Source organism: Macaca mulatta, chromosome 20 (genome assembly GCF_049350105.2).
Source record: "Macaca mulatta isolate MMU2019108-1 chromosome 20, T2T-MMU8v2.0, whole genome shotgun sequence".
Classification (NCBI taxonomy): Eukaryota; Metazoa; Chordata; class Mammalia; order Primates; family Cercopithecidae; genus Macaca; species Macaca mulatta.
This window is the reverse complement of record NC_133425.1, coordinates 45,503,675-45,575,763: the sequence shown is the minus strand read 5'-3', so window position 1 is coordinate 45,575,763 and position 72,089 is coordinate 45,503,675. Positions and strand designations below refer to the sequence as shown.

General features: G+C 43.6%; 1 protein-coding gene and 1 long non-coding RNA gene across 6 annotated transcripts in view; both read right to left on the bottom strand.

The window, feature by feature from the left end:
• LOC144337936 (uncharacterized) overlaps positions 1–9,799 on the bottom strand; it is a 15,688-nt gene extending 5,889 nt beyond the window's left edge. Inside the window, exon 1 of the long non-coding RNA XR_013411585.1 lies at positions 9,708–9,799. This is a non-coding gene — a long non-coding RNA (uncharacterized LOC144337936). The remainder of the gene's footprint in view (positions 1–9,707) is intronic.
• An 11,851-nt stretch (positions 9,800–21,650) lies between these two features.
• Positions 21,651–68,483, bottom strand: HEATR3 (HEAT repeat containing 3). Of its 5 annotated transcripts, none has more exons than XM_077985619.1 (15): positions 68,206–68,483; positions 67,491–68,107; positions 65,248–65,335; positions 63,817–63,929; positions 61,393–61,502; positions 58,111–58,251; positions 54,667–54,944; positions 49,376–49,466; positions 49,111–49,268; positions 48,750–48,832; positions 47,064–47,200; positions 33,818–33,906; positions 27,931–28,074; positions 25,593–25,769; positions 21,651–23,623 (listed from the first exon to the last, which is right to left on the bottom strand). In XM_077985619.1, the coding sequence occupies exons 3-15, from the start codon at positions 65,293–65,295 to the stop codon at positions 23,558–23,560; spliced, it is 1,635 nt and encodes a 544-aa protein (XP_077841745.1). In that variant the 5' UTR covers positions 65,296–65,335; positions 67,491–68,107; positions 68,206–68,483; the 3' UTR covers positions 21,651–23,557. The 5 variants fall into 5 exon arrangements, with proteins under 5 accessions (XP_077841745.1, XP_077841744.1, XP_077841743.1 ...); XM_077985618.1 differs by having other exon boundaries at positions 21,651–23,087; XM_077985617.1 differs by having other exon boundaries at positions 67,935–68,107.
• Positions 68,484–72,089: the final 3,606 nt, after the last annotated feature.

The following is a 72,089-nucleotide window of genomic DNA, read 5'->3' as shown; positions in this document are numbered from 1 at the left end:
GAGTCACTTTTGTCTCTGCAACATCACAGTATTTAAGTTTCAGAAGAATATCAAAGAGAAGAGTAAACATCACTCATTCCCATCCTTTTCTGGGAAAGAGTGTGCATTTTCGGTGGTACACGGGATAGATGTATCATATTAGGCAGAATTATGACCTTGTTATTGTTATTATTTGGAGACTAAGTATGGTTTCAGGAGATGAGGATGAGTGTCAAGTGGACAAGGGGTAGACTTGTAATGGTTATTTTTATGTGTCGACTTGATTGGGACATAGGGTGCCTAGGTAAAACATTATTTCTGGGTGTGTCTGTGAGAGTGATTCTGAATGAGACTGGCATTTGAATCAGGGCTGAGTAAAGCAGATGACCTCCCCAGTGTGGGGGTCCTCATCCAGTCCTGTCATCCAGTCCACTGAAGGCCTGAATAGAACAACAGAAGCAGGGGAGGGAGAGTTTGCTCTGTCTGCCTGATTGGTTGAGCGGAGACATCAGTCTTCTGTCCTCTCCCGGGACTTACACCATCGGATCTCCAGTTCTCAGAGTTACACCACCAGCCTTCCCAGGTCTCCAGTTTGCGAAGGAGAGTGTGGGATTTCTCAGCCTCCAAAATCGCATGAGTTAATTCCTTAAAATACATCATAGATGATAATACAGTGATAGAGATAGAGGTGGACAGACAGATAGACTGATCAATCATATTGGTCTATTTTTCTGGAGAACCCTGACTAATGCAGTGTGTGTTTTAAGAGTTCTATTGGTGGGGGGTGGCAATGGGGAGATGTTGGTCAAAGGGTATGAAGTTTCAATTATACAGAAGAATAAGTTTTCAAGACCTATAAGATAACTGATTTTATTTTATTTTTAAATTTTATTTTATTGAGACAGTGTCTTGCTCTATCACCCAGGCTGGTGTGCACTGGGATGGTCTCAGCTCCTGCAGCCTCGATCTTCTGGGCTCAAGTGATCCTCCTACCTCAGACTCCCAAGTAGCTGGAACGACAGCTGTATGGCACCACACCTGGGTAATTTTTGTACTTTTCGTAGACACAGGGTCTCACTATGTTGCCCAGGCTGGTCTCAAACTCCTGGCTCAAGTGATCCTCCTGCCTTGGCCTCCCAAACTGTTGGGATTACAAGCGTAAGCCACTGCACCTGACCAACAGAGCTGATCTTAAATGTTCACACCACAAAAAAATAGTTATGTGGAGTGATGGGTATGCTTGATTTAATTATTCCATAATGTATACATATATCAAAACATCACATTGCATCCCACAGAGATATATTATAGTTATTATTTGTCAATTAATTAATTAATTTATTTTTGAGACAGGGTTTCACTCCCCTCATCCAGGCTGGAGTACAATGGTGCGATTTTGGCTCACTGCAACCTCTGCCTCCGAGGCTCAAGCGATCCTCCCACCTCAGTCTCCCGAGTAGCTGGGACTATAGGGGCACACCACCACGCCCTGCTAATTTTTGTATTTTTGGTGCAGACAGGGTTTCACCATGTTAGTCAGGCTGGTCTCGAACTCCTGAGCTCAAGTGATCAGCCCACCTTGGCCTCCCAAAGTGCTGGAGTTACAGGCATGAGTCACTGCACCTGGCTGATTAAATATTTTTTAAAAGAGCTTTATTTTAATTTACATACTGTACAATTTGCCCATCCTAAGTGTACAATTCAATGATTTTTAGTGAATGTACAGAGCTGTGCAATCATCACCGCATTCCAATTTTAAAATACCTCTGTCCCCAGAAAGATCTTTAAGGTTCCTTTGCAGTCACTCCTTTTCCCACTTGAGCCCTAGGCAGCCACTAATCTACTTTCTATCTTGAGAGCTTTGCCTTTTCTGGATAATCTCTGTTTTGAGTGGTGTTTCTATAGAACTTGACCATGGCGGGCACTAAGGCCCCCAAAAAGAATTGGTAGCTCAGCCTGATGAGAGTGGAAAAAACCCACTCCCAGAATGAGTTCATTTTCTCAAATTTTCGGACCGGTCTGTAACAAATTCCTCAGATTCAGGTTTTCACAAGGTCATGTAGGCAGCTCCTCCCACCATCTTTCCTGTTACTAGAGGAAGTAGTGCCCTTGGCCAGAGGCACGCAAAGCAAGTGTTGGTCTCTGGGCAGCCACTCTAGTGGAGAGAAAGCCCAGAAACTCAACCAAGATGCAACACCCTAGCAGTGCTGTGCATTTTACCTCTTTTTTTTTTTTTTTTTTTGAGACAGAGTCTTACTCTGTCGCTCAGTCTGGAGTGCAGTGGCACGATCTCGGCCTGCTGCAACCTCTGCCTCCTGGGTTCAAGCGATTCTCCTGCCTCGGCCTCCCATATAGCTGGGATTACAGATGCCCTTAACTACACCCGGCTAAGTTTTTTTTTTTTTTTTTTTTTTTTTTTGAGATCGAGTCTCGCTCTGTCGCCCAGGCTGGAGTGCAGTGGCCGGATCTCAGCTCACTGCAAGCTCCGCCTCCCGGGTTTAGGCCATTCTCCTGCCTCAGCCTCCCGAGTAGCTGGGACTACAGGCGACCGCCACCTGCCCGGCTAGTTTTTTGTATTTTTTAGTAGAGACGGGGTTTCACCGTGTCAGCCAGGATGGTCTCAATCTCCTGACCTCGTGATCTGCCTGTCTCGGCCTCCCAAAGTGCTGGGATTACAGGCTTGAGCCACCGCGCCCGGCCAATATTTTGTATTTTTAGTAAAGACGGAGTTTCACCATGTTGGCCAGGCTGATCTCGAACTCCTGGCCTCAGGTGATCCACCCACCTCAGCCTCCCACAGTGCTAGAATTACAAGTGTAAGCCACCATGCCTGGCCCCATTTTACCCTTTCTTTTTAACTCATTCCTGCCACGTAGTCTGTGGATAAAGGAGAAGGCTTCAGACAAGGTGGTCTTGCCTTAGAAGGTGCTTACTGACAATTGCTACCTCACCTGTTATTAAACAATCCAACCAGGCAAATTCCGTTTTGAAAGATAAAGGCTCTTTTTTTTTTTTTTTTTTTTTTTTTTAGACGGAGTCTAGCTCTGTTGCCCAGGCTGGAGTGCAGTGGCCGGATCTCAGCTCACTGCAAGCCCTGCCTCCCGGGTTCAGGCCATTCTCCTGCCTCAGCCTCCCGAGTAGCTGGGAGTACAGGCGCCCGCCACCTCGCCCGGCTAATTTTTTTTGTATTTTAGTAGAGACGGGGTTTCACCGTGTTAGCCAGGATGGTCTCGATCTCCTGAACTCGTGATCCGCCCGTCTCGGCCTCCCAAAGTGCTGGGATTACAGGCTTGAGCCACCGCGCCCGGCCTTTTTTTTTTTTTTAAGACAAAGTCTCGCTCAGTTGCCAGGCTGGAGTGCAGTGGCACCATCTCAGCTCACTACAACCTCTGGCTTCCTGGTTCAAGTGATTCGCCTGCCTCAGCCTCTCCAGTAGCTGGGATTACAAGCACATGCCACCACGCCCAGCTAATTTTTGTATTTTTAGTAGAGATGGGGTTTCGCCATGTTAGCCAGGATGGTCTCGATCTCCTGACCTCATGATCTGCCCACCTCGGTCTCTCAAAGTGCTGGGATTACAGGCGTGAGCCACCACGTCTGGCGGACAAAGGCTCTTTTGTCAGAATAGCATGAAAAAAAGAAAAGAAATAAAAACACAAAGGCTCTTACTAAACGTCAACACTTCACTCCAGAATGTTCTCTTAGCAGTGCCTACATAGCTTGAAACACAGTCCAGGCCTTCTTGAAAAAGAGTTACTTGGTCACAAAAGAAGTTTCCAAGGCTCTTTTCTAGAACTCAGTTTTACGATTGTTCTTGTTTTGTTTTGAGAGTCACCTTCTGCTTTGTGCCTAGGAGACAAGTATGACCTTCCTGTTTCTCCTACATTAAAAAACCCCAGACCTTCCCTGTTGGTCTGGAATCATCCACACCAACGCTTGGAACCCCCTCTGCCTGCAATCCCAACATTTTGGGAGGCCAAGGCCGAGGAGTCTCTTGAGCCCAGGAAATTGAGGCTGCAGTGAGCTGTATTCACACCACTGCACTGCAGCGTTGGTGACAGAGCAAGACCCCGTCTCAAAAAAAAAAAAAAAAAAAAAAGAAAAGAAAAAAGAAAAAAAGAAAAGAAACAATGACAATGCCACTTTGTTTACAGCACATGATAAATCAAACTCTAAGCAGGATGGTAGCCATGGAAGTCAGAATCCGCTAAGGAGTCTAAGTAACAACTTGCCTGCCAGAAAAAATACAAAAAGAAACAAGAAACAAATGAAACTCCAGATTTTTTTTTTTTTCTGCTCAAACCCACTTCTCTCACTGTCTTCTGCATCTCAATAAATGATGACCCCCATCCTTCAAGTGACTCAGGCCAAAATCCTTGGCATCACCTTTAACATTTTCTTCACTCCTACCACACATCCAAACCACCATTGATGCTGCAGGCTCTTCCTTCAGGTGGCAGCTGCCCACTTTCCAGGAAATGCACCACTTCGGTCCAAACCACTAGTGTTTCTTGCTGAAATGATTAAGACTGGTTTCTTTCCTTCTAGCCATGCCTCTCTTCCATCTGTTCTTATCCCAGGATCAAAGTGATTCTTTGCAATGGAAAGCCAGTGTTTCTCCTCTGCCCTACGTTTCCTAATGGCTTTGTATCACACTCAGATCCTTAACACGGCTGCGAGGCCCTGTCTGGTCCAACCCCATCTCCTCTCTAGCTTTGCATCCTGCTACTGGATCACTATGCTGCGGCCACATGGGTCTCTGCATTGCTGCAGAACCCTCCAGCATGCTCACTCGGCAGGGCCTGTGCATGTGCCTCTTCTCCCAGTAATCTCTGTGCCTTCCTCATTTCCTTCAGGTCTCTGCTCAAATGTTGCTGTCCCAAAGGCCTTCCCTGACTGCTCTCTTCTATAGTAACACTCCTTTACATCTGCTCCATTTACCCAAATTTATTGTTTGGCTTTAGCACTTATTTTTAGCACCCAACATGCACTTATTTTCCTATTCATTGGTGGTCTGCTTCCCTTACCAGAACATAAGCTCCACGCAACAGGAGCTTTGTTTGCAAGGCAGACAGACTCTAACATAGTCTCCTCTCCCATGATCCCCACTTCCTGCTGCTCAAGTCTTTATGTAATTTCCTCTCCTTCAGTGTGGGTGGGACCTGTGATTTGCATCTAACCAATAGCATGTGACAAAGTGATAGGATATTTTTCCCATGATTGTGTTGCTTTATAAGACTCAATCTTGGCCAGGCACAGTGGCTCCCGCCTGCAATCCCAGCCCTTTGGGATGCTGAGGTGGGAGGGTTGCTTGAGGCCTGGAGTACAAGACCAGCCTGGGCAACACAGTGACACCCTGTTTCTGTAAAAAGTTTATTAAAGATTAGCTGGGCAGGCCAGGTGCAGTGGCTCACGCCTGTAATCCCAGCACTTTGGGAGGCCGAGGTGGGCAGATCACAAGGTCAGGAGCTCGAGACCAGCCTGGCCAATGTGATGAAACCCCGTCTCTACTAAAAATACAAAAATTAGCCGGGCATGGTGGTGGGTGTCTGTAATCCCAGCTACTCAGGAGGCTGAGGCAAGAGAATCACTTGAAACTAGAAGGCAGTGGTTGCAGTGAGCTGAGATCGCACCACTGCACTTCAACCTGGGCAACAAGAGTGAAACTGTTTAAAAAAAAAAAAATTAGCTAGGCATGGTGGTGCATGCCTTTAGTCCCAGGTACTCAGGAGGCTGAGGCAGGAAGATTGTTTGAGCCCAAAAATTCGAGGTTACAGAGAGTGATACAAAAATAATTCCATCTTTTTTTTTTTTTTTTTTTTTAGTCTTGCTGTGTCACCCAGTCTGTAGTGTGCACTCACTGCAACCTCCGCCTCCAGGGCTTAAGCGATTCTCCTGCCTCAGCCTCTTGAGTAGCTGGGATTATAGGTGCCCAGCACCATACCTGGCTAATTTTTCCACTTTTAGTAGAGATGGGGTTTCGGCATGTTGGCTAGGCTGGTCTTGAACTCCTGACCTCAGGTGATTCACCCGCCTCAGCCCCTCAAGGTGCTGGGATTACAGGCATGAGCCACTGCACCTGGCCAATAAGACTTCCATCTTGCTAGCAGATATGCTGTCTCCTGCTGGCCTGACCTGAAGCAAGCTGCTGCTTGTCAACTGCACAGGGACAGCCTCCAGGAACTGAGGACCTCTGGACAACAGCTGGTAAAAATCCAAAGCTCTCCATCCTATTCCTACCAGAAAATGAAGTCCACTAACCACTGGAGTGGGCTCAGAAGCAAGTTCTTCTCCAGTTGAGTCTCCAGATGAGAACATAGCACTGTTGATAGCTTGATTGCAGCCTGGCAAGAACCTGAAGCAGATAACTCAGGGAAACAGTGCATGGACTCTAGACCCACAAAAACTGAGAGAGAGTAACTGTGTGGTTTTTAAACTGCTACATTTGCAACAGTTTGTTACACAGCAATAGAAAACTAATATAGATCGGTTTTTTTATTGCTCTATCCAGAGTACATACGACAGGATTCAAGCGTTCATTAGGTACTTAATAAATATTTGTTGAATGAGTATATTGTTACAGAAAAGCAAAATAGCAAACAAAGTGCACAAATGTTATAATATGTTACCAGTCATAAGAGTGCCCTGTCTATCTGCATACACATAGTCTATCTCTAGAAGGCTATACAAGGAAGTAACAAAAGGCTGGGGAAGGAAAATTAGAGAATAAGAAATCCATGAAGAATTGAGACTTTCACTTTATACTCTTCTGAACTTTATTTATTTATTTATTTATTTATTTATTTATTTATTTGAGACAGGGTCTCACTCTGTCACCCAGGTTGGATCTGCAACGGTATGATCATGGCTCGCAGCAGTCTCCAACTCCTGGACTCAGGCAATCCTCCCACCTCAGCCTCCTGAGTAACTGGGACTATAGGCATGCACCACCACATCCAGCTACTTTTTTTTTTTTTAGGGACGAGGTCTTGTTCTGTTGCCCAGGCTGGTCTCAAACTCCTAGGCAAGGAGGTAAAAATAAGGGAAAAGCCTGGCCCCCTTGTTTTGCATTTTACCTTGGAAAAGGCCCATGTGGCTCGGCTTTGCACACGTCTGGGAAAATAATTCATAAAACAGAGGAAAATTTTTAAAAGAGGAAAATCAGAATGTATCCTTCTGTTGCTTTTGTTGTTGTTGTTTGTTTGTTTTTGGGTTTTTTTTTTTTTTTTTTTTTGAGAGGGAGTCTCACTCTGTCACCCAGGCTGGAGTACAGTGGCACAACCTCGCTGCAACCTCTGTCTCCTGGGTTCAAACTATCCTCCCGTCTGAGCCTCCTAAGTAGCTGGGACTACAGGTGCATGCCACCATGCGCAGCTAATTTTTTTTGTATTTTCAGTAGAGATGAGGTTTCACCATGTTGGCCAGGCTGGTCTTGAGCTCCTGAATGCAAAACACCCACCTGCCTCAGTCTCCCAAAGTGCTGGGACTATAGGCAGGAGACACGGCGCCTGGCCCTTTTCTGCTGCTTTGTGATGTAGTCAAAACATAATGTGCTATTGACTCTAAAATTCTTTGTTTTTGGGGGAGACCAAGGCAGGACGGACTCCGCAGGCACTGGGATTACAGGTGTGAGCCACTGCACGTGGCCTGAATTTCGTTTTTACTCTATAAATGTATCACTTACACATCCACCCCCAAAACCAAAAAGCTCCTATGACTTCCAATTTCAAGTAAAATCCCTTCTTCAGCACTTACTCCTTTACTTGGCGCTCTGCCTTCCCCATCCAGGAAACACCCTCGTCTGTTGCACCTGCCCCGTAATCCCCTTCCAGGATGTTTTGTGGTGAGCGCCTTCAACAAAAGAATAGCTACAGAATGAAATGTGTTTGGAACCACATGCACATCGTGCTTTGACTACCTCACACAGGAGCAGAAAGGCAAATTCTGTTTCCAGAAATGTGCAAAGTCAAGCCGTGAGGACCTTCTCCGAGGTAAAATGCAAAATGAAAGGGCCACGCTTTTCCCTTATTGTAATTGTGTAACCAGCCTAACAGACATTTAATCTGAGAAAAAAATTGAATAATAATATGGAGTTACCCTGGAGTTTGGGGATAGTCTAAGAGTAAGCTTTGAAAAATGTGACCAAAATGATTATAATCAGGGTTGGGGGAGCAGCTTTGAAAAATGTGACCAAAATGATTATAATCAGGGTTGGGGGAGCAATTTCTGTATTTATTTGGCTGACATGAAAAAAAAAACCCCAGCTGAAAATCTGCAGGCTGACAAATGGACAGAACCCATTCATTACAGAGCAAGACAAACTGAGTCAGAAAGGACAGGCTAGAGCTCTGGGAGGCCACACACCTTGTGCCAGAAATCGAAGTTGCCAAGCTTATACTTACAAACCTTGTCATATCATGTTAGCGGAACGGTTTCAAATGGATAACCCCTGATCTGTTTTGAAACTAGCCAATATAGCTGGGTACAATGACTCACACCTGTAACCCCAGCACTTTCGGAGGCCAAGGCGGGTGGATCACTTGAGGTCAGGAGAACGAGACCCGCCTGGACAACATGGTGAAACCCCGTCTCTACTAAAAATACAAAAGTTAGCCAGGTATGGTGGTGGGCACCTATAATCTCAGCTACTTGGGGGGCTGAGGCTGGAGAATTGCTTGAACCTGGGAGGAGGAAGTTGCAGTGAGCCAAGATCGTGTTATTGCATTCCAGCCTGGGCGACAGAGCAAGACTCCATCTCAATAAATAAATAAATAAATAAATAAATAAATAAATAAATAAAAAGGAAAAAGAAAGAAACTAGCCAATATAACCAACTTAAAATATGATGAAAGTCATTTCTCTTAGGGCTATAGAGAATATGTGAGACACAGTGAGTGGACTGTTCTTGTGATCACATCTTATTTATCTTCGGTAATTAGCAAGGGACTATGACCACAGCAATACAAGATTATTAACCTTGTTCAAAGTTCTAAAACTGGACCTGAAAAACACAACCATAATTAATGTTGAATGATTAATCAACATCTATGTGTTGATGGCTAAAAAACCTTGAATTATAAGATATTATCTCTGTCTAGCTTTTTAAATCTTAGTTTTGTGTGTATGTGCGTGTCTGTAAGACATTACAATTTTGCCTAGCACAGTGGTGAGTCCCTGTAGTTCCAGCCACTCAGGAGGCTAAGGCGAGAGGGTTGCTTGAGTCCAGGAGTTCAAGACCACCCTGGGCAACATAGTGAAACTCCATCTCAAAAAACAAAGCAGCTATAAAATATTGCAGTTTCTCACAGGTGACACTACAGCCACGTCTGCTTGATTATTCAATCTGTTCAAGCTGGACAAGTTGTCAACGTGGCTACAAGTTCATGGCTTGGGATCCTATGAAGATCAAAAGTCATGCTCAGGCCAGGCATGGTGGCTCACACCTGGTAATCCCAGAGCTTTGGGAGGTCAAGCTGGAAGGATCACCTGAGGCCAGGAGTTAGAGGCTGCAGTGAGCTATTATTGCACCACTGCATTCCAGTCTGGGTGACATACATAAATAAATAAGGCGGTGCACAGCCTCTGGGCCACAATAACATCCTTTTCAAGAAATATCTGGGTACTTGACTAAATAGTTGTCTTTGCCATTCATTCATTCATCCATTCATTCATTCTACCAATATTTAACACTGGGGTGCAAGGAGGCGTAAGTAAGGACTGTTACTCACAGTCCAGTGGTCCATGGGTTTGTGGGTGCGTCTTCCAGCCAATGTGTCATTGTAGCCAAATCTTTTCTCAATTGGTTGGAGTGCGAGCTCCTGGAGAAGAAACACAGAGGATGGGTAACTCAAGTGGGGAAATTGGTGTTCCTGGAGCAGAGCATCCTGGTGCCATATCCTCAGATTCCCAAGTGAAGAGAAGGAGGAAAGAACGATCAGGAAGAATCTATCTCAACACATTTCTTTCTTCTCTCTCTCTCTCATTCTTCTTTCTTTTTGAGATGGGTCTCTCTCTGTCACCCAGGTTGGAGTGCAGTGGTGCAATTTTGGCTCACTGCAGCCTCTGCCTCCTGGGCTCAAGCAATTCTTCCTCCTCAGGCTCCCAGGCAGCTGAGACTACAGGCACACGCCACCACATCTGGTTAATTTTTTTGGTTATTTTTTTGTTTCACCATGTTGCCCTGGTGGGTCTTGTACTCCTGGGCTCAGGTGGTCCACCTACCTTGGCCTCCCAAATTGGTGGGGTTACAGATGTGAGCCACCACACCCAGCCCCTATCACGACACATTTCAAAGAGCAAAAATCACATATCCCTCCCATCACTACTTTTATTTTTATTTATTTATTTTTATTTTTTTTATTTTTGAGAGACAGGGTTTCGCTCTGTCACCCAGACTAGAGTGCAGTACCATGATCTCAGCTCACTGCAGCCTTGACCTCCCAGGTTCAAGCGATTCTCTCACCTCATTCTCCAAGTAGCTGAGACTACAGGTACATGCCACCATGCCCGACTAATTTTCTTGATTTTGTTATAGAGACGAGGTCTCACTATGTTGCCCAGGCTGGTCTCAAAGTCCTGACCTCAAGCAGTTGTCCCACCTCAGCTTCCCAATGTGCTGGGATTACAGGCACGGGCTACAGCACCTGGCCCCTTCACTATTTCTTTTCTTTTTCTTTCTTTTTTTTTTTGAGACGGAGTCTCACTCTGTCACCCAGGCTAGAGTGCAATGGTGCATCTCGGCTCATTGCAACTTCCGCCTCCTGGGTGCAAGCAATTCTCCTTCCTTGGCCTCCCAAAGTGCTGGGATTACAGGCATGAGCCACTGCACCTGGCCCTCCTTCTAGCTATTTGAAACTGTAGAATATATTATTGTTAACTGTAGTCATCCTATACAGGTGTAGAACACGAAAACTTATTCCTCTTATCTAGCTGAAATTTTGTAACCTTGACAAATGTCTCCCTATCCCTCCATTCTCCCTACCCTCCCTAGCCCTAGTATCCTGTATTTTACTTTTTACTTTTATGAGATCAACTTTTTTTAGCTTCCACATATGAATATGAACATGCAGGCCGGGTGCAGTGGCTCACACCTATAACCCCAGCAATTTGGGAGGCCAAGGCGGGTGGGTCATTTGAGGTCAGAAGTTTGAGACCAGCCTGACCAACATGGTGAAACCCTGTCTGTACTAAAAATACAAAAAAAAAAAAAAAAAAAAATTAGCCGGGTGTGGTGGCACGCACCTGTAGTCCCAGCTACTTGAGAGGCTGAGACATGGGAATCGCTTGAATCTGACAGGCAGAGGTTGCAGTGAGCCGAGATTGCACCACTGCACTCCAGTCTGGGCAGCAAAGTGAGACTCTGTCTCAAAAAAAAAAAAAAAAAAAAAAAAAAAAGAATGTGAACATGCAGTGTTTATTTAACTTTCTGTTCCCTGCTTATTTCACTTAAAATAATGTCCTCCAGTTTGATCCCTGTTGCCACAAATGACAACGTGGCTGAATAGTATTCTGCTGTGTAAATATACCACATTCTTTTTATCCATTCATCTATTTTTTTCAGATGACTGGAAAAAAGTTGATATCATATCTTGGTTGACTCTATATCCTGACTATTGAGAATAGTGCTGCAATAAACAAGGGGGTGAGATGTCTTTTATTTTTTTGCTTTTTTTTTTTGAGATGGAGTTTCACTCGTTTCCCAGGCTGGAGTGCAATGGCGCGATCTCGGCTCACTGCAACCTCTGCTTCCTGGCTTCAAGGGATTCTCCTGCCTCAGCCTCCTGAGTAGCTGAGAATACAGGTGCACACCACCACGCCCGGCTAATTTTTGTATTTTTAGTACAGATGAGATTTCACCATGTTGGCCAGGCCGACCTCAAACTCCTGACCTCAGGTGATCCACTGGCCTCGGCCTCCCAAAGTGGTGGGATTACAGGCATGAGCCACAGCACCCGGCCGAGATGTCTTTTTGGTATATTGATTTCCTTTCCTTTTAATAAATATCCAGTAGTGGGATGGCTGGATCATATGGTAGTTGTAGTTTTCGTTGTTTCAGGAACCTCCCAACTGTTCTCCTTAGTGGCAGTACTGGTTTACATTCCTACTAACACTGCATGAGTTCGCTTTTCTCCAGATCCTCACCAGCATTTATTTATTTATTTATTTAGTCTTTTTGGTAATAGCCATCCTAGCTGGGGTGAGATGATGCCTCATTATGGTTTTGATTTGCATTTCCCTGACGATTAATGATTTTGTTCATTTTTCCCCTATATTTATTGGCCATTTGAATGTCTTCTTTTGAGATCATTTGTCCTTTTTTTTTCTTTTGAGATGGAGTTTTGCTCTTGTCACCCGAGCTAGAGTGCAATGGTGTGATCTCAGCTCACTGCAACCTCTACCTCCCAGGGTCAAGCAATTCCTCTGCCTCAGCCTCCCAAGTAGCTGGGACTACAGGTGCCCACCACCACGCCAGGCTACTTTTTAGTAGAGATGGGGTTTCACCATGTTGGACAGGCTGGTCTCAAACTCCCGACCTCAGGTGATCTGCCTGCCTTAGCCTCCCAAAGTGCTGGGATTACAGGTGTGAGCCTGTAAGCACCTGGCCCTTGTTTGTCCATTTTTTAGATCGGATTTTTTTTTTTTTTTTTTTGCTGTTGAGATGTTTGGGTTTCTTGTATATTCTAGATATTCAGTCTCCTGTATATTCTAGATATTCAGTCTCCTGAATATATATATATATACACACACACATACACACACATATACATATACACACATATATATATATATATTTTAGGCAGAGTCTAGATTTTTCTTTCTTTAGACAGAGTCTAGTTTTTTTTAGTTTTTAAAGATGGAGTCTTGCTCTGTTGTTGTTGCCCAGGCTAGAGTGCAGTGATGTGATCTTGGCTCACTGTAACCTCCGCCTCCTGGATTCAAGCGATTCTCATGCCTCAGCCTCCTAAGTAGCTGCGACTGCAGGTACATGCCATCATACCCTGCTAATTTTTTTTTTTTTTTTTTTTGAGATGAAGTCTCACTCCATTACCCAGGCTGGAGAGCAGTGGGGGGATCTCAGCTGACTGCAACCTCCACCTCCCAGGTTCAAGCAATTCTCCTGCCTCAGCCTCCCCAGAAGTTGGGATTACAGGTGCGTACTCCATACCTGGCTAATTTTTGTATTTTTAGTAGAGATGGGGTTTCACCCTGTTGGCCAGGCTGGTCTCGAACTCCTAACCTCAGGTGATCTGCCCGTGTCAGCCTCCCAAAGTGTTGGGATTACAGGCATGAGCCACCACACCTGGCCAGGAGAATTATCTTCTATCCTAAGGCAAGAAATCTAATATAATTGCCCTATACATTGACAAGCACTACTCAAGTGTGACTAATGAATAGAACTCTTAAATACCCAGAATGTAAATTTATGAACTTGCATATCTTAGACAAACACAGAGAGACATTTCCCCCACTTCAAACAACAACTTAAATATAACCTAAAAGCTGGGCATCGTGGCTTACGCCTGTAATTTCGGCATTTTGGGAGGCTGAAGTGGGCGGATCATTTCAGGCTAGGAGTTGTAGACCAGCGGGTGCCTGTAATCCCAGCTACTTGGGAGGCTGAAGCAGAAGAATCGCTTGAACCAGGGAGGCTAAGGTTGCAGTGAGCTGAGTTCGTGCCATTGCATTCCAGCCTGGGCAACAAGAGCGAGACTCATCTCAAACAAACAAACAAACAAAAAAAGAATTCTCTTTTAATATTGTTTTAACTGTTTATAATGCATGGGTATTACCTGTTTTATTAAACACAGTTTTAAGAAAATACAAAGGAACTATACCTTCTTTCAATACAGCAATGGAAAATGTCATCTGAAATTTTCAGAACTTATTTTACCTTATTATTTAAGGTGAAAGTGACAGATCAAAAGTGAACATTTCCATATATTTCATATAGCATTAAGGCTTTTTTGGTAGTTTATGAGAATATTTTGTCAAATTGTGAAATGCATTAAATTTATGTGCAAATTTTCATGAAAATAGTTGTGCAATATGCAGTTGTCTATTTCATTGGACGGTGTAACGTTTTAAAGATTCGAATGGGCTGGGCGCGGTGGCTCAAGCCTATAATCCCAGCACTTTGGGAGGCCGAGGCGGGCGGATCACGAAGTCAGGAGATCGAGACCAACCTGGCCAACACGGTGAAACCCCATCTCTACTAAAAATACAAAAAAAAAAAGAAATTAGCCGGGCGTGGTGGCGGGCGCCTGTAGTCCCAGCTACTCCGGAGGCTAAGGCGGGAAAATGGCGTGAACCTGGGAAGCGGAGCTTGCAGTGAGCCAAGATCGTGCCACTGCACTCCAGCATGGGCGACAGAGCGAGACTCCGTCTCAAAAAAAAAAAAAAAAAAAAAAAAAAAAAAGATTCTAAACTTAATTTCCATTTTTGTACATTCATCTTTGAAAGAAAAAAGGAGACTAGACATGGTGGCTCATGGCTGTAATCCCAGCACTTTGGGAGGCTGAGGCAGGTGGATTGCTTGAGCCCAGGAAATCGAGACCAGTCTGGACAACAAAGGGAGATCCTGTCTCTATACCTTTTTTATTTAAAATTCTTTTTAAAAAGGAAAAAAATATGAAGGTGATTATTTGAAACAGCTTTGTGAAAATCATTTCAGCTCCATGTTCTGTACCTGTTCCATTATATGTAATTTAAAATCTGATGGGCCTAAAAGCAAATCCATTATTCCTTTATTTATCTGTGTATTTTCACTGCAGCCTTGGACTCCCAGGCTTATGCAATCCTCCTATCTTGGCCTCCTGAGCAACTGGAATCACAGGCGCAAGCCACCACGCCTGGCCATTATTCCTTTAATGCAAGAACATTCATTCAAAAATATCTTCATTTCAGGCCAGGTGTGGTGGCTTATGCCTGTACTCCCAGCACTTTGGGAGGCCAAGGTGGGCAGATCACCTGAGGTCAGGAGTTTGAGACCAGCCTGGCCAACATGGAGAAACCCTATCTCTACTAAAAATATAAAAATTATCCAGGTGTGGTAGTGGGCGCCTGTAATCCCAGCTACTTGGGAGGTTGAGGCATGAGAATCACTTGAACCTGGGAAGCAGAGGTTGCAGTGAACTGAGATTTTCCCGTTGTACACCAGCCTGGGCAACAAGAGTGAAATTCCATCTTAAAACAAAACAGAAAAACGTCATTTCTTATTATTTTACTTGAATAATTATCTTTGTTAAATAAACTTGCGATATTTGTCCCCACAAATGAGAGTAGAAAAGTGTTTTTCCTGGTTTTGCTCTTTTTTTTTTTTTTTTTTTTTTTCTTGAGAGGAGGTCTCACTATGTTGCCCAGGCTGGTGTCAAACTCCTGAGCTCAAGGAACCTGTCTGCCTCAGCCTCCCAAAGTGCTGGGATTAGAGGCGTGACCACTGCATCTGGCCCTGGTTTTACTCTTACTAAATGGAAGTAATTGAAGATAGTAGATTCTTTATTCAAAAAGAATATGTTATTTTCATGGGCAAGCATACATTGCTGAAAATGTAACAATTTTAGGGCAATTGTGTTCTCACAATTAGGACTCCTATATAAGAGTAGGAGGGATAAAAATACATTTAAGCAAAACTCTTGAAACCACTTGTTTATAATTTCTCACTCTGCATAGAAAAAAATGACTCAAGTTAATTCTGTTCACTAAAAGAAGAAAATGCTCAATTAAGTGGACCAAAATAGTCCCAATTAAAGATATACATTTCTCTGATGAGCAAAAATTGAGAATCTTCCACAATATGAAGACATAACTTTTTTTGTTCTTAGATAAATTAATACGTACTTTTAACTCACAGAAGGGACAAGATAAAAAGAGCATTAGGCCAGGCGCAGTGGCTCACGCCTGTAATCCCAGCACTTTGGGAGGCTGAGGCGGGTGGATCACTTGAGGTCAGGAGTTCGAGACCAGCCTGGCCAACATGGTGAAACCCCATCTCTACTAAAAAATACAAAAATTAGCTGGGTGCGGTGGTGTGTGCCTGTAATCTCAGCTGCTCTGGAGGCTGAGGCAGGAGAATCACTTGGACCCCAGAGGCGGAGGATGTAGTGAGCTGATATCATGCCACAGCACTCCAACCTGGGTGACAGAGTGAGACTCTATCTCAAAAAAAAAAAAAAAAAAAAAAAGAAAGATAAAAAGAGCATTAAAACTAAGACCTTGTTAGACACAGTGGCTCATGCCTGTACTCCCAGCACTTGGGAGGTGGAGTGGGAGGATCACTTGAGCCCCAGAATTTGAGACCAGCCTGGGCAACATAGTAAGACCCTGTCTCTACAAAAATAAAAAAAATGAGCTGGGTATGGTGTCACGTGCCTGTGGTCCCAGCTACTTGGGAGGCTGATGTCAGAGGATTGCCTGAGTCCAGAAGGTCGAGGCTGCAGTGGTCCATGTTCATGCCACTGCACTCTAGCCTGGACAACAGAACAAGACCGTGTAAGATTTTGAAGCTCTTGATTGTGTGTGTGTGTGTGTGTGTGTGTGTGTGTGTGTGTGTGTAAACCAACAGAAGCAGTAGGCAGTCTTTGAGGTTTGGGAGAAAAGAACCCAAAAACTTTCTTAAAAAGGAAATAAAGATTTTGTAGGAAAATGCTTTCTCACCTCAAACTACAGGAGTGTTCTACCCAACTTAGGCCTTTTTCCCATCTCAATAGACCACCATTCAGTCGATTCCCCAAGTGGGAAACCCAAGCATCAGCTTAGCATTTTCCGTTGCTCCATCCTCCAAATCCTCTGCATCACCAGTTCATCCATTTATGCAGGAGGAGGACATTAGCAATTGTGACTCCTTCATTCAGCTGCGGCTGTCTGTTTTCTCCTTCATACATTTCTCTGAAGACTGCTTTGATTTCACCAGCTCCATCTCCTCCCCTCTCACACTCCCCCAACTCCCTCCAACCTGACGTCTGACCTGGTCACCATGGAAATATCCCCTGCTAAGCTCCCCAGTGATATCATGCCTCGAAACCAACAGATATCCCTCATCCCTCCTCGCATCTCTCAACTGCATCCATGCTCATGGCCCCTTCTTCCTTCTGAAGCCGCTCCCTTCTTTTTAAATTTTTTTTTCTTGGGATAGGGTCTCACTCTCTTGCCCAGGCTGGAATGCAATGGCACAATCTCAGCTCATTGCAATCTCTGCCTCCCATGTTCAAGCAATTTTCGTGCCTCAGCCTCCCAAGTAGCTGGGACTGCAGATGTGTGCCACTACACCAGGCTAATTTTTTGTATTTTTGGTAAAGACGGGATTTCACCATGTTGGCCAGACTGGTCTTGAACTTCTAGCCTCAAGTGATCCACTGCCATGGCCTCCCAAAGTGCTGGAATTACAGGCCTGAGCCACTGCACCTGGCCACTCCGTTACTTCTTGACTGCACTCTTCTGTTTTTTTTTTTTTTTTTCTTTTTTTTCTTTTAGAATGTATAAAATGAGGCCAGGAGCCGTGGCTCACATCTGTAATCCCAGCACTTTGGGAGGCAGAGGCAGGAGGACCACTTGAGGTCGGGAGCTCAAGACCAGCCTGGCAAACATGGTGAAACCCCATCTCTACTAAAAATATAAAAATTAGCCAGGCATGGTGTCATGTGCCTATAGTCCCAGCTACTTTGGAGGCTGAGGCAGGAGAATCGCTTGAACCTGGGAGGCAGAGGTGGCAGTGAGCCGAGATCGTGCCATTGCACTCCAGCCTTGGGGACAAGAGAGAAACTCTGTATCAATCAACCAATTGATCAATCATTCAATCAATCAAATGTATAAAATGTAGAGGCGGGGTCTTGCTTTGTTGCCCAGGCTGGTCTCAAACTCCTGGCTTCAAGTGGTCCTCCTACCTAGGCCTCCCAAAGTGCTAGGGCTACTGGTGTGAGTCACTGTGCTCAGCCTTCTGGTTTCTTCTACGTCTCAGAAGACTCCTTCTGGCCAGGTGCGGTGGCTCAAGCCTGTAATCCCAGCACTTTGGAAGGCCGAGACGGGCAGATCACGAGGTCAGGAGATCAAGACCATCCTGGCTAACATGGTGAAACCCCGTCTCTACTAAAAAATACAAAAAACTAGCCAGGCGAGGTGGCGGGCGCCTGTAGTCCCAGCTACTCGGGAGGCTGAGGCAGGAGAATGGCGTGAACCTGGGAGGCGGAGCTTGCAGTGAGCTGAGATCCGGCCACTGCACTCCAGCCTGGGCAACAGAGCGAGACTCCGCCTCAAAAAAAAAAAAAAAAAAAAAAAGAAGACTCCTTCTGTGTTTCTTTTCAGGTTCATTCTCCAACCAGGCCAGCACTTACTAGATTTCTTCACAACTTTGTCTCAATCCTCCTTATTTTCTCTTTCTAGCTCTTTCTAGACCAGTAGTTCTCAAAGTGTGTTCCACGGATCGTTTTCGGGGGGGTTCATGAGGTCAATACTATTTTCACAATACTAAATGTGACTTGCCTTTTTTTGCTATAGTGGCACATTGGGGCTGTGGACACTAAAGTGATGGGATGAAACTGCTGGTGTCTAGTATGAATCAGGGCATGGGCACCAAACTGTACTAATTATCACTGCATTCTCCCCAGTCACGCACTTATAGGAAAAAGCAAGCAAGCTGCACCCAAGACTGTACTTGATGAATTAGTAAAAAAAAAAAATTCATAGTTATTAAATTTTGACCCCAGTATGTATTTTTTCATATAGATATCCGTTATTCTAGCACCATTTATTGAAGACTATTGTTTCTCCATCAAGTTAACTGGGCACCTTAGTGGAAAATCAATTGATCATATAATTATGGGCCTATTTCTGGACTCAATTTTGTTCCATTGATCTGTATGTCTTTACTTATGCTAAAACCATACTGATTTGATTGCTTTAGCTTTATACACAGTAAGTTTAAAATCAGGTCGCATGACGCATATGCACAGCCAAACACACCCAGGCCGGCTCCCATTTTTTTTTTTTTAAGACGGAGTCTCGCTCTATTGCCCAGGCTGGAGTGCAGTGGCGCGATCTCTGCTCACTGCAAGCTCCACCCCTCGGGATTCATGCCATTCTCCTGCCTCATCCTCCAGAGTAGCTGGGACTACAGGCGCCCGCCACCATGCCCAGCTAATTTTTTTGTTTTTAGTAAAGATGGGGTTTCACAGTGTTTGCCAGGATGGTCTCGATCTCCTGACCTCGTGATCCGCCTGCCTCGGCCTCCCAAAGTGCTGGGATTACAGGTATGAGCCACCGCGCCCGCCCCCACCCCTTTTTTTTTTTTGAGACAGAGTCTCGCTCTTGCCGCCCAGACTGGAGTGCAGTGGAGCGATCTGAATTCACTGTAACCTCTGCCTCCTGGGTTCAAGCAATTGTCCTGCTTCAGCCTCTGAGCAGCTGGGACTACAGGCGCATGCCACCACGCCTGGCTAATTTTTGTATTTTTAGTAGAGACAGGATTTTGCCGTGTTGGCCAGGCTGGTCTCGAACTCCTGGGCTCTAGTGATCTGCCTATCTTGGCCTTCTAAAGTGCTGAGATTACAAGTGTGAGCTACCGCACCTGCCCCCCTCCCCCCTTTTTTTAAAGAAAGGTTTTGCACTGTTGCTCAGGATGGAATCATGATTCACTACAGCCTCAATCTCCTAGGCTCAAGCCATCCTCCTGCCTCAGCCTCCAAAGTAGCTGAGACTACAGGTGTGCACCACCACACGGCTAAATTTTTTTGTTTTTAGCAGAGACAAAGTTTCCTTATGTTGCCCAGGTTGTCCTCAAACTCCAGAGCTCAAGTGATTCACCTGTCTTGGCTTCCCAAAGTGCTGGGAGTACAGGTGTGAGCCACTATGCCTGAACAGTTGAACAGTGTATCTATATATATTTTTTTGAACAGAGCTCACTCTGTTGTCCAGGCTAAAGTGCAATGGTGCAATCTTGGCTCATTGCAACCTTCGCCTCCTGGGTTCAAGTGATTCTCATGCCTCAGTCTCCTGAGTAGCTGGGATTACAGACATGGGCCACCACACCTGGTTAATTTTTTTCTTTTTTTTTTTTAGGTGGAGTCTTGCTGTGTTGCCCAGGCTGGAGTGCAGTGGTGCAATCTCGGCTCACTGCAACCTCTGCCTCCCAGGTTCAGGTGATTCTCCTGCCTCAGCCTCCCACATAGCTGGGATTACAGGTGCATGCTACCACACCCAGCTAGTTTTTGTATTTTTGTAGAGATGGGGTTTCTCTATGTTGGCCAGGCTGGTCTCAAGTTCCTCACCATACGTGATCTGCCCACCTCGACCTCCCAAAACGCTGGGCCCCCAGTGTGTATTTCTAACGGGCTATTCTGGGTGATTTTCAAATAAGTGTATTTTAAAGCAGACTTTTTCCCCCTATGGTCATACAGAAAAAGCTCTCCATTATACTGTGCCATGAATAATACTTGCATGCTCTATTGAGCTATTGTGTAAATAATTAAAACTGTATGCTGTATTTATGAGTTGTTTTCCCTTCCTCTGTGTTGTTAAAGTAAAGCTGAATGGGAGAAATCCAGACCCAATTATCCATGCTTCAGAATCTAAGAGATTTTTAGGATGGCATATCTTCAGTGTCATCTCATCTTCTACTGTGTTTTAAGGATGGTTCTGCATTCAGCAGCCACTTTAGAGCTTGCTTAGTAAAACAGAAAATCACACACAAAATGACGAGAAAATCACCCGCATTTATTTACTCAACAAATATTTATCAAGAGTTGACTATATACTAGGTCCTGTGCTAAATATCCTGCAGATTGTTTATAGGTCAGAAACTGTGGGGAAGAACAAACAGAATAAGAAACTTTCTTCTCCTTGAAAATAAGTATATTTTATAAATAATTGAGGCAGAGAAAATGCTAATACTTCCTTTTTGGGAAGAATCGTTCTCCAGGGAGACATGCTTGGGCCAATCATTTAGCTGAAATGATCACTAAACATACAAACATACCTTAAAATTCATGAGCAAGGACCATAATAAAGTGAGGTGTTGTATATGGTATACGATTTCCATTTTCCCACCATATACATCACTAAACGTGCAAACATACCTTAAAATTCATGCGCAAGGACCATAATAAAGTGAGGTGTTGTATATGGTATACGATTTCCGTTTTCCCACCATATATACAATTTGGGTCATTTTACTTGGTGCCATGGGCTAGGAACTCTTAGGGCTGGGAAACAATCTTGGTTTCCCAACCATCTATATCATATAGGTAAAAACTGTAAAACATATCACAGTGCAGATGAAATCTAACACTACTAGCTCATTTTATGCTGCTACGGAAGCAGTGAATTAAAATTAAGTCCTATAACTGGGGATTGGGCCTTTTATCAGGGGAACTGAGATCAACTGTAAAGAAATTTTCAAATTTCCCTTCTTATCAGGCAAACGGATGGACAATGAAGCCAGTTCAGAGGCCCAGCCAAGACAATGATGCACAGGGAAGCTCCCTCGAGCTCTAGCTGTCACCTAGTACTTCGAAGACACTGAGAGGTAAATACTGCAAAGTCGTGCTGTCATTTTTTTAATGTCTCACATATATTCCAAGCAATATCCATTAGCAAACAAACATCCAGGAATAGTGTCATCTCATCTTCTACTAATAACCCTTTATTTAGTATCTTAAAAAAGATTTTGTAAGACACAAAACTTTCCATCAAAAAGTTGTTTATTTAAAAATACCTTCTCCCAATTCTGATTCCATATCAAATTAAATCAAGAAGTGATATTACACCAATAAATCATCAAAGTCATGAGTAGGGAGGATGGCAATGACCCCATTAGCTCATTAGTATAATCTAGTAAGTGAAATACAAATTCAACTCATTCACTTCTTCACAAAAGGCAGACATAAGCGGTATACTTCATATAAAAAAACTAGTTTATAAAGCTTGTCTTCATATTTCAGTTTAAGGTTCAGCTGATATAAAATGCCTTAAAAGACCATCCAAGCAATGCTTTGGATTTTCTTGTTTTGCAAAATTCAAGGAAAACATGATTGTTTGAAGTTTCTTCACTGCTGGTGAATTAGTTAAGAGCTACCTGAGATTCCTTTGCACTTCCACTCTTCCACTCTTTGAATTTCCAGTGATTAAAATATGCCAGAGACATAATTTAGAGAGCGCTAGAAACGGCACACAGATCTCAATGCTTAAAAAAGTTTCTGGCCAGGCACAGTGGCTCATGCCTATAATCCCAGCACTTTGGGAGGCCAAGGCGGGCAGATCACTTGAGGTCAGGAATTCAAGACCAGCCTGGCCAACATGGTGAAACCCCATCTCTACTTAAAAACAACAACAACAAAAAAAACCCAGGTGTGGTGGTGGGTGCCTGTTACCCCAGCTACTCGGGAGGCTGAGGCAGGAGAATCACTTGAACCTGGAATGGCAGAGGTTTCAGTAAGCCAAGATCGCGGCACTGTAATACAGCCTGGCAGCAGAGTGAGACTCCATCTCAAAACAAACCAAAGCAACAAAAAGAAAAAACCAACAACAACAACAAAACCAACAGAGTTTCTGACAGGTTTTGCAAGTTTTTTTTTTTTTTTTTTCCTTCTTTTTTTTTTTTTGGAGACAGAGTCTCCCTCTGTCACCCAGGCTGGGGTGCAGTAGTGTGATCTCAGCTCACTGCAACCTCCGCCTCCCAGGTTCAACCGATTCTCCTCCCTCAGCCTCCTGAGTAGCTGGGATTACAGGCATTTGCCACCATGCTCATGCATGGAGCTTCACCATGTTGGCCAGGCTGGTCTTGAATTCCTGACCTCAAGTGATCCACCCACCCGGGCCTCCCAAAGTGCTGGGATTACAGGCGTGAGCCACCACACCTGGCCAGGTTTTGAAGTTTTTACAGAATGTACAGAATGTAAGCATTAACAGATGACTTTCAGAAACATATACATTCAAAGAAAACCTTTTAGTATTCTAAGCATTGAATACTTTGGGGGAAGAACTGTTTCTTTTTGGGATTAAGAAGTCAGTCTTTTCTCAACAGTTTCTTGATAAGCAATAAATCTTCTCAAATTCATTTTCACATTGTCAAGAACACACAGCTGATCTGTGCTATAGTTACCTCTCCCTTCTTTACGTATCTGCAAAAAACCAAAACAACAACAACAACAAAAAACAGATCATATGTGACTTGGTAGATACTATTAATTCATTTATATAAAGTATTTAATCTACGGTGTATTTAACCATTTGCTGACCGAGACAGCTGCAAGAATTTGGCAAAAACGTTTTTACTTCCAAGGTAAATGGAACTCGGTAAGTAAAGAATAAACTGAGAATGTGCATGTTAAAAATGATAGTTACAAAGGTGACTGAATGGCAGGTGTTGAGTTATATAAACTATAGAAAGGAATTATGTAAACTATGAATTGGGAAAATAACCCCTAACCTCTGAAAGGTCTGCTGTTCAGACTGATTTTCCTAATTAGTATGCATTGATATGGTAATAATATTTAATTATTTTTCTTCTCTCAAAGGTATAAAGCCTTAATTAAATTCCTTTGTTAGGCTGGGTGCAGACTCATGCCCGTAATCCCAGCAGTTTGGGAGGTCAAGGCGGGTGGATTGCTTGAGTCCAAGAGTTCGAGACCAGCCTGGGCAACACGTGAGTCCCCATCTTAAAAAAAAGAAAAAATTCCTTTGTTAGCCAGAGGTTAGTCTGTAGTGTTTTGTTTTTTTTTGTTTTGGGAACAGGGTCTCTCTCTGTCACCCAGGCCAGAGAGCCATGGTGCAGTCATGGGTCACTGCAGCCTCAACCTCCTGAACGCAAGTGATCCTCCTGCCTCAGCCACCACAGTAGCTAGGACTACAAGCGGCGCACTACCATGCTGGAGTAATTTTTTAAAATTTTTAGTAGAGGTGGGGTCTCACTATGTTGCCCAGGCTGGTCTTGAACTCCTGGGCTCAAGCGATCCTACCACCTTGGCCTTTAATAGTGCTGGGATTACTGGTGTGAGCCACCATGCCCAGCACTGGTTTTGTTTGTTTTTAGTAGAGATGGGTCTTGCTTTGTCACCTAGGCTGGAGTACAGTGCTGCAATCTCAGCTCACTGCAGCCTCCAACTCCTAGGCTCAAGCGATCCTTCTGCTCAGCCTCCTGAGTAGCTGGGACGACAGGCATAAGTCACCACTTAATGGCTAACTTTAAAAATTTTTTTGTAGAGACAAGTTCTTGCTATGTTTCCCAGGCTGGTCTTGAAATTCTGGACTCAAGTGATCCTCCTGTCTGGGGCTCCCAAAGTGCTGGGATTACAGGTGTGAGCCACTGCACCTGGCCTGTGGTTTTTTATAACAATTGTATGGAATCTGAGTTTGATCTCACCTCTAGTCTAGAGCAGTGGCTCTCAGGTTTCAGTGTGCAACAGCATCACCTGGAAGGCTTGTTAAAAAACAGACTGGTAGACCCATCCATAGAGTCTGTGACTCAGTAGGTCTGGAGTTGGGGCCAAGGACCTGCATTTTGAACAAGTTACCAGACAGGGCTGATGCTGCTGATACAAGGAGGGCACTTTTGAGAAACACTGCTCAAGAGAAGTTCTTGATTGTACATAAATGCATTTTGTAGCTAAATATACACTGAACAGCCTTTAATACAAATTGTGGCTTCATTTCGCAAAAAAAAGTTTCATATAAATAACTACAGGCTAGCTTCTGGCTAGTAAGAAATCTCATTAGAGCTTTATACCTTTGATAAAAGAAAAACAAATGTTATTACCACAGCAATACATACTGAGTAGGAAAATCAATCAGCACAAAGACCTTTCAGAAGTCGGGGGTTATTTTCCCAGTTCACTGTTTATCTAACCTTTTCTAAGCACCTGCTTCTGCAGAGTTTGATGACTCTTAACTATTAATATATCTGCTTTCCTTAAAGTTGCAGGGAAATAGGGGATATTTTTTCCTTATCTTGCAAGCTCTTTATCCAGAAATTTAAAGGACTGTAACCTTTAAAAACAATATGGTTAGGCATGGAGGCTCACACCTGTAATCCCAGCACTTTGGGAGGCCAAGGTTGGGGAACACCTGAGGTTGGGAGTTCGAGAGCAGCCTGGATGACAAGGCGAAACCCCGTTTCTACTAAAAATACAAAAATTAGTTGGGTGATGTGGTGGACACCTGTAATCCCAGCTACATGGGAGGCTGAGGCCCAAGAATCACTTGAACCGAGGAAGGAGAGGTTGCAGTGAGCCAAGATTGCGCTACTGCACTCCAGCCTGGGCAACAGGGCAAGATTCTGTCTCAAAAACACACAAAAGTAAAATTAAATAAATGCAAAATGTGTATGAAAGTGCTTTACAAAATACAGAGTATAACACTGACATATATGAAGCATTGTCAAAATTACTGAACTGTTAAAAAAAGAAGAACTTGTCAGATACCATTTTGGCTTCAGTTTCAGTGATTCAATAGTCACACTGTTGAGCTATGACTCAGTCAATAAACATTTTACAAAGTACTGGGGATGCTGTGCTACGTATGGGGATTTGTCATGCACATGCTTCTGAATTGCACAGCGGTAACTACACCCACCCTCGTCCCCACAGAATGTTCAGACTTACGCATTTATAAGTTAAATGGCTACAAACCTTCATTTTAAAGACCGGCTGGAATTCTTTCAGAGCAGATAATAATTTAATTTGAATCGAGGCTCTTTCGGCTTCTTTACCATCTGCAAAAACATCAAAGAGGGCATCCAAAGCTTCTCCTGCTACCACAAGGGAAGGATCTTTGGTGGTAACCTCAAGCAGAAAGCACCCAATATTCTGGAAACAACAAAACACATTTAATATGACTAACACCAGTCTCCAAAACAAGTACTAACTTTGAATGTGGCAATAACTCATGCATACTATTTTATATACAAATGCCAGGGAAAAATTAAAATTTTAAGAGATCAGACTTAAATACTTATAAACATACCAAGTATAAGCAAGATAAATTAAACATATTATAGTTTATATTCATAAAGTGAATTAAAAACCATAAATGATGTATGATTTAGGAAATCACTAAACTTTCCTCTCTACCTCTCTCAAAAGGCTTGCTCTATGATGTCAAGATGCATAGAAATCTTATCTGTAACAACGACAACAAAAAATCTGCTTTTAAAAGCATAAGAAAAACACTTTACGGCCGGGCGCGGTGGCTCACGCCTGTAATCCCAGCACTTTTGGAGGCCGAGGCGGGCGGATCACAAGGTCAGGAGATCGAGACCACGGTGAAACCTCGTCTCTACTAAAAATACAAAAAATTAGCCGGGCGCGGTTGTGGGCGCCTGTAGTCCCAGCTACTCGGGAGGCTGAGGCAGGAGAATGGCGTGAACCCGGGAGGCGGAGCTTGCAGTGAGCCGAGATCGCGCCACTGCACTCCAGCCTGGGCGACAGAGCGAGACTCCGTCTCAAAAAAAAAAAAAAAAAAAAAGAAAAACACTTTAGGGCCAGTCGCAAGTGGCTCACACTTGTAAGTTCAGCACTTTGTGAGGCCAAGGCAGGAGGATCACTTGAGCCCAGGAGTTCGAGACCAGCCTCAGCAATGGAGCAAGACTTCATCTCTAAAAAATGTAAAATAGGACTGATCTGAATCTAAACTAGTCTGTAGATCTAACTGTCAGTGTGCAGGACATAAAAGGATAAAACAACAAATTTAACACCACAAGGTAGCAATCAGATAAATCCAGAAGGCTGGACACCATATAGGACAATTGATTCAGGAGCTGAGAATAACCAGGTGGTGCCGGGGAGGAATTGTTCAAGATTAAGAGAGAAGGAGAAGACCCCACAAGAAACATAACATGTGGACTTCATCAATGTAAACAAGCTCTCTGTAAACAGATAATTTTGAGGCAACTGTAAAATTATGAATATGGACCGGAATTAGACACACTAAGAAATAACTGTTGCTGGGTGCAGTGGCTCATGCCTGTAATCCCAGCACTCTGGGAGGCTGAAGGGGGCAGATGGCTTGAGCCCAGGAGTTCAAGACCAGCCTGGCCAACATGGCAATAACCCACCTCTATTAAAAATAGAAAAATTAGTCAGGTGTGGTAGGGGGCACCTGTAATCCCAGCTACTCGGGAGGCTGAGGCAGAAGAATTGCTTGAACCCAGAGGAGGAGGTTGCAGTGAGCCGAGATCGCACTACTGCACTCCAGCCTGGGTGACAGAGTGAGATTCCATCTCGGGGGAAAAAAAAAAAGCTTTGCAAGTATCATTTTTCAAAAATAGATTCTTAAAAACATCAGTCATCACTGTAAAGTTCTTAGCAGGTGAAGAGGTACTTTATAATAATGAGTTTACTATCCATTAGTCTCACACTTCAGCAATTATTAGCACACCAAAGGGTAATTTTACTATGACTGTCCTTTTAATTACTAGTGACGCTGTACTCCTAACAGTGCAGTTTGTAAGCAACTACGCCAAGTGTTAAGAGTAAATATGTTGAGGGAATTCCTAGTACATTGGCACTACCAGGGTTGCTGCTTAACATTTATGGAGTGGTATTAGAATTAACTGTGTGGTATTTTTCAGAATGCATGTTGCCTGATGTGCAAGGAAAATGGTTTGGATTGTTCCTTCATCAGCAGGAGAATGTAACATGCATACATTGGATACAATAGCAAAGGCAGAAGGCATCTTTTAAAATTCTGAATTTGCCCTTTCACTACAGAGAGATTTATTTTTTTAAAACAAGTACCTCTAGAATAACATTAAATTGTAAAATCTGGCTCAACTTTTCAAGTACTTACCTAATTAATACACATGGTTAGATCAAGCCAAAGGGTACATTCTAATAATATAACTCAATAAAGCAACTTGATGTGACTTCTCTTCATGTCCACACAAGTTTTAGGAAATCCTACACCAACAGTTCTTCTCCTCCCATTTCTAATTATTTAACATGTTAGGTCAGAAGCAAATTGTTTTACCTTAAGGGTTTCAAGTGTACCATCTTCTTTGGCAAGGACGCTGCCAGTGATTCCTAAAATGCTAACGACATTCACTCTAACCCCGACATTACTACTATGAATGCCTGCTTTGCATAATGTCATTAGCTGATCAGGAGTCATGCACTGTTGAAAGAGAAGAGGAGAGTATTTATAATGTTAAACTCAATCAATTATACCAGCATGCAAAAACTGGACTGACAGGAATCTCCTCTATAGGCTACAGGATTTTAAGAGTGACATAAACTCCTGGCAGGTAAGTTACTATTAATATATATATACTCCAGTTCTCCCAGACAGAGCTGGTAATTCTGAACTAGGGTGAGCCCTGCTCATGTCGCCATTGTTATCTTAATATCAAAGGGGCTCCAGGTCCTATTCATTTAATTTGATGAAGACTTTCATGCCAGATGTACACAGACTAAAGAGATTCCAATTTCTTTTTAATATTAATGGTAAAAAAAAAAAAAAAAAAAGGGCTTTGAAAGTATAAACAGGATTGTGTAGCTTTAAAAAAAACTGGCTGAGTCTATACAAGGCAAGAACTTACTTTGAGATGTTTGTATTATCATAATTAAACATTGTAAAAACCATTACATTATATGGTGCTTCTACCATGTAGTGGATAATTTTCAGTTTAAGGCTGGGCGCAGTGGCTCATGCCTGTAATCTCAGCTACTCGGGAGGCTGAGGCACAAGAAATGCTTGAACCCGGGAGACAGAGGTTATAGTGAGCTGAGATCATGCCACTGAACTCCAGCCTGGGCAACAGAGTGAGACTATCTCCTATAAGCAGCAGCACAGTGTGGTGATGAAAGGCTTGGAATCTGGAGCCAGACACCCTGGGTTCAAATCCTAGCTTCACTACTTAGCACTCACGTGCGCCCCTACACTAGACTAATTTATTTTTAGTTTTTGTAGACATGAAGTCTCACAAAGTTGCCCAGGCTGTTCTTGAACTCTTGGGCTCAAGCAATCCTCCTGCCTCAGGCTCCCAAAGTGTTAGGATTATCAGCATGAACCACTTCACCTGGCCCTGAGCATGGGCTTTGAGTAATTTTCCTTAACCATCACACTGATCCCATAAGCTGCTGCTTACATACCAGGGAAAATCAATAAAAATAATTGATATTCCTATAGGCCCTAGAGTATAAGGTTTTCTGGTCCATCCAACAGCCACACGGCATGCTATGCATCCCATTACCATTCCCATTTCTTAGAAACTGAAGGTCAAATTATGCTCTTCAAAAAAATTCTTAGCTTTGGAAAGCTGAGGCAAGAGGATCACTTGAGGCCAGGAGTTTAAGACCAGCCTGGGCAACATAGCAAGACCTCCTATTAAAAAATTAAAAAATAAAAGTATAAAAAAATTTAAAAGCATTAAGAAAAAAAGTATATAAAGAGGCAAAAAGAAATAGTGTTATTGTTAGCAATAACAAGGGCATTGTTATTTTGATACTATTCAGTACATTCTGTAGGATAAAGCAAATAATAGTTTTAAAGTCACTACAATTTTAATGTTACTACAGCAAACAATTTTAGTATTACTGTATAGCAAATAATTTTAATGTCTTTTAATGTCACTACTACAAAGTACATTCTGTAGGAGAAAGCAAATAATAAAATTTTTGAAAAATCTTTTTCTTTCTTCTTTTCTCTAATTTTAATTTTTAAAATTATGTATCATTATTATTATTATTTTTTGAGATGGAGTCTCGCTCTGTCGCCCAAGCTGGACTGCAGTGGTGCGATCTCGGCTCACTGCAAGCTCCACCTCCCAGATTCACGCCATTCTCCTGCTGCAGCCTCCCAAGTAGCTGGGACCACAGGCACCCGCCACCATGCCTGGCTAATTTTTTTGTATTTTTTAGTAGAGACCGGGTTCCACCGTGTTGGCCAGGATGGTCTCGATCTCCTGACCTCGTGATCCACCCACCTTGGCCTCCCAAAATGCTGGGATTACAGGAGTGAGCCACCGTGCCTGGCCTATTTTCTATTATTTTTTAAGCCAGTCAAACTTAGCATGGGGGGGTTATATACCAACTTTAGTGACACAATGTTAATAAGCTCTGATAACCCACTACCATCAGACCAGTTGCAAGTAAGAATTTTAATGTCACTAATGTATCTTTTTGGGTACAATGTACCTTTTTGGTTACAAATGTATCTTTTTTGGGGGTACAAAAAGATACAAATATAAAATCAAAAATTAAGTAAAAACATTGTACCATTTTTTAATTTAAACTGGAAATTATCAGTATAAACTTACTAGTTTTGCCTCCTAAAAAAATGCTTATTTCCTAGCTATTTCCACTAAAAAGACCTAGAAACAATGACAAATGGTAGCAATAAGCACTCTACAATTCAGTTTCCCGACTAAAGACATCAGAGCTTCTTGGAGAAGTAACTAATTCCAGGGTTTTTTTTTTTTTGTTTTGAGACAGAGTTTCACTCTTGTCACACTCTTGTCACCCAGGCTAGAGCTCAGCGCTATTTCGGCTCACTGCAACCTCCACCTCCTGGCTTCAAGTGATTCTCCTGCCTCAGCCTCCCAAGTAGCTGAGATTACAGGCACGTGCCACCACGCCCAGCTAATGTTTGAATTTTCAGTAGAGATGGAGTTTTGCCATGTCACTCAGGCTGGTCTCAAACTCCTGACCTCAAGTGATCTGCCCACCTCAGCCTCCTAAAGTATTGGGATTATAGGCATGAGCCACTGTGCCCAGCCAGATTCCAGGTTTTAAGCAAGAAAATCTTATGCCTGGAAGCAAAAGTGATCAAAAACCTAAAATTCTTGTCAAAGAGACACAGGAGCCAATTTGAAGGGACTCCTACTATCCAAAGATGCGACGAATTTGGCAGCAAAAAGCATGACTGTAATGGAATGAAATACAAATATATTTTAAAAACCCTGAGTTCAAAATGATACTAAAAAGAAAAAAAAAAATCACTGGCCACTTAATAGAGATTGCTAGGATACCTATTCTGGAAAAAACAAAAAACAAAAAACAAAAAACAAAAAGCTAATAAATGTAAAAAAATAGACAAAATTAGGATATCTCTATTCTGCAACCCACTAATGACATAATGGAGCCAGGCAACCACAATCACTGGTTATGAAACCATTAACGTGAACTCACTAATTAATCTCAGCTTCACTATTTTATACCACATGATTTGTGATATAAATGTAGGAAATATATATAGCACTATAAATTATTCTTGCCAAAAAATCTGGACCTGTCTAGATTACTTATTATAAATATAAAAAAAAAAAACAAAAAATAATCTGGACCTGGATCTAATTAAGGCTCTAGACCTAGCTCCCGGCTCACAGGAAACACAGGGGACAGAGGAATGCTGAATGATACCATCATGACGAGTTGGCCAAATCTGCCAGTGTGGAAAACACTACAGAACAAAATTAGAGTTTCTTCAATGGGTAAGTGTATGGGGAAAGCAGGGGAGTGAGGGAAATGTTATAGATTAAGAGATTTAAGAATCTAAAACCAATGAAATCACTGAATTGTACACTTTAGTTATTTATTTATTTTTGAGACAGAGTCTCCTTCTGTCGCCCAGGCTGGAGTGCAGTGGCGCAATGTCAGCTCACTGCAACCCCTACCTCCCGGTTCAAGCAATTCTCCCTGCCTCAGCCTTCCAAGTAGCTGGGATTACAGGTGCCTGCCACCACGCCCAGCTGATTTTTGTATTTTTTGTAGAGATGGGGTTTCGCCATATTGGCCAGGCTGGTCTTGAACTCCTGACCTTATGTCGTCCACCCGCCTTGGCCTCCCAAAGTGCTGGGATTACAGGCGTAAGCCATGGCAGCCGGCCTGCATTGTATACTTTAAATGGATAAACTGCATGGTATGTGAATCAAATCTCAGTAAAACTTTTTTTTTTTTAAGAGATAATGGCCGGGCACGGTGGCTCACGCCTGTAATCCCAGCACTTTGGGAGGCTGAGGTGGGTGGATCACGAGGTCAGGAGATCGAGACCATCCTGGCTAACATGGTGAAATCCCGTCTCTACTAAAAATACAAAAAATTAGCCAGGCATGGTGGCGGGCGCCTGTAGTCCCAGCTACTTGGGAGGCTGAGGCAGGAGAATGGCGTGAACCCGGGAGGCAGAACTTGCAGTGAGCCGAGATCGTGCCACTGCAGTCCAGCCTGGGCGACAGAGCGAGACTCCGTCTCAAAAAAAAAAAAAAAAAGGTTAATAAGAGACCAAAATATCAACCAAAAGCAACACGTGGACCTTGCTTAGATCCGGATTTGAACAAGCCAATTGTTAAAAGACTTTTTTTTTTTTTTGAGACTGAGTCTCGCTGTGTTGTCCAGGCTGCAGTGCAGTGGCATGATCTCGGCTCACTGCAACCTCTGTCTCCCGGGTTCAAGCAATTCTCCTGCCACGGCCTCCCAAGCAGCTGGGATTACAGGAGTGCGCCACCATGCCCAGCTAACTTTTGTATTTTTAGTAGAGATGGGGTTTCACCATGTTGGCCAGGCTGGTCTCGAATTCCTGACCTCGGGTGATCTGCCTGCCTCAGCCTCCCAAAGTGCTGGGATTACAGGTGTGAGCCACCGTGCCTGGCCACGTTAAAATACATTTTTAAGGCAATCTGGGAAAACTGAATTCAGACTGCAACCGGGAAAACTGAACTCAGAGTGCAAACCAAAGGATAATAAGAAATATCCATTAATTTGGAGGCTTGGGGTAATGGTACTGGGGTTAAGATTTTTAAACATTTAATTTTCTGTCAGACATGCATACTGAACTACATAATAAAATACTCATGGGTCAAACATGACTTGCTTTAAAAATACTCCAGGAAACAAAAATAAGGACCCAGTGAGATGAATGAAACCATGTCACAAGAATGACAGGATGCCAATAACCTGCTGAGGCTTGGTGACAGTGCACGTAGGCTCATAGGGTATTGTATGATCTCTGCTTTGGGCATTGTAGCGCACACCTGTAATCCCAGCTACTTGGGAGGCTGAGGTGGGAGGATTGAACCCAGGAGACTAGCCTGGGCAACACAGTAAGACCCCGTCTCAAAAAACAAAGCAACGGAATTATCTCTGCTTTTAGGAATGTTTGAAAATCTCCTTAGTAAAAAGTTAACAGAAGTGGTAAGGCACCTATGGGAGATGAAGTGCACATGGACTGCTGTGGAGGGTGAGGAGGACATGCTTGCAAAATCTGTAATGAAATGTTAAAAAAAAAAAAAAAAAAAAAAGAGCTGGGTACGGTGGCTCACACCTGTCATCCCAGCACTTTAGGAGGCCAAGGCGGGTGGATCACTTGAGGTCAGGCACTCAAGACCAGCCTGGCCACATGGCAAAACCCCATCTCTACTAAAAAAACAAAAATTAGATGGGTGTGGTGACGCATGCCTGTAATTCCATCTACTTGGGTGGCTGAGGCACGAGAATCATTTGAACCCAGGAGGCAGAGGTTGCAGTGAGCTGAGATCATGCCACTGCACTCCAGCATGGGCAACAGAGTAAGACTCTGTCTCAAAAAATAAAATAAAATAAAATAAAAAAAAGACCAATGATAGATAAATTATTTACAACATATTTATCAATTAAGTTGTATTGATTAAAAAGCACTTGTTTAGCTAGTAAGCCTATATATTAAAAAATTTAAAAAATTAAATTAAAAGCACCTGTGTGTTGCTGATGGTGGGGGCAGAAAGATATTACTTTTTATTTTAATCACTTTTGTTTTCTTTTTTACAAAGATAATGTATTACTCTTGTAACAGAAATATGTATTTTTAAAAATAGTGAAGTAATGAATTTTGCCTCCATAATACAGAATCTTTACAAGTTTCATACAAAAAATTTTAGAACTCTTACCTGGGAAATGTTCTTGGAGGCCATTGTTTGCAAAAGGGCCCTCAAAGCACTACTTATGGCTTCTAGAAAGTCAGCGTGTTTAGCAAAATCTAAAACACAAAACTGAAATATAAAATTTGCATTTCTCCAAGATAGGCTATTTTGTAGAAGCAGCAAACGAAACAAAGCATGCTAAATGTGAATAAATGCTATTCTTAATAAAACAAACAAAAAAACCCTCGATATTTAGCCAAAATATTTAGTTAACAGTCCCCTGTACACTCTAAACCTAAGTCTGAAAGATGATTGTGGTTGAAATAATCACAGCAAGGAGGTGTTCTACAGACAGTCCTTGACTTCAGACACTGGGTTTTCATTTGACTCACACGTTAGCACATAATAAACCTGAGCTAGCTTTTGCAGACTGAATTCTGTCATTCATAGATCTCCATCACGGTGCTGGGGAGACCTACCTTTGGTGGAGTCAGAATGCTTCCTTGCCAACCCAAGCTCACTGCCTAGCCACAAACTGTTGCTTGTGCAGAGCCAGGACATGACAGCACCATCATTTTAACTGACCTAACATTCCCTTCCCACTCCTACTCCTTATTCGCACACTTTTCCTATTGTCCCTTCTTCCCACACAGGACAAACAGAACACCAGCAGTAAGCCATTACTCTGGCACAGGCATGGGCAAGGGACAGTGAGGGTCACCCAGGGGAGTTGGCTCCTTAACCCCTTTGATGGGAAGAGATTTGCTTGGTGTGGTAAACTGTATTTTCTAAAAATGGCCACAGCAATATTTCAAGTCCTGTGTAATCTTCAAGAACCTCGCCACTTCCTATAAAGATGTGAAATCTACTTCTCCTTTCCTTAAATCAGGGTAGGACTCTGTGACTTCTTCAACCAACAGAATACAAAGTGATGGTCACAAAAGGCAGTATGACTTCCAGCCCTGACGCATGTGTGCAAGCTCTTTTTTCTCTCAACTTCTGCCCTGGGAACCTAGCCATCCTGTTATGCAGAAGCCCACGTCACATGAAGAGGTCACCGTGGGTGTTCTACCTGACAACCCCTGCACCAACTGCCAGACACGTGAGTGAACAAGACTTCGGATGATTCTGGCCCACACTCTGCAAGTTTTCCAGCAGAGGCCCTAGACTAGTATTTCTCAGCCTCTGCACTACTGACATTTTGGACCAGATAATTCTTCATTTTGTGTGTGTGCAGGGGTCTCCTGGGCACCGCAGGATGTGAAGGAGCATTCCTGGCCTCAACCCTCTAGATACCAGTTGCAATTTCCAAGTTGTAAAACCAAAAATTCCTCCAGATGTTGCCAAATGTCCCTAGGTGGGAGGTGAGAGGGGATAAGTGGCTATGGTTGAGAACCACTGGCCTAGACATTGTGGAGTAGGAACAAGCCATCTCCACTGTACCCTAAATTCTTGACCTAAGGAAACTCTCAGAAATAATAAATGATAGTTGTTGTTTTAAGTCACAGAGTTTTGGGGTAACTTGTTATGCAGCAATAGATACACTCATTTCCTGCCCCACAGTGCCTGGGACTCGATATCATTCCGATCCCCTGCTTTTAGGTTATCCGGGTGGAAGAGAGGCAGCTTCTGTTCAAATTTTAATCCCAGTTGATTTTATTTTTTGGCTCTTTCATTTTCAGATATACAAAATGTACCAAAATAGGGGACTTCCCGTGATGATCACAGAACAATAGGAGACCTGGGATAGAGTAATTATGTGACTCCTCCCGCCTTCATTTTAGTCTTGGCTCAAACGTTACCTCCTCACAGAGGCCTTTCCACACTAACTGGCCTAGTGTAACGCCTCATATCATTCTGCTTTTATTGTTTTCTTCATAGCTAGTTATCACATAAAACATTTATTTCTACTAGAATGCAAACTCCATGAGCATAGTGACCTGGCTTATCTTGTTCACGCCTGCAACCCTAGCATTTAGAACAGTGTACGACACAAAGCGTTCAATAAATACAAGTTAAAAGAATGAATGACCTTGGGCTGGGTGTGGTGGCTCACACCTGTAATCCCAGCACTTTGGGAGGCTGAGACAGGCGGATCACGAGGTCAGGAGATCGAGACCATCCTGGTTAACATGGTGAAACCCCATCTCTACCAAAAATACAACAAATTAGCTGGGTGTGGTGGTGGGCGCCTGTAGTCCCAGCTATTCGGGAGGCTGAGGCAGAAGAATGGCATGAACCCGGGAGGCAGAGCTTGCAGAGAGCCGAGATTGCGCCACTGCACTCCAGCCTGGGCGACAGAGCAAGACTCCGTCTCAGAAAAAGAAAAAAAAGAATGAATGACCTGGAAGAGGTTCCTTAACCTCTCAGCTAAGGTTCCTAAATCTCAGCTTCCTCAGCAGGATGATGAAGTAATAAGGCCTATCTCTTAAAACATGGTACCTAACAGGCACTCAAAAATCAGCATGAAGTTGTTAATACATTTGAGTTTTTTTTGAGACAGGGTCTTGCTCTGTCACCCAGGCTGGTGTGCAGTGGTGTGATCTAGGCTCACTGCAGCCTGGACCTCCTGGGCTCAAGCAATCCTCCTGCCTCAGCCTCCCGAGTAGCTAGCACCACAGGCACGTGCCACCATGTCCAGCTAATTTTTCTTGTATTTGTAGAGACGGGGTCTCATCATATGTACAGGCTGGTCTCAAACTCTTGAGCTCAAGCAATCCACCCCCCTCAGCCTCCCGAAGTGCTATGATTATAGGTGTGTGCCACCCTGTCCAGCCAATTTGTTGCTATTAAACTTCAAAAAGTTACCACATTGACTGTGAAATGTATATTTGATTAAAGGTCTAAATAAATTTATGAATTGTACACAAAGAGGTGATTCAAAATGTCTTTACTCTTAACAACTTTGAACAGTATTTAAGAATTTGTAGCACGTCTAAATGTAGGTACATAATCAACGCAGGAGTAATTACACTCAGGTGAATTTTTCAGACTGATTTTAATATTTTTCACTCTGTCACTCAGGCTGGAGTATAGTGGCAAGATCTGGGCTCACTGCAACCTCCGCCTTCCAGGTTCAAGCAATTCTCCTGCCTCAGCCTCCCAAGTAGCTGGGATTACAGGTGTGCACCACCGCGCCCAGCTAATTTTTGTATCTTTAGTAGATATGGGGTTTCACCATGTTGGCTAGGCTGGTCTTGAACTCCTGACCTCAGGTGACCTGCCCGCCTTGGCCTCCCAAAGTGCTGGGATTATAGCTGTGAACCACCACGCCCAGCCTGAATTTTCTTTTTTTCTTATTTTTAATTAATTATTATTTTTTTGAGACGGAGTCTTGCTCTGTCACCCAGGCTGGAGTACACTGGTGCGATTTCGGCTCACTGCAATCTTCACTGCCTGGGTTCAAGCAGTTCTCCTGTCTCAGTCTCCCAAGTAGCTGGGACCACAGGTGCACGCCACCATGCCCGGCTAATTTTCGTATTTTTAGTGGAGACGGGATTTCACCATATTGGTCAGGCTGGTCTCAAACTCCTGACCTCAGGTGATCCAACTGCCTTGGCCTACCAAAGTGCTGGGATTACAGGCGTGAGCCACTGTGCCCGGACACTCAGTCTGAATTTTCAATATTCTGACGTGGAATGGAAAATATATCCCAGAATGGGATACTACCATTTTAATTATAACTAAAAAAGAATGTTCTGATTCTGAAAATCTGGAAAAACAGAATCCTAAATGATTTCAGAACTCATGTAATAGAGCTGAATGACAGACTGACCCAATATGAAATACAACATTCCTAAAAAACACATTGATGTTTTGAAAACCAATAGCTTTTAATGAAGGAGACAAAGATAATAGTGCTTTTGAATGCAAGGACCAGATTGTACTAAAACGTCCTCCTTTTATCTCTGATATCAGACACAAACATAAATGTAGGTATGTACAGAGTATCACAAACATTATAACTACTGTATTCGGAACTGTATTTAGCATTAAAATTAAAACAAGTTAGATAGAGAAGTAGAACCATCATACCTTTAACTCTCAACCATAACACAAAACAGCAGAGATATTTAGCCCCATTCTCCCCACTAAATTCTCCATTTTTTTTTTTTTTAATAGAGACAGAGTCTCACTCTGTTGCCTGGGCTGGAGTACAACAGCACAATCATAGCTCATTGCAGCCTTGACCTCCTGGGCTCAGGCAATCCTCCCACTTTAGCTTCCACAGGCGCAAGCAAGCTACCACTCCTGGCTAATTAAAAAACCTTTTTTGGTGGGGACAGTGTATCACTATGTTGCCCAGGCTGGTCTTAAACTCTTGGGCTCATGTGATCCTCCCAATTCAGCTCCCAAAGTGCTGGGACTTCAGGTGTGAGCCACCGTGGCCAGCCTCCACTAAATTATCTTGTAACAGTTCCCACTATCCATATAGAACCCACAGGATTACATTATTAATAAATCTCAAATGCTTAGAAGGACTGTATTAGAATATCATCTCTAGGACAAGCACAGTAGCTCATGCCTACAATCCCAGCACTTTGGGAGGTCAAGGTGGGTGGATAATAAGGTCAGGAGTTCAAGACCAGCCTGGCCAACATGGTAAAACCCGTTTCTATTAAAAATACAAAAATTAGCCAGGCGCTTATTCACCAAAGCTGAAATGAAGGAAAAAATGTTAAGGCCAGAGAGAAAGGTCGGGTTACCAACAAAGGGAAGCCCATCAGACTAACAGCAGATCTCTTGGCAGAAACTCTACAAGCCAGAAAAGAGTGGGGCATTCAACATTCTTAAAGAAAAGAATTTTCAACCCAGAATTTCATATCCAGCCAAACTAAGCTTCATAAGTGAAGGAGAAATAAAATCCTTTACAGACAAGCAAATGCTGAGAGATTCTGTCACCACTAGGCCTGCCCTACAAGAGCTCCTGAAGGAAGCACTAAACATGGAAAGGAAAACCGGTACCAGCCACTGCAAAAACATTCCAAATTGTAAAGACCATCGATGCTAGGAAGAAACTGCATCCACTAACAAGCAAAATAACCAGCTAACATCATAATGACAGGATCGAACTCACACATAACAATATTAACCTTAAATGTAAATGGGCTAAATGCTCCAATTAAAAGATACAGACTGGCAAACTGGGTAGGCCGGGCGCGGTGGCTCAAGCCTGTAATCCCAGCACTTTGGGAGGCCGAGACGGGCGGATCACGAAGTCAGGAGATCGAGACCATCCTGGCTAACACGGTGAAACCCCGTCTCTACTAAAATACAAAAAAAATTAGCCGGGCGAGGTGGCGGGCGCCTGTGGTCCCGGCTACTCGGGAGGCTGAGGCAGGAGAATGGCGTAAACCCGGGAGGCAGAGCTTGCAGTGAGCTGAGATCCGGCCACTGCACTCCAGCCTGGGCAACAGAGCTAGACTCCGTCTCAAAAAAAAAAAAAAAAAAACTGGGTAAAGGGTCAAGACCCATCACTGTGCTGTATTTAAGAGACCCATCTCACATGCAGAGACACACATAGGTTCAGAATAAAGGGATGGAGGAAGATCTACCAAGCAAATGGAAAACAAAAAAAGGCAGGGGTTGCAATCCTAGTCTCTGATAAAACAGATTTTAACCAACAAAGATAAAAAGAGACAAAGAAGGCCATTACATAATGGTAAAGGGATCAATTCAACAAGAAGAGCTAACTATCCTAAATATATATGCACCCAATACAGGAGCACCCAGATTCATAAAGCAAGTCCTTAGAGACCTACAAAGAGACTTAGATTCCCACACAATGGGAAGTGGGAGACTTTAACGCCCCACTGTCAACATTAGAAAGATCAACGAGACAGAAAATTAACAAGGATATCCAGGAATTGAACTCAGCTCTGCACCAAGCAGACCTAACAGACATCTACAGAACCCTCCACCCCAAATCAACAGAATATACATTCTTCTCAGCACCACATCACACTTATTCCAAAACTGACCACATAGTTGGAAGTAGAGCACTCCTTAGCAAACGTAAAGAACAGAAATTATAATGAACTGTCTCAGGCCACAGTGCAATCAAACTAGAACTCAGGATTAAGAAACTCACTCAAAACTGCTCAACTACATGGAAACTGAACACCCTGCTCCTGTATGACTACTGGGTACATAATGAAATGAAGGCAGAAATAAAGATGTTCTTTGAAACCAATGAGAACAAAGACACAACATACCAGAATCTCTGGGACACATTTAAAGCAGTGTGTAGAGGGAAATTTATAGCACTAAATGCCCACAAGAGAAAGCAGGAAAGATCTAAAATTGACATCCCAACATGACAATTAAAAGAACTAGAGAAGCAAGAGCAAACACATTCAAAAGCTAGCAGAAGGCAAGAGATAACTAAGATCAGAGCAGAACTGAAGGAGATAGAGACACAAAAAACCCTTCACATAATCAATGAATCCAGGAGCTGTTTTTTTGAAAAGATCAACAAAATTGATAGAACGCTAGCAAGACTAATATAGAAAAGAGAAAAGAATCAAATATATGCAATAAAAAATGATAAAGGGGATAGCACCACTGATCCCACAGAAATACAAACTACCATCAGAGAATACTATAAACAGCTCTACGCAAATAAACTAGAAAATCTAGAAGAAATGGATAAATTCCTGGACACATACACCCTCCCAAGACTAAACGAGAAGTTGAATCCCTCAATAGACCAATAACAGGCCCTGAAATTGAGGCAATAATTAATAGCCTATCAACCAAAAAAAGTCCAGGACCAGACAGATTCACAGCCAAATTCTACCAGAGGTACAAGGAGGAGCTGGTACCATTCCTTCTGAAACTATTACAATCAATAGAAAAAGAAGGAGTCCTCCCTAACTCATTCTATGAGGCCAGCATCATCCTGATACCAAAGCCTGGCAGAGACACAGCAAAAAAAGAGAATTTTAGACCAATATCTCTGATGAACATCGATGTAAAAATCCTCAATAAAATACTGGCAAACCGAATCCAGCAGCACATCAAAAAGCTTATCTACCATGATCAAGTCAGCTTCATCCCTGAGATGCAAGGCTGGTTCAACACACGCAAATCAATAAACATAATCCATCATAAAAACAGAACCAAAGACAAAAACCACATGATTATCTCAAGAGATGCAGAAAAAGCCTTCAACAAAATTCAACAGCCCTTCATGCTAAAAACTCTCAATACATTAAGTATTGCTGAAAAGTATCTCAAAATAATAAGAGCTATTTATGACAAACCCACAGCCAATATCATACTGAATGGGCAAAAACTGGAAGCATTCCCTTTGAAAACTGGCACAAGGCTGGGCGTGGTGGCTCAAGCCTGTAATCCCAGCACTTTGGGAGGCTGAGACAAGCGGATCACGAGGTCAGGTGATCGAGACCATCCTGGCGAACACGGTGAAACCCCGTCTCTACTAAAATACAAAAAACCAGCCAGGCGAGGTGGCGGGTGCTTGTAGTCCCAGCTACTCAGGAGGCTGAGGTAGGAGAATGGCATAAACCCGGGAGGCGGAGCTTGTAGTGAGCTGAGATCCAGCCACTGCACTCCAGCCTGGGCAACGGAGCGAGACTCCATCTCAAAAAAAAAAAAAAAGGCCGGGCGCGGTGGCTCACGCCTGTAATCCCAGCACTTTGGGAGGCCAAGGCGGGCGGATCACAAGGTCAGGAGATCGAGACCACGGTGAAACCCCGTCTCTACTAAAAATACAAAAAATTAGCCGGGCGCGGTTGTGGGCGCCTGTAGTCCCAGCTACTCGGGAGGCTGAGGCAGGAGAATGGCGTGAACCCGGGAGGCGGAGCTTGCAGTGAGCTGAGATCGCGCCACTGCACTCCAGCCTGGGCGACAGAGCGAGACTCCGTCTCAAAAAAAAAAAAAAAAAAAAAAAAAAAGAAAAAGAAAACTGGCACAAGCAGGGATGCCCTCTCTCACCACTTCTATTCAACATACTGTTGGAAGTTCTGGCCAGGGCAATCAGGCAGGAGAAAGAAATAAAGGGTATTCAAGTAGGAAAAGAGGAAGTCAAATTGTCCCTGTTTATAGATTACATGATTGTATATTTAGAAAACCGCATCGTCTCAGCCCAAAATCTCCTTAAGCTGATAAGCAACTTCAGCAAACTCTCAGGATACAAAATCAATGTGGCAAAAATCACAAGCAATCTTATACACCAATAACAGACAAACAGAGAGCCAAATCATGAGTGAATTACCATTCACAATTGCTTCAAAGAGAATAAAATACCTAGGAATCCAAATTACAAGGGATGTGAAGGACCTCTTCAAGGAGAACTACAAACCACTGCTCAACGAAATAAAAGAGGACACAAACAAATGGAAGAACATTCCATGCTCATGGATAGGAAGAATCAATATGGTGAAAATGACCATAATGCCCAAGGTAATTTATAGATTCAATGCCATCCCCATCAAGCTACCAGTGACTTTCTTCAAAGAATTGGAATAAACTACTTTAAAGTTCATATGGAACCAAAAAAGAGCCCGCATTGCCAAGACAATCCTAAGCCAAAAGAACAAAACCGGAGGCATCACGCTACCTGACTTCAAACTATAGCACAAAGCTACAGTAACCAAAACAGCATGGTACTGGCACCAAAACAGAGAGATAGATCAATGGAACAGAACAGAGCCCTCAGAAATAACACCACACATCTACAGCCATATGATCTTTGACAAACCTGACAAAAACAAGAAATGGGGAAAGGGTTCCCTATTTAATAAATGGTGCTGGGAAAACTGGCTAACCATATGTAGAAAGCTGAAACTGGATCCCTTCCTTACACCTTATACAAAAATTAATTCAAGATGGATTAAAGACTTAAATGTTAGACCTAAAACCATAAAAACCCTAGAAGAAAACCTAGGCAATACCATTCAGGACACAGGCAAGGGCAAGGACTTCACGTCTAAAACACCAAAAGCAATGGCAACAAAAGCCAAAGTTGACAAATGGGATCTAATTAAACTAAAGAGCTTCTGCACAGCAAAAGAAACTACCATCAGAGTGAACAGGCAACCTACAGAATGGGAGAAAATTTTTGTAATCTACTCATCTGACAAATGGCTAATATCCAGAATCTACAAAGAACTCAAACAAATTTACAAGAAAAAAACAAACGATCCCACCAAAAAGTGGGCAAAGGATATGAACAGACACTTCTCAAAAGAAGACATTTATGCAGCTAACAGACACATGAAAAAATGCTCATCATCACTGGCCATCAGAGAAATGCAAATCGAAACCATAATGAGATGCCATCTCACACTAGTTAGACAGGCGATCATTAAAAAGTCAGGAAACAACAGGTGCTGGAGAGGATGTGGAGAAATAGGAACACTTTTACACTGTTGGTGGGACTGTAAACTAGTTCAACCACTGTGGCACATATACACCATGGAATACTATGCAGCCATAAAAAAGGATGAGTTCACGTCCTTTGTAGGGACATGGATGAAGCTAGAAACCATCGTTCTCAGCAAACTATCGCAAGGACAAAAAACCAAACACCGCATGTTCTCACTCATAAGTAGGAATTGAACAATGAGAACACTTGGACACAGGAAGGGGAACATCATACACTGGGGCCTGTCATGGGGTGGGGTGAGGGATAGCATTAGGAAATACACCTAATATAAATGATGAGTTAATGGGTGCAGCACACCAAATGGCACATGTATACATATGTAACAAACCTGCACGTTGTGCACATGTACCCTAGAACTTAAAAGTATTAAAAAAAAAAAATTTAGCCAGGCACGGTGGCTGGTACCTGTAATCCCAGCTACTCAGGAGACTGAGGCAGGAGAATTGCTTGAACTTAGGGGGCGGAAATAGAAGTGAGCCAAAATTGCGCCACTGTACTCCAGCCTGGGCAACAGAGTGAGACTCTATCTCAAATGAGAGAAAAAAAAAATCACCTGCAAATATAAGCAATTATCCTTTATCAAATTCATTCTGATAAGAAAATATTCTGTTACTCCAAAATAAATAACAATGATACTACTTTTCGAGTCATTTTCATTCTCCATTTCTCCAAATGCCAGTGTCAGGTGATACGAAGGCCATAGATGGGATATGAGTATGGGCCCCAAGCAAGCTGGATAGCCCAGAGGTATTGTAATGGCCCTCTTCCCCCAGCAGTAACCATCCAAACCCATTACACAGGCAAGGCCAATTCAGACTACCAATCCCTGGAAGTAACTGAGCCCATGTCGTTAGGTGAATACATTTTCAAAATCACTGTTGTGACAGTAATGTGTGGTAGGTGATTTCTACATAAATAACATCATGGCCCTCAGGATACACAAAAGCATTCTTAACCTAGCAGCATGTCACATTCCTGAACCTTAAAAAAAAAAAGATGATGTCAAGAATAGACATGAAATGGGAATTTATTTAAAATCGAAGTGCTTAGTTATATTTTCCCACAATTCAGAAACGTTCCATTATTTCTCCAGGACTCAGCTTGGGATGGTTTTCCTGTGATCTTTGCAGTTAATAAATGTGCTGGCCTCAGTGACCACAAATAACCATCAGAACCAGGAGAAACATATCTGAGTGCTTTCACTATAGCACAGGCACACAGGGAGTTTGTTTCAAGTGAAATAAACTTTGCATGCTGCCTGGGGATGGGACCTGGGGTACCTGGACCAGACTCTCACTGAGAAATGGCCCAGAGCTGAGAGATGGCAGCTTGTGGAACCAGGGCTGCCAGGGTTACCTAGAGCTTAGGCAGGGCTTGGAAGCAGTGAGAGACCTGGGGTCCTGCTCACTTGGGACTCTGGCTGTGGTCTCCCTGCCTGGCTCTGCCCCTTGCCTCTACCCAGGGGAATTGGTGGGGGTGGGCATGAGCAACAGCAGCCCTCTCACTCCCACCCCACAGGACATCTTGCTGGGCTGATGGGAGCCAGAATGCTTGCAAAAGTGGGGGAAAGTTCCCTCCCCGTTTATCATCCAGATCTCTTCCAGGTTTAGAAGGAGGTTGCGAGACAAATACAAAGCTACAGCCATCATCTGGTCTGCTCACACTGACGAGCCTTTGTACTCCAGTGCTTGTCCCGTCCTGCCTTGGAATGGGAATGGGACTAGCACTGCCCATATCCTGACTATATCCTGTCCTGGGCATGGCTGGGCACAGCTTTCATGAGATCATTCCAGCCAATGAATGCACAGTCAGGGAGTACTTGAAAGCTACACCTGTTAACTGATCAATGTTGAAAGGGCGGCAGAGACAGCTCAGTAACCATTTATGGGTTTCTGAACATTTAATTACTTAATTTTTAAAGATTAATTTAGAACTTGAAAAACATGTACCATTAAACACACAGCACCTCTTAGGAACTTGACGGAATGTAAAACAAATGTCTAAAGAACTGGGGACCAACATTTGAATGGATGTTGACACAAAAACTTGTATTAGTAAAAAGTGACTCTCTTTTGATTTTTTTTTTTTTTTTGAAATGGAGTTTCACTGTTGTTGCCCAGGCTGGAGTGCAATGGCGCGATCTTGGCTCACCACAACCTCCGCCTCCAGGGTTCAAGTGATTCTCTTGCCTCAGCCTCCCGAGTGGCTGGGATTACAGGCGCCTGCCACCACGCCCAGCTAATTTTTGTATTTTTAGTAGAGACGGGGTTTTGCCATGTTGGCCAGGCTGGTCTCGAACTCCCGACCTCAGGTGATCCACCTGCCTTGGCCTCCCAAAGTGCTGGGATTACAGGTGTGAGCCACCGCGCCTGGCCTGATCTTTTAAGAGTTCAGTTCTTGGACTTAATGTTGTGTCTAAAAAGGAGGATAAAATATATGAAGAATACACTGCATGTAACACAATGGAATTATCTTATTTGTCAGCGTAGGAAGCAAATATCTTCACATTTACCCCCCAAAAGTCCTGAGAGACACCTGAAACCTCAGCAGCTGAGAGAGAGGGGCAGAATCCCACCTCCCAGGCTACCCTCACTCCAGCAATGGATGCTGGGTGGAGTAACGTGGAGAGTTTTCCTTTAGTATACAACACACCACTTGTTCTTCTCTCTCAGTCTCTATTGTTTTTGTTTGTTTGGTTTGAGCTCCTATAGTTTAATGTAGTCAAGTTAAGTAAGATTTTACTATGAGGAACTATGAAAATCTGTTAGAAGAATATGCATCGGACTTTGTACAGCTAGTTTTATTTTTTTTCCTCCAAGTGAAACTCACAGCTAGGTCATTTAAAAGAATATTTAACTCCGGTATCTCTATAGATCTTTGTGTGCATATGAAATTAATCCATATCAGAGACCTGTTAACTTAGAGATTCAGCTCCTACCATGCAAATGTGTTTGAAGAAATATATATATTAGATGATGGCAAGGTGTAGAATTGTGTGGATGGTATTCTACCATTTGCCTTACACACACGCATGCATGCCCACATACACATGCTCTCTTACATATGGAGAATCTCTCTGGAAGGATACACAAGTAACTGGTGTAACTGTAACTTGACTCTGAGAGAGGAACTGGGTGTGGAAGAAAGGAGCGAGGCTTCCAGTTTCTGTCCTCTAATAAACTTTTGAATTCTGTACTACATACATATATGAATCAAATTTAAATGCTTATAACTGGGAAGAAAATAATAGAAAATTACTCAATTATTATTATTATTATTTGGAGATGGAGTTTTGCTCTTGCTGCCCAGGCTGGAGTGCAGTGGCATGACCTCAGATCACTGCAATCCCCGCCTCCTGGGTTCAAGCCATTCTTCCGCCTCAGCCTCCCGAGTAGCTGGGATTACAGGCATCCGCCACTACGCCCAGCTAAATTTTTGTATTTTAGTAGAGGGGTTTCATCATGTTGGCCAGGCTGGTCTCCAACTCCTGACCTCAGGTGATCCTCCCGCCTCAGCCTCCCAAAGTGCTGGGACTACAGGCATGAGCCACCGCGCCTGGTCAAGAATTACCCAAATACCTTAATGAGGCCTTTATGATGTTTATGATTCAGCCTTGATTGGCCTGATAAAACTAGATGCAAACAATTTTAATAAAAAAGAAAACTAAAAGCCCAGGAGCTGCCTGCATACCTCGTTTTGACTCTGTACCCCCGGGCAACTATAAATATGTGATTTCTGTGTCTGGGAAAGGTTTCTGCAGATTGGATGACAAACAATACACATTTACAAAATCCAAGTTCCTGCCCCTTCAAAATTCTGTTTTGTCTGCGTAGTCTTTCACAATAAAGCCTAAATATTTACCTGGTTGAGAAAAAAGCAGCTGTGACAGATGCTGTGCAAGTGTCTGAAGGGCTGCGGCTCCTCCCAGGTGCTCCACATCCAGGAGGGACACAAGACTCTGGAGACAGAAGAGGGCTCTGCACTGAATAGTGTTCATTCTGGAAAGGAAGTGAAACAATGCTGTCTGTTTCTCCAGAAGTTGCCCATCAGAATTCAGTATTAACTTTTAGTCTAAGCTTCAGGTTCTGACTGGAAATATCTATAAATACAAGGCGATCTATGGCAGTTAGCAAAGAATCACAAGGTGAACTGTTTTTTGTGTTTTCTAAAATGTATTATCATTTTTCAGACGGGGTCTTGCTCTATTGCCCAGGCTGGAGTGCAGTGGTGTGATCACAGCTCGCTGCAGCCTCAACCTCCTGAGCACAAGTGATCCTCCTGCCTCAGCCTCCTAAGGAGCAGGATTACATGTGCACGCAACCACACCTGGCTGAGTTTTTTATTTTTTGTAGATAAGGGTCTTGCTATGTTGCCCAGGCTGGTCTGGAACTCTTGGCCTCAAACAATCCTCCTGCCTGGATAAGTGCTAGAATTGTAAAGTAACCGTTAATCTGCCAAATCAAACTGCTTGAGTATTCACGCCCTCTGATATACAACTCATTAATAAGTCATGAGGAATCTGTTTTAGAAAAATTTCTATGTAGGGTAGCATCCTTAAAATTATAATTTTCTTCAGATAGGAAGAATTCTTATTCTGTTTCCCAGGCTGGAGTACAGTGTCACCATCATAGCTCACGAAAGCCTTGGACTGCTGAGTTCAAGCAATCCTCACACTTCAGCCTCCTGAGTAGCTAGGACTACAGCTGAGTGCCACTATGCCAGGCTAGTTTTTGTAATTTTTTTTTTCTTTGTAGAGATGGGGTCTTGCTATGCTGCGCAGGCTGGTTTCAAACTCCTGGCCTCAAGTGATCCTCCCACCTCGGCCTCCCAGTGTCCTGGGATTATAGGTGTGAGCCACCACGCCAGCCTAAAATTATTTTTAATTGTGAAATGTGACATATATATGGTTAAGTACACAACATATATAGAGAGCTTAACAAATAGTCTATGAAGCCAACACCCATGCACCTGGGAAAGAAAGAAACACTGCCGGACCCTAAAAGCCTGTCTCTCTTCCTTATAACATCCCACCTCCCTGACACCTACAGGTAACCACCACACAGACTTTTACGGTAAACATTTCCTTGCCCTTTTTTTTTTTTTTAATAGGTTTATCACCAAGGTATGCATCCCTGAACAAAATAGTTCAATGTTGCCTGTTTCTCAACTTTGTAAAAACTGGATCACAGTGTGCGTATTCTTTTATGTCTTGCTTTTTTGGTTCAACAATGTAAGCTCCATCCAAGTTGTGAGTAGTTCTAATTCAAATCCCTTTTACTGCTGCATGTATTGCACTGAGTGATTTTGCCAAAATATATTTACCATTCTAACTCTGATGGACAACAAATTTGTTTACGGGTTGGGGCAACTGTGACATACACTGCTATGAACATGTATTCTAGGGCACATGGGCAGTATTTTTCTGGTATATATACCCAGGAACAAAACTTCTGGGTCTGAGGGGGAGTCAGCACCTTCTATTTAATGGCCCATCATTTCATAAAATAAAATAATGACAAATGTTTTTGAAAGTAGAAAAGTTCTTACTTTCTAATCAAAGGTTTCCAAGTAGGGTTCCTAGAACATAGGTCAACTGCAATGCTGTTTGGAAAGGCAGTTTTCTCAAAAATCTAGATTTAAAAGAGGCAGTAAAGCAAAAGTTAAAGAGTAGTCATTTAACACATGATTCCCTTATATAATTCCAAAATATTACTCCTAAGTGAAATGGTTAGGCTTCATATAGAATGACCTTTTCACCTACTTCCAGTACTATTAGCTCAGCTTTGTCTCAGATCTTACCACCATCTACAACCTGAAAGTGTGAGCTTGCTTCTTTTGTACACAGAATGAATACCTTGCTTAAGCCTTTCCCACGCTCCACGGTAAGCCTAGAATGAAAACGGATTACCTTCTTTGGGATGAGGTAGTTGGTGAGAGCAGTGTGAACCTCATGGGAGAGGCAGAGGGGAGAGAACAGCTGTCCCCTGCACTCACTGAAGGAATTCTCCATAAATGCATCACTTTCATCACTGCTAGAAAGTTCTTCCCATTCGTCATCAGAGGGATCTGGGAAGCGGGCAAACCACGCAGAACTGGAATAGTTAAGAAAATCTCCACGGGAGTTTCCCTCTTGGCCCAGGGGGAAAATGTCTAAATGTAAACTGTTAACAAACCTTCATTGCAGCACATGTTGACGATAATTTCCAGAGCAGTCTGTTGAGCTGTCAGCAATGCTATAGTCTCTCTCAGCTCCTTGTCAGTGGGCTTTAAAAAAAAAAAAAAGTAAATGACCAACTCTCAATGGTTGGGAAAATGTTTTTGGGGAATTTCCTTAGTGAAAGCCTACTAGATTTTTGTACTTGGAATAGAGCACATGGAGAATGGGGTAGGTAAAAGAAAAGTCATGAAGTGCCAGAAGTACAAACGAGCATTATAATTCCTCTTGGTACGGTGGAGCATGCCCCCATTAACTGGGTTCCCATCCATCTGCATGGCTATTCCCCAAGCGTCGCTTAGTTAGCTGGAGAGAACAGACAAATATCCAGGAATTCTGAACGGAATTCACCCTGAAACTTAATCTACTATGTCAAGAAGTAGCTGGGCATACTAAGATTTAAACAAGAGTTCATTTCAGACACCAGGCACTTACAAACAAACCTGCTTTTAGATGCTCAGCTTAGATGTCTTTCTTGCAATGGCTGCGTTAACAAACACTACTAAGGAGCCCTTATATGACCTGTAGAACTTGCTATGGAGCAGACGGACTTGCTTCCTGCCTTTCTTTAAAGACTATAATAAAGCATTTCTCTAAGACTAAAGGAAGCAGGAAGCTTTTTTTTTTTCCTCTGAAAATATATAACGCCAACTTAAACTTAACGTATCAACTAATATTTCTTAAAATGGGTAATATAAATTTATATAACCTTTATTCTCAAATTGTCTATGAAAAGTGAAATAACCACACTGATATTCCAAAACAGTACATGGGCTAAAAATAATGTATATTTTACTATTTGAATATTTCCCAACTTTAGTTTTCAACTGTTTTTTTTTTCCCCTGCTTAGAGACAGAGTCTCACTCTGTTTCCTAGGCTGGAGTGCAGTGGCACGTTCATAGCTCACTGCAACCTCAAATTCCTGCGCTCAAGCAATCCTCTTGCTGCAGCCTCTGAGTAGCTAGGACTACAGGTGCACGCTACCATGGATGGCTAATTTTTTACTTTTTTGTAGAGACAAGGTCTTAGCCAGGCATGGTGGCACATGCCTATAATCTCACCTACTTGGGAGGCTCAGGCAGGATAATCCCTTGAACCTAGGAGGCAGAGGTTGCAGTGAGCCGAGATTGCACCACTGCACTCCAGCCTGGGCGACAGTGACACTCCGTCTCAAAAAAAAATAAATAAATAAATTTACCTGCTTTTTTTTGAGAGATGGGGTCTCAGTATATTGCCCAGGCTGATCTTGAAATCCTGACCTCAAGTAATCCTCCCACCTCAGCCTCCCAAAGTGTTGAGATTATAGGCGTGACCACCATGTCCAGCCCCAGTGACTTCTTTGTGCAACAATTTAACTATAACTTTTAATCATATTATGTAAAAAAAAAAAAAAGAAAGAAAAGCGAATTGCTAATTTAATAGATGTAGCTCAGGGATCCCTAAATTTGAATTCTACTTATTGGTAGCAAGAATGTATATAAAAATAATGTCTATTTGCTTTGTGTGTGTGCTAATTCAACTAAATATACATTTATTAGAGAAGATTCAAAGCTAAACAAGACATGTTGCTGCTGGGCTGTCATCCACTTAAAATATATGAAGATCTGGCTTATTCTTTTTTATTCTTTTTTTTTTTTTTTGGAGACAGAGTCTTGCTCTGTCACCCAGGCTGGAGTGCAGTGGCATGATCTTGGCTCACTGCAATCTCCGCCTCCTGGGTTCAAGCCATTCTCATGCCCCAACCTCCCGAGTAGCTGGGACTACAGGTATGCACCACCATGCTCGGCTAATTTTTTGCATTTTTAGTAGAGACAGGGTTTCACCATATTGGCCAGGCAGGTCTTGAACTCCTGGCCTCAAGTGATCCACCCACCCTGGCCTCCCCAAGTGCTGGGATTACAGGCGTGAGCCACCATGCCCAGCCAAAGATGTGGCTTAAAAGGAACTCTGAAATTAAACTCCACCTCTTTATGTAACTCTCTTGCTCAGAACTTTTCTCTGCTTCTCACTGCTATCGAGCTGACATAAAGAACCAATTTAGATGAAATGTTATGACATCTGAGATTTGCTTCAAAATAATCAGTAGAGAAAAGACAGTGTGAGGGGAACTAGATGAAATCAAATAGAAGAGAATTTGAAAATTGGTAACTGTGGAAGCTAAGCAGAGAGTACTTTACTTTTGCATGTGCCCCCACAAAAAAACGGGTTGAACTGCTCTTCCTTTGTATCTCTGTGGTTATACCTTCTTAAGTTAAATGATGCAGTTTTGATTTTTTTTTTTTTTTTTTTTTTTGAGACGGAGTCTCGCTGTGTCTCCCAGGCTGGAGTGCAGTGGCGTGATCTCGGCTCACTGCAAGCTCCGCCTCTCGGGTTCACACCATTCTCCCGCCTCAGCCTCCCAAGCAGCTGGGACTACAGGCGCCCGCCACCACGCCCGGCTAGTTTTTTGTATTTTTAGTAGAGATGGGGTTTCACCATATTAGCCAGGATAGTCTCGATCTCCTGACCTCATGATCCACCCTCCTCGGCCTCCCAAAGTGCTGGGATTACAGGCTTGAGCCACCGCGCCCGGCCGCAGTTTTGATTCTGAAGGAGTGCTGCAGAAGACACTGGATAGTGTGGAAGACCACAGCTGAATATAACTTGTGTTCCTGGCACCCTAGTGGCACTTAAACACCGGCTGGCTGACCAACTAGCATGTTAATCATCCAGTTGAGTCAGTTAAGAACACTTTATTTTCCTTTTCTTTTTTTTTTTCTCCTCTATCCCACCACCCCACCACCGCCCATTACTACAATCTTAAGGAAGGCTTTATTTCTATTTTCATTTAGTTTTGTTTTTCTGAAACAGAGTCTCCCTCAGTTGCCAGGCTGGAGTGCAGTGGCGTGATCTTGACTCACTGCAACCTCCACCTCCCAGGTTCAAGTGATTCTTGGGCCTCAGCCTTCCAAGTTGAGTGGCTGGGACTACAGACACATGCCACCACACCTAATTTTTGTGTTTTTAGTAGAGATGGGGTTTTACCATGTTGGTCAGGCTGGTCTTGAACTCCTGGACTCAGGAAATTTGCCCACCTCAGCCTCCCAAAGTGCTAGGATTACAGGCGTCAGCCACCACACCTGGCCAGAAGACTTTAAAAAGCCAGTTTTTACTGTAAAAAAACACTGCATTTTTATAAGCACCAAAATAAAAGTAATAAGAAAATAAATCTCTACGTAACAGTTAAGTATCAATAGTTTTTCAACAGTGGCACGCCTATCTAAACCTTGTTAGACTTGGGTCTCACCCCCAACCTTACTCCCTGGAGAAGGTCCTTGGAAGCAAGGCTGGAGGTGGGGACAATCACACAAGAATGCCATTCTCTCATTCCCAGCAAGGGATTTCAGATCCTTCAAACACAGTATACCTGCATCAGATAGGATCAACAGAAACCTGAGTACCATGGTGCCCACAGCTGAAAATGACCCCATAAGCCCTGATTTATCACATCCCCTCTTTCCACAAACAGGTATGAAACAGGTTGGGTACCACGGTGCACGCCTACGACCCCAGCACTTTGGGAGGCCAAGGTGGGAGGATCGCTTGAGACCAGGCAACATAGGAAGATCTCGTCTCAAAATAAACCAATAATGATAAAATAAAAAGATCTAGGCTGGGCACGTGGCTTACACCTGTAATCCTAGCACTTTGGGAGGCTGAGGCGGGCAGGTCACCTGAGGTTGGGAGTTTGAGACCAGCCTGACCAACATGCGGAAACCCCATCTCTACTAAAAATGCCAAGTTAGCCAGGTGTGGTGGCACATGCCTGTAGAGGCCGAGGCAGGAGAATTGCTCGAACCTGGGAGGCGGAGGTTGCAGTGAGCCGAGATCACACCACTGCACTGCAATTTGGGCAACAAAAGCAAAACTCTGTCTCCAAAAAAAAAAAAAAAAAAAATCTGTGAGCAACTCAAGGACAGCATGGCCTTCCCATTTTTGTTATTTGTGCCAGCACTTAACACAGTGCTTTGCACCCACAGGTTGCTCATATGAGGGGAAAAGTGGTTCTATCTACATTTTGATTTCTTTGAAACACCATCAATTTATGCTTCCTGAGACATCATGAACACAGGTAAGCATGAGAGGACATGATTGCCTCCTCCCAACTCAGCCTTCGTTGTCCTTTGGCAGCCTCCTGACTGGTCCTCCTGCTGCCAGGCCCCTTGTGCTCTTCCTTCCTCCAGCTGCCTGAGTGCGCTCTCCAAACACTAACCTGCTTTTTCTTACCCCCTCCTTTATGTCGCCCCAGATGTTGTGTCCAAAAGGCTCTCTCTGGCAGCCTCTTCCTTAGCTCTCCCATAAAGGCTGAGTCACAAGGGCCTACTCTACAGATACCATTCCCTTAGAAATCTATGCAGGGCCACAGCACTGTTCTCGGCACAGGCCTTAGAGCCATGGTTTTATGTGTCTGTCTTCCCAACACGGAGGAAGTTCCTGAAGGCTGGAAATTACATCTTAATCATCTTTTTATGACCAGTGTCTAGCACAGTGCCTGGCATACATTAGGAGCACAGTAAATGTGAACCTGAATGAATAAAGCCTCAGTCACTGTGTTCCCTGTTTTCCTATTTGCTCTCCTCCTTAACAAAGTGTTCTCCCCAAATACGGCTCTCTCTCTGCAGACTGTCAGCTGAAATGCTTCCTGCACCCCAGATTGCTCCCCTTTACTGCAGTATCACACCACCAGCACAACTATGCCACCATCACCCACTCCAAGAAAACTACAAACCATCATTCATCTCACAGTTACCCAACCTCTGCGGATCAGTAGTGGATAAATGAAGATTTGGTTTGCCACCTTGATAAGGCTAAATACTAAAATAAGAGGCAAGAATGCAAGGGACAATTCAGGCAAAGTACAAATTCCTTTAGTCTGAAGACAGTCTGGCAGACAGTATGTAACACAAGTGTGGAGATGCAAGAGTTACAAAGATGATCATCTATTTCTAAAGTGTTCCAAAAGGATAGGTTTATCCCATCTCTGAAATCTTCTCCTGTGTATAAAACTATCACGTTAGATAAAAGACTTTTCCCCCTTTAGGAGATTTTTAATGACATAAAGAGAATCAACAGGAAAATATGACTCATTTTTGCCGAAACGCCCTTTATAGCTAACTTTGCTATAATATTTTTCTGCAAAGCCAAGGATAACTGCTGGAAAAAAAAAACAGCTGTATTAATCCATATTTGAGAACATCAACCTGACTTACCGGAAGTAAATCTGAAACGAAAGTTTTCCTTCTGACTTTTCTCTTATGAGAAATTCCTTCCATTTCATCATCTTCAATCAAATCATCCCCATTAGTGTTCTCTAATATTTCCTCAGCCTCTGCAGCAGTTTTTAACCTTTGCGTTTCAGTCTCTTTCATTTGAATAACTGTTTCACCAGCATCCATTCCCAAAACTTCAGATAAGATCTTTAGTAAGGCATTTATGATTTCTGCTTGACTCTTGCATGGAATAATGTCCTTTAGATTCCAAATTGTGCCTGGGAAAAAATAAGCATAAGGAGAAGAAATGCCTGTGAAATATTTTATTAAGTTTAAATTTTCACAAGACTTTTAAGGCCAGTGTAATTTCAAAAAATCTCAGCCCCACTGCCTTTGTTCATTATTTATTAAATGTCAATGAGTTCTGCACTGAGGCAGTGCCCTTAGTTATAACCCTGCACAATCATCTTCCTTTCTTGGCACACAATGCCTTTCTCTGATACACTGCGTTATCAGCAGACCCAGAGAACACTCATCAAGTTTCTTTTAAAATGACAAAGTGAGTGGCTTCACTTTCTCTCGTTGTAACCTAAGCTGCTCTCCTCAGCAGCTTCTTATATTCCATGAGTGGAATGGAATGTACTAAAATTCCAATGTCGGTCTCACATACAAACATGAGAGCAGGTTCTTAGTTTTTTGGTTATCAAAAAAGAACAGGAGCTATCATTAAGTAGTCAGAGTAATTTTTTTTTAAGTTACTACAAAAATAAAAACACCTCCTGGCTATCCACCCAAAAGAACTGAAAGCAGGGACTTGAACAGATTACATCCATTTTTGCGAGGTGCGGTGGCTCACCCTGTAATCCCAATACTTTGGGAGGACAAGGTGGGAGGATCATTTGAGGTCAGGAGTTCGAGACAAGTCTAGCCAACATGGTGAGACTCCATCTCTACTAAAAATACAAAAATCAGCCAGGCATGGTGGTGGGCGCTTGTAATCCCAGCTACTTGGGTGGCTGAGGCACAAGAATCACTTGAACCCAGGAGGCAGAGGTTGCAGTGAGCCGAGATCTTGCCACTGCACTCCAGCCTGGTTAACACAGCGAGACTCTGTCTCAAAAAAAAAAAAAAAAGAAAAAAAAAAAATTACATCCACTTTCACAATAGCTGTATTCACAATAGCCAAGTTAAAAGTAACCCAAGTGTCTATCAACAGATGAACAGATCAACAAAATGTGGTATTATACCTACAAGGCAATATTATTCAGCATTAAAAAGGAAGGAATTTCTGACACATGCTACAACATGGATGAACCTTGAGGCCACTATGCAAAAAGAAATAAGCCAATCACAGAAAGACAAATTCTGTATAATTCCACTTCTATGAGGTATCTAGAGTAGTCAAGGAATGGTGGCTGACAGCAGCTGGGGGAAGGGGAAATGGGAAAAATTGTGTCTAAAGGGTACAGTTTCAGTTTGCAAGATGAAAAAAAGTTCCGGATTTTTATTGCACAACAATATGAATGTATTTTACACCACTAAATTATACATTTAAAAACAATTAAAGGCTAGGTGCAGTGGCTCACGCCTGTAATTCCAGCGCTTTGGGAGGTCAAGGTGGGCATTATTATAAGAGCTCAGGAGTTTGACACCAGCGTAGGCAACATGGTGAGATGTCATCTCTAAAAAAAAATACAAAGAATTAACTGTGGCTGGGCACTGTGGCTCATGCCTGTAATCCCAGCACAGGGAGGTCGAGACGGGCCAATCACTTTAGGTCAGGAGTTTGAGACCAGCCTGGTCAACATGGTGAAACCCCATCTCTATTAAAAAATAAAAAAATTAGGCCGGGCGTGGTGGCTCACGCCTGTGATCCCAGCACTTTGGGAGGCCGAGGCGGGCGGATCACGAGGTCAGGAGATCGAGACCATCCTGGCAAACAAGGTGAAACCCCGTCTCTACTAAAAAAATACAAAAAATTAGCCAGGCGTGGTGGCGGGCACCTGTAGTCCCAGCTACTCAGGAGGCTGAGGCAGGAGAATTGCTTGAACTCAGGAGGCAGAGACTGCAGTAAGCTGAGCTTGCACCAACACGTTCCATCCTGGGTGACAGAGTGAGAGATCGTCTCAAAAAAAAAAAAAAAAAGGCCGGGCGCGGTGGCTCAAGCCTGTAATCCCAGCACTTTGGGAGGCCGAGACGGGCAGATCACGAGGTCAGGAGATCGAGACCATCCTGGCTAACACAATGAAACCCCGTCTCCACTAAAAATACAAAAAAAAATTAGCCGGGCGTGGTGGCGGCGCCTGTAGTCCCAGCTACTCGGGAGGCTGAGGCAGGAGAATGGCGGGAACCCGGGAGGCGGAGCTTGCAGTGAGCCGAGATCGCGCCACTGCACTCCAGCCTGGGCGACAGAGCGAGACTCCGCCTCAAAAAAAAAAAAAAAAAAAAATTAAATGGGCCTGGTGGCATGCACCTGTAGTCCCAGCTGCTTGGGAGGCTGAGATGGGAAGATCACTTGAGCCCAGGAGGTGGAGGCTGCAGTGAGCCAAGATCGCACCACAGCACTCCTGCCTGGGCAACAGAGGAGGACTCTGTCTCAAGAAAACCCAAAATGATTAAGACGGTAAATTTCATGTGCATTTACCACTATTAAAATAAAAAAAACAGGCCAGGCACAGTGGCTCATACCTGTAATCCCAGCACTTTAAGAGGTCAAGGTGGGCAAATCACCTGAGGTCCCGATCTCAAGACCAGCCTGGCCAACGTGGTAAAACCCTGTCTCTACCAAAAATACAGAAATAAGCTGGGCATGGTGGCGCATGCTTGTAATCCCAGCTACTCGGGAGGCTGAGGCATGAGAATCACTTGAAACTCGGAGGTGAGGTTGCAGAGCCAGCCACTGCACTCCAGCCTGGGTGAGAGAGCCAGACTCCATCTCAAAACAATAAAAAATTTAAAACAACAACAAAAAAAAATAAAAACCTCTCAATATAAATTATCTCTGTAAGGCCAAAGGGCAAGAAGAAAATAGATACAGAAACTAAATAAAGTACATACTAAACAGACCTTCAGATAATTTCTTACTTCTGTATTCAGAGATTCTGGAGAGAAAAGAGTTGGTGGGAAAAAAAAAAAAAAACTTACGGAAAACTAAGTGGTCAATTTCTGAAATCACTGGTTCATAAATAAGTGGGGATCCTGACAACAGTGTCTCTTTATCAGGTTAACAGTAGTTTGTTAAATTCAAAACAAATCTATTCCACAAGGCTTTACAACTATAGACAACTGCTTGAAGTAAGGGTCTCTTCTCAAATATTAAAATTTTCAGAACAGATAAAAGCACAGAAGGCCCGATGTGTTGAAATGAATGACTAAATTTTGCCGCCACACATCCATATCAAAAGCTACTAAAACAATATACTATGCCATAAGGCTAAATTTTACCTGCTACCAATGTCTTCAATAGAAGGGATTCCATGGAACTAACAGGAGAAAGCAGTGCTGATTCCAGCACGTTCAATGCTGTAGCACTGAAAGACTTCAGCAGCTCTGGGTTATCCTCAGTCACTGTCTGCAAACAATATGCTATAAGGCAAAACATAAATATTTAGAAACAAATGAATTCTGCTTTGGATAATTTATACCAGCATAATTCATCAATAAAACGTTGTATTGTTACTTCATTAGATACATGTAGCTTTTGTAGAATATATATGCTTTATCTCAGGGTGATATGCACAAATGAGGCTTCCCAACCTATCAGTGCTGGAAAAGACGTTTCTTTTTAAATTTCTAATGCTGAACAGATGTATACTTTTTTTTTTTTTTTTTGAGACAGTCTTGCTCTGTCACCCAGGCTGGAGTGTAGTGGCGCATCTCAGCTTACTGCAACCTCCGCCTCCCAGGTTCAAACAATTCCTGTGCCTCAGCTTCTCAGGTAACTGGGATTAAAGGTGTGCGCCACAATGCCTGGCTAATTTCTATATTTTTAGTAGAGACGATTTCACCATCAAGGCCAGGCTGGTCTGGAACTCCTGGTCTCAAGTGGTGTCCATTTTGGCCCCTCAAAATGCTGAGATTACAGGCATGAGCCACCACGTTCAGCCAGATCTACACTTTTTTTTTACAAAATACAATTACAAAGACTCTTTTTTTTTTTTTTTTTTTTGAGACCGAGTCTCGCTCTGTCGCCTAGGCTGGAGTGCAGTGGCACAACCTCGGCTCGCTGAAAGCTCTGCCTCCTGGGTTCACACCATTCTCCTGCCTCAGCCTCCTGAGTAGCTGGGACTACAGATGCCTGCCACCATGCCCAGCTAATTTTTTGTATTTTTACTAGAGATGTGGTTTCATCTTGTTAGCCAGGATGGTCTCAATCTCCTGACCTCGTGATCCGCCCGCCTTGGCCTCCCAAAGCGTTGGGATTACAGGTGGGAGCCACCATGCCCGGCCTAAAAAGACTCTTAAATGTGGCAATGTCGTTACTATAAATGTTTATAAAAGCTTATCCTCAGGCCGGGCGTGGTAGCTCATGCCCGTAATCCTAGCACTTTGGGAGGCCGAGGCAGGAGGATCACCTGAGGTCAGGAGTTGCAGACCAGCTTGGCTAACATGGCAAAACCCCATCTCTACTAAAAATACAAAAATTAGCTAGGCATGGTGATGCACGCCTGAAATCCCAGCTACTTGGGAGGCTGAGGCAAGAGGATAGCTTGAACCCTGGAGGTGGAGGTTGCAGTAAGTCAAGATTGTGTCACTGCACTCCAGCCTGGGTGACAGATCTGAGACTCCGTCTCAAAAAAAAGGCCAGGCATGATGGCTCACGCCTGTAATCCCAGCACTTTGGGAGGTCGAGGCAGGCGGATCACAAAGTCAGGAGATCGAGACCAGCCTGGCTAACACAGTGAAACCCCGTCTCTACTGAAAATACAAAAAATTAGCCAGGCATGGTGGCGGGCGCCTGTAGTCCCAGCTACTTGGGAGGCTGAGGCAGGAGAATGGCGTGAACCCGGGAGGCAGAGCTTGCAGTGAGCCGAGATCGCACTGCTGCGCTCCAGCCTGGGCGACAGAGCAAGACTCCATCACAGAAAAAAAAAAAAAAAAAAAAAAAAATTTACCCTCAATTTATGTACTTATCAAGGACCAGTAGCAAACAGTCCTAGGTTTTGGGATGTCTGGCTTCCTTTAAATTTATCATGACCTTCAAAGTTAGGGTTATTTCTGGTGGAGCAATAATTCTTTAAGAAAAAAAGTAGTTTATATAAAAGTATGAGCAAATTAAGACCTGTAAAATATTAAATCACGCCCATCAAAATTACTTAAAATGCATGTTACTGCTGTGATCGACAATATATTTACATAGAAATCCATATATATGCATTTCTGTACATATATTCAAATGTAGTATCTTTGTCATTAAGAAACTAATTTACTTTAGCTAACAGCCATGATTGCTACCATACAAGTTCAAAAAAAGTTATATGAATACATGGGACGGAATCTTGTAGTTCATTTTACTATATGTAAGCATTGCTTGACTTTAGAAGTAAAAGTAATAATGTATTTTAAAAATCATTAATCTAGCTACATGCAGAAGGAAAACACTATTATGCAATGCAAAATGACTTTATTCTAATCCATTTCAAAAATGCTCATTAAGGGGAAGAAAAGCTAAAAACAGAAATAAATCTGTAAGACTAAAGGCAGAAAAATAGAAGTGGTTTTTCTTTTAAAACATATGAACTAACTTTCCTGAAATTCTCTTATTGTAACAAAAACTGTCCTCTGAGATTAAGTCACCTATCAAATTCCTAAAAATGGCTGAATTGTTTTTAAAATCCCCATTTACTCACAGCTCCCCAAACCCACCAAGATTCCATTTGGAGAAATGATTTTTAAAATTTTCTCAGTAGTATTTATTCTACTATTTTCCCCCAATTCTGTTCTCTTAAAAATATCCATTAGAGTCAAGAGAAATAGCAGTCAGGGGAATACACTTCTTCCTCCCCAGAAGAAATGCAGTTCCACAAAGGGACAGCTGGACACCTGCCGTAATGATGGGGAGAAAAGAAATGCTCTCCCTCAATTGTTTCTCCACTCCCACCCAGCATTCTGCTGAGCTGCCCATGCTCTGGTTTCTGCCTGCTGCCATTGAGCTGAAGGTCCCCAGAGGCTCCTCAATCCAATAAAGAGAAGGCAAGGCAGCCAAGGACACTGAAGTTGCTGGACTTTGCCTTCCCTGTCTCACGGAAGGCACGCAGGCCTAAGTGGAATTTCAATTACTTCTTTTTCTCTTTCTCTCTCAACAAAACTCAGGCCGTCAGTTTTCTGCCAGAAGTATGAGATAGTAGCATAACACATTTAAGTAAGTTTAGATTCCAATTAACTGGCTTAAAGACCTGGTAGTTGTGGGTTACTGTTTCTTAGTAAATGGAGATGAAAACTTTAAGAATTAATAAAGGCTGCTAAGAATGAAAACAGGCCAGAAACCACATATCTTCACATAATTACCTTTCTCCCTTTCAGAGCCAAAAGCAGAAACATTGAATGAGCAGGTAAAGAATATTAATCACAGATTTAAGAAGACCCAGAAAAAACAGGTGCTGAGCTACACATTCACATACAATGAGAAAAAAAATCACTCCAGTGGAATAAACACACTAAAGCTGCATGAAAATTTTTGAACAAGGCTACACATTCTTAATAAGTCATCACCTTTTCTTCACTTACCTACTGAAATAGCCAGGTCAACATTGGTAGGAAACCTACTTAAATACTTTAACACAATCTCCAAACACCCTTCTTTGTTGAATATAGACACTGCTCTACTACTGCATTCACTAAATTGAAGGGGGAAAAAAAAGTTTTACTATTCACATTTTAACAGTAGGAAATCAACCATAGCAATCCATAAAAAAACAAATCAGGCTTTATAAACCAAGGAGTTGGAATCAAACACCCACCATTTTTATCGATGAAGGAACTAACACCCATTCATATTCACTATACATGAGAACTGGCTATCTATATTTTATCCCTATCACAGTGGGACCTTTTCATCAATCTCTTTGCTATGATGCCAGTTTCCTTATAGAAGGTTAAAGCTGGAAGAGATCTTGTAAATCGTTTAATTCAACTCCCCATTTTATAAATGCAAAGACCCAGGACCCAAGCGGTAATGTGGCCCATCAGAGAGCAAATATTTTGTCAGCAGTAAAGCCAGGCCCAGTACCTAGGTTCCCTGTGTCCAGCCTACTGTTTTTTCTTCCCTCTATACCACAATGATAACAAGTTAAAGGAGGATAAAAGGCCTTTATATTTATCACACAAAAACACAAATTTATATTTTTTTAACCTACTATATTTTAGAACATTAACAAAAACACAAATTTAAAGGAAAATAAAATTATATTTTATTCAAGCCTTTTAGAGTGCAATCATAATTTCATCAAGCAGAATTTGCAGTCTACAATAGAGAAATTACAGTAAGTATTTTTAAAATTATACTACCTTTTAATAAAAGACTCAGACAGCTATCAGTGTTATGAATAAGCAAACACATTAAATAAGAGTAAACAAGGCTAATTATAATAATTGTATCCATGTTTCCAGAGGAAATATCCATGTTGTATGTTTCCTCCATACATACAACATACACACGTGACATGCTAACAGCTAACAGAGCTGACTAAATTATTAAACTAAATCTGTTATGTGATGAAAAATATTTCATATCTTCTATCTACCTACCTACCTACCTACCTACCTAGTTATGGTAGCATGAAGGAGACCACTGTCTAGTCAGGAAGATAAGCCATATGTGTGTAAAGATAATTTGAAATATGAATTATGAAACAAGAATGTTAAAAGTAACTCAGTGATACATACAGGGCTCACAGGTATTCAGAAAAGAGAAATCACCTTGGAGATATATTCAGACTCTTTTCAAGGAAATTTTTAAAAAATTTCCAAATGCAACGATTTCTGACTCAAAGTTATCTGGTGCACAGAAAAACAGCACCCATCAGTTTTTGCTCAAATGCCATTTCCTCAGATCTGATCTCTCTAATATTTCTGGTGGAATGCATTCAGTAAAATGAAATCACAGGCAAGGTCAGATTGCTACATAGGCATTTCAGGATCCAACTTAATCTTGTATTCTAAGAAACATCTGTGCTTTCAGGTCAGCCACTGTAATTGCTGCTGACTGAAGATAAGAAACTGTGACAGAGTCTTGCTAGAAATGTGGGACATAAAATGGGGCAGAAAAAAGTAAATCCAGGTTGGGTTTCTAGCCATTTCCATTCCTAGTAGCAAGTCCATTCCACCCTCACCACTGCTACAATCACAGAATGGAGAGTGGCCTTCTTCCTCCAGGGGCCAAGGGAGCTCTTCTTAGGCATCCACTTCCCACTCAGACGGTAACCGCCAGGGGAGAGGAAGAAAAGCACCAGCCAAGGTCTGTGGTCCCCATCTTAGTCTAGAGCCAAACCAAAGCTGCACCTGCATCTATCTGGGCCTGACCAGCTTAAAGACACATTTTTCTCAGGGTGCGCAGGAAGTCATGGGAAAGGAGGAGCCACAGGTGCTAGTGGTCATGAGTCCTCCTATTTTTTGTCAGGTGCAATGACTGGAAAGGAAAGCCGTAAAACAAAAGATGCAGTGATGCAATGAGGAAAGGGATTGGGGAGGAAGGTCGATCTTAGGTCACCTGATCCTACCTCCTACCAAGTCTTTTTTTTTTTTTTTTTTGAGATGGAGTTTTGCTCTGTCACCCAGGCTGGAGTGCAGTGGCATGATCTTGGCTCACTGCAAGCTCTGCCTCCAGGGTTCAAGCGATTCTCCTGCCTCAGCCTTCCGAGTAGCTGGGATTACGGGCATGTGCCACCACACTCGGCTAATTTTTTTATAGTTTTGGTAGAGACGGGGTTTCACAGTGTTGGCCTCAAACTCCTGACCTCAAGTGATCCACCCGCCTCGGCCTCCCAAAGTGCTGGGATTACAGGCATGAGCCACCACGTCCGGCTCCTACCAAGTCTTAACATCCCAGATTAACAGGCCTACTAAGGGGAACAGAGATTCCCACACAGTATAACAGAGAATAGCAGCCTGGGTACTGCTATAGCAGGAGGCTGTGTTTGGAAGGCATCTTACCATATATTCCACAGCACGTTCACAGCCTCATTGGCTATGTTCTCAACAGAATTTCTGTTCTGATCTTTTTTCTCCTGCAGGGACATCTCATTTGAATCCAGTCCAGCACTACACTGTAACCAAATATCATGATTAGCACCCTGGTTCCAAAGAAGAATTAAACAAATAGGGTAATGATGGTGATGAAACACAAAGGCTAGACATCAGAAATTACCGTGGTTAACAAGTCAATCGAATCCTTACAAGCAGTACAAAATCAATACAAAGTATTTTACCTAATAAATGTAATAAAAGACAGTAAGAAGGCAACGAAAGATGAAATAAGAGCTTCTACCTAGCGCCTTCCGTTTTTTTTTGTTACATAGCACCTTCTAAGGTACTATTCTAAGCTTTTTACATGTATCAAATCATTTAATCCAAACAATAAACCTATGAGGTAGGATGACTATTATTATCGCCAATCTCCAGCTGCAAATGGGAAAGTGAGGTACAGGGAGGCTGCTGAAGGTGTTAGATTAGCATGTGGTAAAGCTGGGATTCAGGCCCCAGCATTTGGTTCCAAAGCTGGTGCTCTTAAGCCCCTCTAGTACAGACCAGGAGACACTCTAAAGCAAGGTTTCTCAATCCAGGTACTACTGAAATTCTCCACCAGAAAATTCTTTGTTGGGGAAGGAAGGGCTATCATGTTCATTTGGGGATGTTTAGCAGCATCCCTGGCCTCTACCCACTGGATGCCAGTAGCAACTTTTACCCCACAAGCTCTGTAACAACCAATGTCTCCAGACATTGCCAGTTGTGCCCTGTGAAGCAAGATCATACCCAGTTGAGAATCATTACTCTAAAACGACTGATGCCTCTCATCAAAACTGGATATCCTTTATGTAGCCTTAACTGAAAATTACCTATCAATACAGAATAGCGGACCAGAAGCACTCCAGAGAGAAAGCTCCTTAACCTCTTAACTATGTCATGCAATAAGACTGGAATGAGATCAAACATGAGAACTTACTGTAATCTTCACAAGTTCCTAATGTCTGTGTCTCGGCTTTGTCATCTGTAAAATGGGAATAATACCTGCCTCATAGGATACTGTGAGGATTAAATTATATAATATCCAAAACATGAAAATAATACCTGGCACATAAATAAGCAATGACTAAATACTAATTATTTTTATTGTAAGAAGTTTAACATCTAAAGGAGTGAGTCTGTACAGTTTTAGGCAGGTCTTTTCTAACTATCATAAAAATAAAGCTACAAAATAATAGAGATTAGTATCAATTAAGAGAGTAGATTGGTGTTTCCAGGAAAAGGAATGAAATTTCCACAGGATGTTTGCATAGAAGACAAAGTCACTAACACCAAAGTAATACCAAAACTCTAAGTTTGCATCCCAAAAGCTACCATCAAGATATTGTAAAAACTGCATACCTCTTTTAGCAGCACAACCAGAGGGGTCATGATATCCTTAGTCACCATGTCATCACAAACTTCAAAACCTCCACAAGCACTGAGATTTCTACACAAGAAATTTCAAACATGTTTTACTTCCACATCGCATGTCACAGAACACTTCTACCCTCTCACATTTCTATTTTTAGCCATATTTAAGGTTTCCCAGAGGAAATAGCTTATTGTTTCTGTCATATGCTGCAGAACCAATCCAGATATTTCCACCTGTTCTGTTCTTTTTTTTTTTTTTTTTTTTTTTTTTTTTTTTTTTTTTTGAGACGGAGTCTCGCTCTGTAGCCCAGGCTGGAGTGCAGTGGCCGGATCTCAGCTCACTGCAAGCTCCGCCTCCCGGGTTCACGCCATTCTCCGGCCTCAGCCTCCCGAGTAGCTGGGACTACAGGCGCTGCCACCTCGCCCGGCTATTTTTTGTATTTCTTAGTAGAGACGAGGTTTCACCATGTTAGCCAGGATGGTCTCGATCTCCTGACCTCGTGATCCGCCCATCTCGGCCTCCCAAAGTGCTGGGATTACAGGCTTGAGCCACCGTGCCCGGCCCCACCTGTTCTGTTCTGATCTTTGTTCTACAAGATATAAACAGATGACGCTGTCATATAACAACTTAGTTCTGAGGTTTGAGACAGTATACAGGTACATGGCTACAAGAAGGGAAGTGGGGAGACTTTTCCCATGTGAATAAATCACATCATGTATGAAGGGACCTTTTCTTGGAATCAAGACTACAAGGGCAAGGCTAGGTGCTGTAGCTCACACCTGTAATCCCAGCACTTTGGGAGGCCTAGGTGGGAGGATTACTTGAGCTCAGGAGTTCAAGACCAGCCTGGGCAACACAGGGAGACCCTGCTTCTAAAACAAGAAAAAAAAAAAAAAAAAGAAAAAGTGAACTGCAAGGGCAGCAAGGTGGGGCTACTGAGAATGATACCCCCTAAAGCAGCCCTGGGTAAATTTAATTGGAAAGACATGACTTCCGAGTACACAGCACTGTGCTAGTACCTAAGGATATAGAGATAGTCAGAAGATGCCCTCACAATCCGCCAGGATCCCCTAGCCTGTGTATGCTGTGGGAGGAAGGGAAGGGCTTTCCACATGCTGTTTCCTCCCTAGAGGAAGAAGAGCGTCTATCTTCCCTCCATCAACTGGTGAATGCCCATTCATCCCTCAGAGCTCACCTCCAGCACCACTCACTCAGAGTCTTCTTCCCTGAACCCTTTGTTTGTACCCTCCTGTAGCATCCTTTGTCACTATCATTCATTGTAATTATACACTTATGTAACTGTTTGGTTAATGCTTATCTCCCTCAATAACTTTAAGATTTCTTAAGGAGAGACATTGCCTTGCTCATTACCCCATGCCCACAGCCTAGCTCAGTGTCTAGCACACAGGCACTTTATACATATTTGCTATATCAGTGAATGAAATATAAATAACAAGTAGAGACAGAGCTACAAGAACTACAAATACTAACTTCTACTCTTGCCCCCTCTGCAGTCCATTCTCTGCACAGCCAGCAGAGTGGCCTTCTCAAAAGGTGAGTTACAGCATGTCTCTTCCCTGCTTAGATTAAGTCCTCAGCCCTACACCAATCGTACAGCTCATCTCTCTCTCCAGCCTCACCTCTTGTAATTACCCACCCCTGCTCTTTTCTGCCACCTACCTACCCGCTCTGCTCTTTAACCACATCAAGCCGCCTGCTGCTTCGCTTCTTTGCTGCTGCTGCTCCCTTTGTGGGAAATGCTCTTCCCCCTATTTTCCCATGTCTCCTGGCTCTCTCACCCTGCAGATCTCCGTTCACAAGCCATCTAAAGAGCACCTTTTTTTTTTTTTTTTTTTTTGACACAGGGTCTTGCTCTATCACCCAGGCTGGAGTGCAGTGGTGTGATCATGCCTCACTGCAGCCTCGAACTCCTGGGCTGAAGCGATACTCCCACCCCAGTCTCCTGAGTAGCTGGGATAAAGGGCACCCACCACCATGCCTGACTAATTGTTTAAAATTGTTCTAGAGACGGGGTCTTGCTATGTTGCCCAGACTGGCCTTGGACTCCTGGCCTCCAGTGATCCTCCTTCCTTGGCCTCCCAAAGCAATGGGATTACAGGCGTGAGCCACCGCGCCCGGCCCAAGAGCACCCAATTCAAACTTCCCACCCCCAACTCATCATCATCTCGTTTTCCCACAGCAATTCTCACTATGCAATATTATGTTTTACCTTTTTACTAGCTTCCTGTCTGTCTCCCCATCAACATGACTTGTGCCAAGACAGGGGATCTTGGCTGTCAACAGATCTCGCTCAACAGTCTTGGCTGCTCAAAATTCCCTGCATCTAGAACGAATCCTGACACATGAATTGAAGAGTTCATCCAAGCAAGGGACCCTAAGGAGGGCTTTTGGAGAGGGTAAAACGTGCGCAGGCGTGACGCTTGAGCAGGTGGACGCTGCAGGTGAAGCAGCCAGGTGGACAGATGAGATGCGTGTGGTTCGGGGATACTGGGGTTCTCTGGAGCCTGGAGACTGGCTTCAAATCTCTGCAAACGGGAGACCGGGCCAGGGCCTGGTGGCACACAGAAGGCGCTGGCTGACCGCTGCGACCGCCCGCAGCCCAGGCGCGGGGGAGGCTAGAAGTGGGCACCGCCCCGGACCCTTCCCGGCTCACCTCAGCGCGCCGGCTGCAGTCTCCCTGACTGCCAGGCTAGGGTCCAGCAGCAGCGGCCCGAGGCGGCGCACGGCGTCTCGGCGCGCCAGGCCCGGGAGTGCCGGCCGCTGCTGCACCAGCCGGGCCAGCCCCGCGCAGGCGCACTCGCGGACCTCGGCGCTCGGGTGCTGGAGCTGGGGAGGAGAGCGAGGAGGGTCAGAAGGAGAGCAGTGCGCACGCGCGCGGGGCAACCTCGTCTCGCTCTCCCGGCCCGGCGGAGCCCTCGCCTCACCTTTTCCAGCAGCTCCGCCGCTGGCCCGTCGTCCTCCTCGCCTCCGGTCCCATTCGCCGCCGCAGCCGCCTCGGCCTGACAGTCGCCCGTAGGGGAGAACTGAGGTCGCTTGAAGCGCTTCGTCCGGCTCTTACCCATGCCGACGTGCGCTGTGCTGACAGACCACCGAGAGAGGAGGGCAACAGCAGGCGGTGGAGGCTGCCGCGCCGGTGACAAGCAACGTCCGTGGCTGCTGCTCAGCTGGGCCTGCTGACTGCTGGAGAACACATGGGGAAACCGTGCGCAGGCGCGCGGCGCGTCGTCTGCTGGGTCGGGGTCGGGTGGGGGGGTGGCGCAGGCGTGGAAGAGGGCATGGGCGGGGCCAGCTTCTGCAAAGGGGCGGAGTCTTGTGGGTTACTGGGAAAGTAGGAGGCTGGACTAGAATAGTAACGCCGACCCAGGCGGGAGGATCACTTGAGGCCAGAAGTTCGAGACCATCTTGGGCAACATAGGAAAACACTCCACCCCCCCGACCCTTCCCCCGCAAAAAATTAAAAATTAGCTGGGCACAGTGGCGTGTGTGCGTAGTCCCAGCTACTCAGGAGGTTAAAGCGGGAAGATCACTTGACCCCAGGAGTTTGAGGCTACAGTGAGCCGTGATCCTGCTACTGCACTCCATCCTGGGCGACAGAGCGAGACCCTGTCTCAATCAATCAATCAAGCAAGCAATCAGTAAGTAACACTGAGTACAAATAATCAAATGTGATTAAGGATATTGTAAGTTCTGTAAAGTTCATAAAGTTCTATAAAGTGCCTAACACCAAGCCTGACATATAGTAGGTACTCAAAAAGTATTAACCACGATTTTATTTTGTGTCCCCAGCACCTCCCATAGCTCCTGTCATAGACAGAGACCAGTTAATGTTTTGGAACAAATGTGTGTCTATATTTGATAAAACAGAATCGCTTAAGAACCTAATCTCCCTGCCTTAGTTTCCTCATCAGTGAAGTGGGGACATTGATAGTATATACCTCATGGAGTTGTTACGAAAACTAAATGTGTTCATATGTTTAAGGTGCTAAGAACAGAGACTGGCAGATAATAAGCACTATGGAAATGTTTGGAAACTTGTATTTAACAAAGATTCTTTTGCAAATATTTGTTGAGTACTAGGTACAGTGCTGGGCATTGGAATAAAACAATAATCAAGACAATTTGATTCCTGTCCTCTCTCCCCGTCCTTATGGAGTTTACAGTCCAGGGAGAGATCTGTTGAATATATAATCATATTAATAACTTTGTGGTAAATTGTGGTAAATACTAAGCAGAGGGAAAAGTACAGGAGAATCTTAGGTGGTCTTTACAATTAGACATGTAACGAGTGAGTACTCAATATATGCATAGCTTTGGGTCAACTTTCTTTTTTTTTTCTTTTTGTTTTTGAAACAGAGTCTCTTTGGGAGGCCGAGACGGGCGGATCACGAGGTCAGGAGATCGAGACCATCCTGGCGAACATGGTGAAACCCCGTCTCTACTAAAAAATACAAAAAAACTATCCGGGCGAGGTGGCGGCGCCTGTAGCCCCAGCTACTCGGGAGGCTGAGGCAGGAGAATGGCGTGAACCCGGGAGGCGGAGCTTGCAGTGAGCTGAGATCCGGCCACTGCACTCCAGCCTGGGTGACAGAGCAAGACTCCGTCTCAAAAAAAAAAAAAAAAAAAAAGACACAGTCTCACTCTGTTGTCCAGGCTGGAGTGCAATGGTGCCATCTGGGCTTATTGTAACCTCTGCCTCTGAGTTCAAGCAATCCTCCTGCCTTAGCCTCCTAAGTAGCTGAGATTACAGGCATGTGCCACCATGCCCAGCTATTTTTTTTTTTTTTTCAGTAGAGACGGGGTTTTACCATGTTGGTCAGACTGGTCTCGAACTCTTGATCTCAAATGATCTGCCCGCCTCAGCCTCCCAAAGTGCTAGTATTACAGGTATGAGCCACCGCGCCCGGGCTCAGGTCAACATTCTACTGGAGAAAAGTTCCATTCCATGGCAACCCTACCGTCAAAGAGTTGACTGTCCAGTAAAGGAAATAACATTAATTACTATGGCAAATTTTAGAGAGTAACAGAAGTGTAGCTCGTGTTGCATTTGGGCCTATCAAAGATCAGTCTTGGGCTGGGCACTGTGGCTCACACCTGTTAAACCCACCACTTTGGGAGGCCAAGGTGAGTGGATCACCTGAGGTCAGGAGTTCAAGACCAGCCTGACCAATATGATGAAACCCCGTCTCTACTAAAAATACAAAAATTAGCCAGGCGTGGTGGCGTGTGCCTGTAGTCTCAGCTACTTGGAGGCTGAGGCAGGAGAATCTCTTTTTTTTTTTTTTTTTTTTTTGAGACGGAGTCTCGCTCTGTCGCCCAGGCTGGAGTGCAGTGGCTGGATCTCAGCTCACTGCAAGCCCTGCCTCCCGGGTTTACGCTATTGTCCTGCCTCAGCCTCCGGAGTAGCTGGGACTACAGGCACCCGCCACCTCGCCCGGCTAGTTTTTTGTATTTTTTTAGTAGAGACAGGGTTTCACCATGTTAGCCAGGATGGTCTCTGTCTCCTGACCTCATGATCTGCCCGTCTCGGCCTCCCAAAGTGCTGGGATTACAGGCTTGAGCCACCGCGCCCGGCAGGAGAATCTCTTGAACCTGGGAGGCAAAGGTTGCAGTGAGCCGAGATCGCACCACTGCACTCCAGCTTGGGTGACAGAGCAAGACTCCGTCTCAAAAAAAAAAAATAAAATAAAAAAAATAAAAAATCAACCTTGGAGCCACTAAATACATGTTGGTGGGTTTTTTATCGGGCCATCGATCTGCCTGCCACCTACCTAGTCCAGGCAACCGTCTTTATTTTTTGAGATGGAGTCTCTTTCTTATTGCTCAGGCTGGAGTGCAATGGCATGATCTTGGCTCACTGAAACCTCCGCCTCTTGGGTTCAAGTGGTTTTCCTGCCTCAGCCTCCTGAGTAGCTGGGATTACAGGTGCGTGCCACCACACCCAGCTAAATTTTGTATTTTTAGTAGAGATGGGGTTTCACCATGTTGGCCAGACTGGTTTCAAACTCCTAACCTCAGGTGATCCACCTGTCTCAGCCTCCCAAAGTGCTGGGATTACAGGCGTGATCCACCATGCCCAGCCTAGGCTACTTTCTTTTATCTTGAGCACGTGGCTTTCTGGTCTCTCCATTTCCACCCTGCCTGTCCCCCATCCATTGAGCAGCTAGCGTGATCTCAAAATATCCCTCCACCTTTCTCCTTATATTGTATTCACTTCCTCACTTAAAACTTTTCAGTGGCTGCTGGGCATGATGGCTCACCCCTGTAATCCCAGCGTTTTGGGAGGCCCAGGTGGGTGGATCACTGAGGTCATGAGTTCAAGACTGGCCTGGCCAAAGTGGTGAAACCCCGTCTCTACTAAAAATACAAAACTTAGCTGGGTGTGGTGGCGCCGGCCTGTAATCCCAGCTACTCAGGAGGCTGAGGCAGGAGAATCACTTCAACCTGGGAGGCGGAGGTTGCAGTGAGCCCACATCGCACCACTGGTCTCCAGCCTGGGTGACAAAGCAAGCCTCTGTCTCAAAAAAAAAAAAAAACCAACAACTTTTCAGTGGCTTCCCTTTCTCTTTGGATAAAGATCAAAATCTTACCAGGGTTGCAGGATTGCAGGGTTTCACCCCAGCCCCCAGCGTCACCTCTTCATTTTGCTCTTTTAGCCAACATCTATGGGGCCTCAGGGCTTTGCACAAACCCCAGCCCCTACCCTATGAACTAGTGAACACAGTCTCCATAGGCAGGGACAGGGACTTCATAGTGAGAGACAGGTCTCCCTTGAGACCTGCATGTACCTCGTTTCTTTGCTTCAAAGCAC

Excerpts from the sequence above, each read along its gene's own strand:
- HEATR3 (XM_015126093.3), bottom strand. The coding sequence starts at position 68,343 with ATGGGTAAGAGCCGGACGAAGCGCTTCAAGCGACCTCAGTTCTCCCCT. Across the intron at positions 68,108-68,205 it reads CGGCGGAGCTGCTGGAAAAG|CTCCAGCACCCGAGCGCCGA; the intron begins GTGAGGCGAGGG and ends TCTCCTCCCCAG. Across the intron at positions 47,201-48,749 it reads TGGAAACCTTTGATTAGAAA|AATGAACACTATTCAGTGCA; the intron begins GTAAGAACTTTT and ends CTTCCTTTCCAG.